Raw genomic sequence first — 72,089 nt, forward strand, 5'->3', positions numbered from 1 at the left:
ATAAGACAATTAAATATTACAAGAATAGAAAAAAACGCATTTCAAAAAATATTCGAAAAGTGGCTCTGCGCTTGACTATTTCGCTTACTCGGTGGCGAGGCACACACTTAACTCCCTCAACCATTATTACTGCAGATACCTTCAGTTCATTAAATCCTCTCTGTTTGCTAATTCTAAATACTTTTTGAAATTTGTTAACTCTAAAAGAAAAATTTCCACATATCCCTCCTATGTTTCTTTTAATGGCTCTGATTCTTCGGATGATTTTGAAATCTCAAATCTGTTTGCTGAGTATTTCCGACGAAACTTTTCGATTGCTAATTTCGATTTATCGGCAAACTACCGGTATCCTATAACTAACTCGGTTTCAATTGCTAACTTGTTTATTTCGGAAGATGACGTTTTTAATGGGTTGAGTTCTCTAAAATATAGGTGTGCGCCAGGACCTGATGGAATTCCATCATGTCTACTTAAATCTTGCGCTGTCGAGTTATGTGGTGTTATCTGATTTTTAACCAGTCTTTGAATTTAGGTGTTTTCCCTTTGTGTTGTACGCGTAGTTTCCTATTCCCATTCACAAAAGTGGAAGTAGACAACTTGTTGAGAACTACAAAGGGTTTGATTTAGTTAACCATCTTTAGACTCCAAACCTCTGGCTTCCCTTTCTATTTATTATCGGTTGCCAGGCTTATGCATGTTTGCGATGGCTTAGGGATTCATTTGAAATTTGGTCCTGTACCGCTTGTAAGTATGGCTCTATGCTGGTTGTGTACATGCTTTTTTTCTTATTTTCCTTCTTATTTGTTTTATTGTACTTATTCTAAGTTTTATTATTAATTACTGTAAGTTTTGCTTTAAGTGCCAATTGAACTCGACTGTTATTTGTTTAGTTGAGTTTCATGTATAAGTAGAATTCCGAGGAGATGGAAGCAACCCCACGAACTTCACAAAACTGAGACGGAAGCATTATTAAGTGATGCGTTAGCGGCATCAAATTTACCCTTGATTAATCGGTTATAATTATTTATATTTTTTTATTACAAAAGTAGACTCTTGAGATAGCTTGTTGACAAGTTCTATTACAGGCAAAGCGCAGTTCCTCGATTGAATATAAACTTTTGTAATGAGCATGTGCTCTGGCTCTGGGATGTTTAGTTCGGCTCGCGAGCGAGATGATACGGTCTTGAGACCAAAGCATTCTTCACAAATAGTGCAAGTTTACATAGCCAAACAAGTAGTATAACTTATAAACAACCAAATGATGAAATTTGGAAAGTGTGCTGTTATAGGTTGATTGAAATGAATAAAGTGGACAGATACCGACATCGCTCTTTTTTAGCTTTCCTCAAAATGTTTATCAATATTCGATTTGATAGACCGGCACAATAGAGCGTTCAAAACACGGCGCGTGTTATTTATTAGAAATTTTCCCATACTGGGAAGCTGTCCAATTTTTATTTTTAGCAAATTTAGGGAAATTGTATTCTTATTTTTGGCGTGAATATTGGCAAAAGTCAAGCACCGAATCTGCATTTATTTACTAAAAGATTTCTTCAATCAAAATAGGGTGGAATACTTTATTTAATTTTTATACAAATTTTTGATACGAGTTATAACCCCACATCCCCCAATTGTACAATAAATTGAAGTGCCTCCACACAAATATCGATACCGTCATCTTCGTAAGTCGAGTATATAAATGATCTCCTTTGATTTTGTAGTGGACGCTTCAAAACGTATGTCACTCTTTTCCGTTTCTTTGGACTGTAGCAGTGTAGGAATAATGGCATCCTGTTATGCAAAATCGCGTGATTTTGCGGTTTGGTCCTTTATTTTGCAAGAATAGCGGCTAGCCGCTAGATAGCAACGCAAGAGTAGGTTTTGGTTTGCTTTTGATTTGTCAGCGGTAGAGTCAGTTTTGAGCAGTGAAACAGAAAGGTTCGGTGAAATGCTCCTTGTCGTTGTGTGGGTATGATCTTACGGAGAGTTATAAACAAAAAAAGAGCAAAATCACAAAAGAAAGAAAAACAAAATAATTGAAAAATATCCGTACAAAAGACAAAATTGAATTATTATTGAAAACTTTAAACAAAAAGAGGCAAATTATTAAATTAAAGCAAAAAGCATTTATGCAACTTCCAAAAGGGATAGAATTTGTGGCAAGGGTTTAACGTGGGTTCCTGCCTGTAAGGCTTAACCCCACGGTGGCCCAAACCACTTTTTAAGCGTACTACGCCCCCTGGCGAGTTAGACAATCCCCACAGAGTAGGGGCCTAAACAGCACCAGAGTCCAGATCAGTTTATTGTGTATGGAACAATAAACCCCACTCTGGTGAGTGGCGAGGGCCTAGCTGCACTCATTGTTCCATTTTAGCTAGGAACTCGCCAACCACAACCACCATGAGTACTCCCCGAAGGGCCGCACCCAGTAGTCAGGACTCACCAATTGATCAACTGACTGCTTCCGCCATAAGGCTTCCACTGTGCTTGTTGATCAATTACCACCTTCCAAAAGGGATAGACCAGAGCCCAACAAATAAAAAGTCGTTTAACTGAACATAAAAAGATAATACTTTTCATTTAAGAAAAGTGATAAAATTATTTAAGCCATTGTTTGGGTTGCAATAACAGTGAAGAAAAAAAGCTAATTTGATGTGTGACTCTACGTTGCGTGAGAAGAAGAAACAAAGAAAAGGATTGTAGTCATCCTCAACTTTGAGGAAAAAAAATTGAAAAGAATTTGTTTTGCGCGGAGAGTTGATTATTGAAACCGGTAACGTAGAAAGCTAAGTATACATATCGGAGTATATATAAACAAAAAGGCATTTTATGTGTAAGAAAAAAAGATTGTAAAGGAATTGTTTTACGAGAATAATTAATTATTGAAACAAATGACGTAAAGAATTAAATATATATATATATATATATATATATGCAAGCATATATGAGAAGAATGCATTTTTATGTGTAAGAAAAAAGATTGTAAAGAAATTGTTTTACGAGAATGTACAAGAAAAGAAAACCAAGAAAAAGAAAAAAAAAACGAAAATTGTGCAACAATTATTTGTAAAAATTTGTAAAAGTCCACTTAAGATAAATGTATGAATAGAATATAGTTTACATTGAAAACAGTACAGTAGAATGTGCAAGGAAAAAAAACAAAAAATTGTGCGACAATTATTTGTTAAATTTTATGAATTTGTTAGTACAAGAGATTACAAAAACTGTGCAAGAAATATGTATAAAAATTTGTAAAGTACATTTTAAGAGAAATTTATTTGTGTATTATTAAGAACCGGCAAATGTAAAGGATATGACATGATCACCCAAGAAATAAATGAAAGAAATTGTGTTTTGTTACAGTCAAAGATTTGAAGAAGTTTCTTTTTAAAGGCGATTGTGAGTGACTGGAAAAAAAAAGGTAATCAAGCTTACTAGAAAAGCATACACGCATATCACTATGGATATGAACAAATTTTTATATAAGTAATCGCGACAAATACCAAAGTATTGATGAACAGAATTTAACTAAAAGAAAAAAAAAAGAACAGCAAACGCTATCCACGTAATAAGAGAAGAAGAGAAAGTAATTAAAGGGCTTTGGCGATGTGGAAAGGTCGAATAAAGGGCAAGCAACCGCGAAAAGGCGTACGTGAATACATGTAATGTTGTGGAGAGTAGAAGCAGAAGATCCATTAGCCTAGTAGAGTGAATTAATACGTGGTGGCTTAACCCTCAGCGAAGACTTAAAAACAGCAAAAGGGAGAAACAGCAGTCAACTTAAGGCAGCGCTACAGCAGTAACGGTCAAAAAACATGTATCATTTTGTTTTATCCCTTGTACTGTTGTTTTCTGAAAATGATTAGCTAGGTAGGTATACCCCACCTCCGAGGCGGGGTATGGAGTGGTGTGCAGGTGAGGGGAGGTAGGTGGACTATGGACGGATAGCAATGGACAAAGTACAGACCTACGGACGATATACCGGACCAGCGACATGTTAATTTGGTTTAACTTGATTTTCTGTTTCTGTTTGGTAGTTTAACTTCTTTTGTTTTTTTACTATTGTAATGCGGCGCGGCGGTCAAGAGAAGAACCGCTCTACTGCGAGCATACTTACAAAATGTAGACATTGGTTAACATTGCTCAATTTAGCTCAATATTTAAAAAAAAAAAATTGTATTTACTTTTACCAACTTTTTCTTTTTCTTTACAATTCGCGAATGTAATTTCGGATACATTTTATTTTTTAATTTTTTTATATTTTTGGATTAATAATTCATTTTCTTCTAAAGTTGTTTATCTACAAACGCAACTTTAAAGAGATTAGCGAAAGTTTGCTTCCCAGCGACAGCAACTTTATTTTCGCCAGATTTGAGTTAACTTTGAGAGCGTATTGCCGACAGTCGCCAGCAATTTCACTAATATGATAAGATATTATTGGTGATTGTCGCCTACTTCATTATCACCTGCTCACATAATTACCCCCCAGAATATAGCTAATGACCCATATATATCGAACAGGCAGTGTTTTTAATAATTTCATTGTCTTCCTGGTGTATAAAATCCCCACGTTAATGCCAATGAAATCCGTAAAGGAAAAAGTTATAGTCAGACTGAGTGACAAAAATCGCAACTTTCTAAACGAATTATTCTCAATGGTCCAAACAATGTACAGTCTCCTAAGGAAACAAAACACTATTTTAATGAACACAACACTTCAGCATCTGAAAAAATGCTCACTGACATCTTCAAAACTCTTGTCACTATTGACACGTCGAATACATGTGTAAATTGGTTGAGAAAATTTCGAAGTTCAAATCATCTTTTGAGGCGCTCCTTCAGTCCGGGTCTTCCTCAACTGCACTTCTTTCAAATCACTAAATATAATTCTGTTACAGTACAATGTAAAGATCTTCATTTGAAATGATGATACTTTGGACTTTTTTTAAATTGCAAAGGTGACTTCTGCATTCTCAGTGAAAGCTTTCTGTTGGATGATAAAGTATTTAAACTAAACATTGCCAACTTCATGTCCTTTGTCAAACGTCGGCCCGATGATTACGGCGGTGTCATCATTCTCATCAAAAAGGGATTAATTTCGTTCATTGCTGTTACAAAAACAACCAATTTCTGGCCCAACATTGTAATAGCTTCATTTTACTTCCCACCCAACTTTTTTTAGATAGGTTTTCTAATGTCATTTTGGCTGGCCATTTCCAAGTCATACGGGTCTTGGTGATTCGATCTCAAACAACAGGGGCAAGGCCCTATTAGTTTTCATCAATTTTATTTCCTGCGCTTCGACATTTTTACACGATGTCGACGGTCCCAGCATTGGTAGTTCGTTGGATTTGACTTTATTAAATTCCATTGTTTTAATTTCCCAGTTGGAAATTGTGAAAGATGTCTGACTAAGCAATCGTTGTCACTTTCCAATTATGTTTAAAATAAAAGAAATGCAAAGCAAACAATCATTAATTTGCTAAAATCACCTAATCGTTGTTTTGCATATCAATAATATAAATCTAGGAAAATATATAAATGATTTAATTCTTACTATTTCAAGGGAAAAAAAAGATGGAAGGAAAGTTCTTTCCCTGAGTATCAATAAAGATTCTTAGTGAATTTTACATGCCGCCCGGTTTCTAAACCCTCTTTTTTTTGTATTCTAGTTATGGGTTCTGAAAAGGTAGACGTTTATGGGGTGTATCAGCAAATCAATTGTGTTAGTCCTGCTCTGTTCAACCTACATACGTACTATATGTGTGGGGGAACGTCGACGCGAATTTCGACCCGCAGAAAGACCTTTTTTTTTTTTTTGCAGACCCCATTGTCCGGTTAATAATATATATATGGGGGAAGGACATCGGGAAATATAGTTCAATCTAAAGTTGTTAGCAACTTGAGAGGCTATAATTAATGTGAAAAACGCTGATATCTATTGTTTTAAAAAGTGCGTATTAGAGGTTATCGCTTACAAGTTTGATAATCCGACTGGAAAGGAATTACCAAGATTAGCGCACACGAGTTGGAAGTATTCGCGAGATTGCCATTGAATTTCGAAATTTCGAATTGATTTCTCTGGCTTAAAATTCCTGATAACCAACTGCGACATCAATCGGTTTGAGCAGAACAATGCCAACATCAGCGCAAATATATATGAATTGGTACGTTCCAAGAGTACATGGAAAGTGGTTGGTCCAGCGACAACAGCACCAAACAGTTTGCACATCAACTTGCTAACTATATTTAACGAAACAACCAAGCAATAACATTATTGTCTTATTACCAACATTCAGAAGTTGGTAAGACACAATATATGCCTCGGGATAGTTTTGTGATTTATGTCAGGCATTCTGTCAGACTGGAACCCAGCCTAACAAAGAATGTGCCAACGTCGAAAGTGCATTTCCATCAGCGGGAATAACAGCCAAGTTAAAAAATATGGAGAAGAAGTTGCCGGCGTCAATTATTATCTATGCTGATATAAAGGTTGTCCTTAAACCTATAAAAGCCCTTACCAGGATCGAGTGGACGAGGGCAATTCAACAGCAAGAAGCAAGCACGGTCTCCTATTATATTAAACATAAGCATAATGAAGAGTGTGATGAACAATTTGTTTATTTATTTATTTATTTTTTTTTTATTAGGAAAAACATGTATAGCTGATTTTCTTACTTATATACGGCATAAAATGGATGAGCTGTATCAACTACACTGGAAAAATTCCGCAAGCGCTCAGCAACCATCACAAGATGAGAAAGCAACACAGATGCAAAATACTAAATACTGCGCGTGCGAAAAAGCAATATTAGAAAGTAAAGATAAGTAATTATCTTAGCTTAGGGGAACTTGTGGTGTTCATTCATAGAGAATGTTGAAGAAAAATTGCTAAAAATGAGCTCGAGAAGAACTTCTATAAATTCATGAATAATACTGTTTATGGTAATACCATGGAAAACGTTGAAAAGCGTCGGGATGTTCGCTTAGTTACTAAATATGAAAACTGAAGAAATTCTGAATGCTATAGAGCTCTCATAGCGAAACCTCACTTTAAGAATGTGCATAATAAAGCGTTATACGTGGGGGTAATTGTGCTAGAACTCTCTATGTAATTGATGTGCGATCTTTACTACAACTGTCTAATTAATCAAGGCCAAAGAATGATGAACAGAATCTAATCGTAATACATTTGTTACTTTTAAAAATAACACTCAAACTCATCAGATTACCTCCCCGACAAAATGTGCAATATCATTCCTAATAACAAAAAAGTATTGGAGTTGATGAAAGATGTGAATGCTTTGAGAATTATGATAAAGTTTACGGGTTTAAAAGTCGAAGCGCACGCATACATAATCAATGATGAAGCCAATAATAAAGAACAAGAAGTTAAAAAAGTTAAAGCGATTCTCAACGGCACAGCTCCGTTGCGGTAACACGTTTACGAAATTTACGACATGCTGTGCCGCTTGACAAAAAATTAAAATAAGATAAAAACAGGAGGTTCTGACGAAATCCTTACGGAGCTCACACGGTGTGACTGGGCCCACGCGTTAAGTCCGTCTATGAGGCCCGTTATCCGCTGTTCGTTGGTGCTTTCTTAGTCTGTCAGTGCACTTTCCCTGTCCCTTTACCCCCAATCGCGCGCACACCCACCCGCCCATACTCCGCTTCAGCCGTTGGATACACCGATTAGCCGAGCAGTATTCTTTTTTTTTCTTTTTAAATATATATGTATTTATTTTCTTTTCTCATAAGTTTAAATTGTTTTTATTACATGAATTTTCGCTATGAACTACTTAAATATTTTTGAATTTCTCGTATATAGTTTAAACTATACTTTGCAATAAATAGAAAAACTTCGTACTTATGTTCGAAATCTTTTAAATAGTGTGTCTATTCTTTATATCAAATGTGTGCTATTTGCTTGTGCATTTTTTTTTTGCCTTAGATTTTAATAAAAATGCGTATGTTGACACTGCAGTAGAGCTTCATTTTCCATATCATTGGTAATAAGTGTGAGTTCCTCTCGCGATCTTTCTTCATATTTTCTCGGTAAAGCTTGTCATGGGCATAGCTCCTTTTTCGGTAAAGCGTTTACAAATTTATTCTGGCATGCTGTGCCACATTAGAAAAACGATTTAAAAAAAAAAATGAAAATAAAAAAAAAGATTTGAACTTAAAGTAGGAAAAGCAAAGAAAGGTTTTAATGAAACCTTCAATGAGTTCACACTGTGTAAATCCGATTGAGAGGTCTGTTGTCCCTACTGTACGCCGTTCGTACGTCCGTTCGTCCCTTCTTCGTCCGTCGGTAACTGTCCCCTACCTACCATCACTCGCACGTACACCGACTTTTACTCCGCTTCAGCGGTGAAGTATGTCGCTTAGCCACCCATTCTAACCAAGCACTTTCGAGTTCAATTTTTATTCTTTTTGTGTTTTCAACGACTTAAACACTGATCATGGCTTTGAGAAAATATATGAATATATACAATTCGGACTCGTTCTATTTATATATGGGTTTTTGATCGATTTGCAAATAGAAACCAAATTTCTCTTTTTTTCTTTTTACGAAAGTTTCGGTGGATAATCAAAGCTAGGTTCTTAAATTTAGCTTACCATTGATATCGATTTAGGACAGGAGTGAAGTCGTTGCCTTCCTTATCCTCGGCTTGTTGTTGTGATCCGGTGTTGCTTCTAAACTGGAATTGAAGATAGGTGTCCAAGAATGTTGGTTCCTGTTCACAGCAAAGCTGGTTGCTTCCTTCGTTGATCAAAGGATGGTCCGAAAAGTTGCTGTTGTTGACCATGGGTTGATTTTGATGGAATAATCGCACCACGAAACGGATCGTAGGCTGATGTATTTCCATCCGGTTGTAGCGCAGCAGGCTTAAGTAGATTATTTTTTCTTTTCTTGATCATGAAAGCATGCATTTGCTCGTAGTTTTATTTTAATTATGTGTATACTTTTTTCTTATTATGTATATTTTTTAAAGAATCGTTTTGTTGTTGATGACCTGGTTTATCCAAAAATCATTTAAAGAGTTTGCATTCAACAAAAGAGTTACATATGTCCTGAACTAATGAAATTACCATAAAACGTACAAATTTTGGTATTTTTACTCGTATTTATTTACTTATTTCTTCTCTTTTTCAATCTCGTTTACAGTTTTGTACATTCGTATTACACAAAACAGTTAGGTTCATTTTTTTTTCGTTATAAACTTTTTCCAAATTTACGCATTTTTCCAGATTTTTATCAATTTACCAAGAAAACAATCCTTTTTTTTCACTTATAGTTTTGTTCTTCGTGATTATTCTTCTTCAAAATGCTACCTCACTCTTCAAAAGTCAACGCATTAGTCTCAAAAAATGTGATATCGAATAACGACATGCCTTTAATACGATAATATTGGTCAAAGCAGACCTACAGAACCTCCACTCTACATTTGTACGAGGACGTTACAAGCTGCTGATATTTCCGCTCATCAGCTTTTGTGATAGATTTTCATGGCCGATAATAGTGCGTTTACTTGTTTGTGGGCGTTATAACAACATCCTTAATAGTATTCCCATTTCGTATCACCATACTGGCATGAGGCTTCTTCATATATATTTTTGGCATAATTAACGCGTATATAATGTCTATGGTGATTTTTAAGAAAATGTGTTGAACACGAATAAGAAAACGTGGCAATTATAACAGAATCGTTTTAGCGACATGTGGATATATGCATTCATATTGTTACGGAAATCCCAAATCCAGCTGATTCCAGCTAATTACTTTTCCTACAAAATAAATTCGCTAAACAGAGAAAAACCAAGTGCACATTCGCGGCGCGCCATACATCTGCCGGCCGACGAAAAGGATAAGCGGAAAAGCAGGTTAACGGACTCAAAATGAAGCCATGAATTTAGGTAATAGTAGTACGATTGTAAAAATCCATATACATGGAATATTTGCGGAAGGCAGCGTGGTAGAAACATAATATTTGAATTGTGCAGTCGAGGGTATTGCACAAGGAATAAATTGTGAATAATCCCACTCTCAAGGAATATGATTGTAAATAAAAGAATTTTTAAGTGTATTTCTCTTGAACATAATATCCACGATCTGATGGTACGAGTCCTATATAATATAAAAGAGAATTTCGTAACAATATGTATATGCTCGCGTCGTCTTTGCAAAATTTGTCTAGCACTCTCGCACGATTAGTAATAATAAAATCGGCAGAATTTATATAAAACTTTTTTAAATCGAATCAGTTTATTATGGTACAATACATTAGTTATACTTCACAATTTCTCTCAATGTTATTTCTTTTTTGTTTCTTTATTACCATTCCTTTTTTGTCTTTTCTTTTTTTTTAATTTTATTAAACAGACATCATTATATCGATAAAATAATTGTAGTTGTAATGTTAAAATCTGAGCAATTTTAGCCGTAATTAATTAAATTTCTAATTTGAAAGCGGATGAAATCCATTAATTATTTCATTTTACTACTATTTATTTAGCAAATTTATTAAATTTGATGAAATTTTTATACACAATATTGCCGAATAAAGATTGTTCGGTCTCGTGTTTAAATTTCGATCACTTAAGTGTATGACGCAGGCAGTAGTTTACCGATTTTAATAATAACAAACATTTTCATTTAATCTTACACATTTTTATCGAAGTAATTGAATTTTGTTAAACCATGAATTATGAGTGTCATCAAACACTAACCATTGCACAAAAAATTTGCTTCCCTTTTTCTTCAATATCTTTTCCACTAAATAGGCATTCTCGTTACTAAATTTTTGCCTTTCGTATTCATAAAATGATCCTAATATCTTATTCTTCTTATATTCTTTAATAATGTAAGTAACAGAATTTATCATTTTTATTTTAGTAATATGAAATATTTAGGCGGCCCAGTTCGATTCATAGCCTTTAAAAAATTATCCTTTAAATTTGCTAATTCTAACATAATCTCAAACTTTAAACTTTGGTTTTGAAAATAGTTTGGAGAAATTATATACACTTTGTAATATCTCCTTCTCGTCGTTTTTCTTCACTTCATTTGGTTTCATTTTTGTTATTGTATTTGACAAGTAAGGTTTTAATTATGCCTATTCACTTGTAATTACCCTTCATACTAAACACTTTTCATACTAAGATTTTAAAGTTCTATTAAATTTTCCATATATGGAGGCTTTCGTATGAGTGTACGTGTGATAATGGTTAATTTGATAGTCTATCATCAACTATTTAAAATCTGTATTAAAAAATTACTTTCCCTGATCAGCCTGAATATTCTTTGGAGAAGTATCTCTTATTTCTAGGACCTGTCTCATAGCCTTGACTATCTCAGATGAACATTTAGATTTTAAGCACGAAAGCATATATGGAAAATACATCAATTTCAACCATAAGGTACTTGTAGCCTTTACTTAGTTTCTGAAATGGAATTAACTCAACTAAATCTACTTGCCAGGCATCGTTAATTCCTTTTTGAATGAATCGCCTTCAAACAAAATTTTATTCTGGCTGGTTTGTAAATCTCATTAACTACCTGAATTTTACTCATTTTTAGACTTTTATTTTTCAGAATTCTCAAATGCAGTTTATGAATCTTAATGTCCTTGCTAATTTTGTTGACCACACTTCTTATATTTAAAATTACTCTCAATGTTGTCTAGAGTCGGATGTTCCAGGATGTTCTCAGGTTCTATAAACTCAAATTGATCCAGTCTTAGTTGTATGCATTCTTTGTATGCCATTAAATGAATCCATTGATCACGGTTAAACTAATAAAATTACGTTCATTATCTTGTAGTCAAAAAACTAGTTTAAAATTTCGTGAAGGTGAAAAACCACATTTCATTTAAGCTTTTAAATTGATGAAATATTTCAAGGCAAAAATTAATTGACGGTCTGGGTTTCTTTTTGGTAAACACTAAGTTTTCTGAACACTTTGGTATATGTGATCCATTTAGTACTACTGCAACTAGTACTGAAAGTGATGTGAGCTTTTTTTTTTATTACAAAATGTAGAGAATATAGGTTATATAAAATCAGCTCAGAATTTACTAATAACTCATCAAACTATGTTCAGCAGAACTGAAATTGCTTTCGCTCTTGTTGATTTCCAGTATTGTCGCAGAAATCAGAAACAAATTTTTATTAATGAGTTAGCATATGTGAGTGCAAAATTCGTTGTAGCTAAGTAGTTTTTATTTAGATCCCCTTTCGGTGAAAAGAAATTAAATGAGAAGATTAAAGATCAAAACCATTTCTGTACTAAATTTATTCATGGTTTGAAATGGATGGAGTAATAGACTATTCCTACTTAGGCGACGTACTATCACCCTTGAATAATTATGAGTACGTTTTAGTGGAGGGAAGAGAAGAGTTTCTTAAAAAATGTTTAAAATCCAAAGTGATCTTCGCAAACTTTCAAACATCTTTGAGAAAATTATCTAGTTATTTTACTAACTGCCCACATCATCGAAGTGATTTTAAATTTAGATGTGCTCTCAACCATTTATATAAATTTTTTGTCTATCTGAAGAAAAACTCATACGCTATTACAATTATTACTTAAGATTAAATAAATAAACGGTTATAAAATGATGTATGCTATGTATTCCAGTTCATTCTCTATTTTATAATTAACAAGGCAACATGTTTTATCTATTTCACCATCCATTTGCGATGCTTATTGATGGACAATCAGGGTCAGCCAAAAAAACACCTTATTACAAGGACTTCTTGATTAGTGTTGCAATTGATCGAATAATTTGGTGTTATGGTAAAGAAAATGCAAAACATAATGTTGCGAAAATAACAACGGAATACCAGAGAATTTCGAAAATATTCTCAATGCACCGACTCTATTCACACTCGATTACCCAATGATGGGCGCGTTCAGCAAAACAGTTTGTGAACTTTCCACGAAGGAGTCACACCCTACAAATTTTTCTGTCATTGTAGTAACACAGACCATATTTCATAAATCGTCGCACACAAGAGATATTTTAATAAATTCAAAGTATATAGTTGTTTTTAAAAATACTAGAGATATCCTGCACTTTCAACATTTGGCAAGGCAAATTCATCCCGAAAATTCTTTTGGATTTATGAGAATATACAAAGATGTGACTGGCAAACCTCACGGTTATTTATTAATCGACATTATGCAAAACGTAAATGATTTATTAAGATAAAGAACGGACGTACTTAATTCGAATTTTTGCTATTGCTTCTGTGACACTGAAGAAAATGGTCTTAACAAAGAGTTTAAAGCGACTGAAGAACCATAGGCATATACCGCGTGTCATCAAAATCAATGATAGCAAATTAAGAAAAGCTATACTCAACTATGTTGATGAGGAATTAATCAAGACTTTGACTGAGATTATCTTTAAGACAATAATTGGAAACACTAAACTAAAATAGATAGACACCGACGGTCAAAGGAGGGACCAACAGATAACGTACCGGACGGACATCATAATATAAAGTAAAATACAAATATATATATACATTAAATGTTTTTTTGTTTGTAATGCGGGGCAGCGGGCAAAGAAATAAAAGAATTACAAACCGCTCCACCGTGAGCGAGCCAGGTCGCATTACAACTATTGCAATCGTGTTTTGAGTTCATTCGTCTAATAGCTTTTAGGCCAAGAACTACATGATGTAGCTTTATTCAGAAACAATTCAATTGCCGTTTACGAAAAGAATACTTTGTCCTTGTTTACAAATATTGTAAATTTTTCCATTATTACAAATGATTACTAGGAAGTTGGTATAATTGAGCTATCTTTAAATAATTCCAAAATAGAAAATGGCATCCCTCAATAACAAGAGCAGGATTATTCAATTTTATTTATTTATACTTTATACCTCGTTGCGTTGGAGATAAAATTTTAATGGAAAAAGCAAGTGTTTTGAGTTCACCAGCGTTGAGTACTATAGCCTTGAAATTGCTAATATAGAGGATATCTCTTTACTCATAGTTAGTGCAAACGGTGCCGAATACCGTTTTCGTGATTCCATTATACCTACTTACATTATTCTACACTTTAGAAAAAAGAAACGCAATTAAAATAAATCCGATATAAATGAAAGCACATTTAACATTTCTTTCGGAAGTGTAACAGACTGACATGGAGCAAGTGTATACTTCATATTACTCTACTCAAATTGGAAGAGCAGTAAGTCACATAGGACCATTATATGTGCTACCGCGACTCGTACAACAAGGAGGCGATATTGATTCATTCTTCACGAAGTTTTTTAGAAATTTAAAATCCGGAAAACCGGAAACAGCCAAATCTATTCTCAATGATTTCGGTCGCAATTCACTTAGAAACATTTTGGCAGAGGAAAGCAAAAAGGCTTTAAGTAATTTAACAGAAAAAGTAGTCAACAAGACATAATCTAAATTTCAAAAAGGCTCTGCAAAAAGTAAATTAAGACGTCGCATCAAGGGCAAAACACGTCAGTCACAAAAGGGATCTAAAGCGATAGGTACGAAAAAATTCAATCTACGTAAGAAAAGAAAGCATATATATGCTTAAACACTATGAGCACTCATATAGAATGTATGAAAAGCGAACTAGATTTATTTGCACCTCATCCTATACAAAGCGGTATTATAAATGCAGAAAAAGTCTCATATAATTCTATTCAATCTTTAGACAGAAATTCTACCTCGATAGAATTTCTCTGCCTTGGTTATGGAGATACATATCGAGATTTTTGCAGCGTTTATTTAAAGTTGTTTGTCCAATTAAAAAATAAAGATAATTCTGATGTTACTGACGATACTAAGGAAACGCAGCTTAATATATTGGAAGCACAATTATTTATCAATTACATTCCTATTAATCCTGGAATACTGGTTGCTCATCATAAAGTTTTACAAACAAAAGCAGCTTTATATTCATTTAACAAAGTAGATGTTCAAACATTCACTCTGTATTCTGAAAACCATATCCTATTATTAGATAATGTCGTCATAGGACAACTTCCAACATTTTCAGCTTTTTGTATGGCTTACAATAGCGCTTACTCACATGCTCGAACAAGTTCGAGCAGTTTTATTTGTAACGATTTAATTTGTCAGTCAATGATGTTCAAATTCAAATACATCAAGCACTTAAGGCAAATCTCTTTGCAAAGATGTATTTTCAAGGTGTGTTCCCAGCTAATAGTTTACCATCGAAAGTGAGTTCTAAGCCTGCTCTTATAATAGCAAACACAGACTACTCTAACTAACTTAGAGAACATTGGGTTGCCTTTTACTTTATTTCAAAGTCAGGAGGGGTGGAAGGAATTTTGCAATTTTTTAAATAGGAACTGCGACACGTATGTATGTAACAAATAGCAACTTCAAGCATACTTTTCAAGCACTTGCGAAAGAGTTTAATTGCTTATCTCAAACAATTTAGTCAAACTGACTAGAGCTTTGATGATAAGAAAATACTCGAACTATGTAAAAAGAATTTTTAATAAAATAAATTAAAACTTTCATTTTAGATATCAAATCCTTTATTTTCATTTTGAATACATTCAAGAATAGGTGCATTAGCTACACATTTATCTCTTCCTCGAAAGATAACATGTTGGATATTATTTTCTTTCAACTTTTTATACGAATGTTTAGACGGTAATACTTGACTAAGACGCTTCCATAGAAATATTCATTGTAAATTCCCCTCAGGTGATTCCAAAGAAAGGGCAATTTTTTCCCCAAATTGCGTTGCTTTTGCTGTACATTTAATTATTTTATAGGCTGTGCCAATTGATAACTCATCGATGTTTTTATAGCCTTGCCCTGATGTTTTCCAAGTGTCATTGAGAGTCTGCAGAAAGCTCTATTAAAGATATTTAAGAAAAATTATGAGATTTTTAAAACAATTATTAGAAAAATGTTTCCTATGTTTCTTATTTCTTACCATTTCTTTGTTTCTTTGTCCCTTTTTTGCCAAAATAGGTCACGTACTTCTTTTGAAGAAACTGACCAAAATTTAGTTCATAATTTATTTTTATAAACTAAACGCAGCTCACATTCACATCATAATCGCTCTAGTTATCTTTAATTGTTATTTATTTGTTTAATGCTTTATTTTATTAAGTCCTCCAAATTAATCTCAAGAATTTCACTATCGAAACTGTCATCTAAAAGTCTGTTCTGGTCCGTAGTAACTGTTGGTAAATTAATATTCAAAAGTTCATTGTCGAATCTATCATTGAAATAATAATCATAACTTATAACCTCAATAGAATGTGCTTCAGATTCATCTCTGGGGTCGTAGTCGACAGTCCCACTTTGAAGCAACTGCCCCATTAGATTATTATCCATGAAGATTGATTGGGAAACGGTTGCCCAATTAAACTCCGACCTTTAAGAAAAATGAGTAGACGATACTAGAGAATATTGCGTTGATAAAAGAATTTCCAGACCGTCTTCTTTGTCGTCAGAAATTGAAATAATTTCGGGAGTTTGAAAAGGTAAAAGGATGACAGAGTCGATTGTCATCTGAGAATCGTAACTTTCTTGTGTGATTGATTCTCGTTTTGCACTGATGACGATAGTATTGTTGATGATGTTGTGTTGTTGTTTGATTCCATTTTTTTATTTTTTATGTTAAATAATTTATATAAATTTTTTTGCACACTGATCGACTTGGTTGTTTGGTTATTTTTATTTATTTTTGGTCTGCATATACAGGATAGATATGTTGGCGAACTTACCTTCAAGCAGTTTCTGTAAATTTCCCTCTGCGTTTTATAGTCACAGTTTTTCTCGTTGTATACTTTTTAAGTGTGGTCATAAAGTACTTGAAAAAATACAATTTTGACTTTTTTGTCGGTTATAATAAACCATAAACCCGTCGTTTGTGTCTTTTAATGGCTCCGAGTCCTCGGATGATTTTGAATCCTCAAATCTATTTGCGGAATACTTCCGACAGAACTTTTCAACTGCCAATTTTGATTTATCGGAAAATTATCCATATTCGATTTCTAATTCGGTTTCAATTCCTAACTTTGTTATATCGGAAAATGACGTTTTTGAAGGATTGAACTCTCTGAAATATAATTGTTCGCCTGGACCCGATGGCATCCCCTCATGTGTACTTATATCTTGTGCTGGCGAGCTTTGTGATGTTATCTCAAAGATTTTTAATAAGTCTTTGAATTTAGGTGTTTTCCCTTTGTGTTGGAAGACTTCTTTCCTTATTCCTATTCACAAAAGTGGTAGTAGGCAACTTGTAGAGAACTACAGAGGCATCGCCAAGTTGAGTGTCTTACCTAAACTGTTCGAGCGAATTGTGGCTCAGCATATAGCCTTTTCCATGAAATTGTATATTTCTCCTTTCCAGCATGGTTTTCGAAAGGGAAGATCTACGGTGACCAATCTGTTGGAGTTTACTTCTCATGTTTTCAAGGCTTTTTCTAGTGGTTCTCGCACTGATGTCATTTACACTGACTTTAGCAAGGCGTTTGATATGGTTAATCAAAGACTTCTTAGATTTAAAATCCAGACCTCTGGCTTTCCTCTCTTCTTAGTTGAATGGTTAAGCTCTTATCTGTATGGTAGATCATTCAGGGTTTTGTTTAACCTCATTACCTCGGATGAATTTCCCGTGACGTCTGGCGTACCTCAAGGTAGCCACTTGGGACCTATTTTATTTAATCTTTACATCAATGATTTGCCCTCCGTGATTAAATTCAGTAAGATTTTAATGTATGCTGATGATGTGAAACTGTTTACTTCTTTTTCCGTAGAATCGCAATCACATCATCTTCAAAGTGATTTGAACAATTTGGTTGCATGGTGCTCCCTCAATCTTCTGAAGCTAAATCTAAATAAATGTAAGAAGCTTTCTTTCTTAAGAAGGAAGTCGTTTAGTACCCAATACTTCATTGATTCGCACAGGTTGGAAGACGTCGATTCGTTCATTGATTTAGGCGTTCTATTCGATTATAGGTTACGTTTCAATTTGCATATTGAGTCCTCGTTAAGCAAAGCTAGGTCCGCTCTTGGTTTTATAAAGAGGTGGTCAAAAGAGCTTGATGATCCTTATATTACTAAAACGCTTTACACGTGTTTGGTTAGACCTATTCTTGAGTATGCCTCTGTTGTGTGGTCTCCTTCATATAGATGCTACGTTGGTTCAATTGAATCTATACAAAAGCAATTCTTGCTGTTTGCACTTAGGAATTTGGGTTGGGACCCGATTTCCCTTCTTCCACCCTATGAAAATAGGTTGCTTCTGTTATCCTTACCGTCACTCGAGAAACGTAGATTTGTTCTTGGGGTTTCCTTCCTAATCAAATTAATAAATGGTGCAATTGATTCGCCCGCATTACTTCGTGAGATTTGCTTTAATGTCCCTAACCGCTTCTCTAGGTACTTTATGTTGATAAAGCTTAGTCAATGCAAATATAACTTTGAACTGTTTAACCCGCTCAGAGTTGTTTGCAAGAACCTAAATGATGTCTATCATCTATTCTCATTAACGGACTCTTTAAAGTCTATTAAAGCAATATTGCTCAACAAGCGCGATTTACCTATGTCGTACTTAAACTGATTTAACCTTAGATTTTGTCATTATGAGTCGAAAATTAATTTGTTGTTAACATTTATCGGTTGCCAAGCTTATGCATGTTTGCGATGGCTTAGGGGTTCACTTGCAATTTGGTCCTGTATTGGTTGTGGGCGTGGCTCTATGCTAATTGTGTACATGCTTTTTTTTTTTTTCTTTCTTTTTTTTTTTCCTCCTTATTTGTTTTATTGTAGTTATACTAAGTTTTATTATTAAATAATTTTAAGATTTACTTAAGAGTCAATTGAACTCGACTGCCATTTTGTTTTAATTGAGTTTCTTGTATAAGTGGAATAAATAAATAAATAAATAAATAAATAAATAATGCGCCATAACATTGATTCTTACTCCGCTTTCAGCGGAGTATTTACGTGAATCGAAATACTGGTAATAAGAATGCAAATGGAAAAAGATTATTAGGTGTTTGAGTGGTTTAAAATTCAATATGGCGAAATAGTCACACCATCCAGAGTGCGCTTTATTCTATTTTGGTTTTCCTTCCTGGAAATTTGTCTATGCATGTGTATGCATGTTCGCATTCAGTTGTTATCAGCACCATAAATAATGTATGCCGTTGAAGGAATTCTTTTTCCTTTGGTTCAGTATCCATAAATGCAATATGTGGAAATAGTCGCACCACCTACAGTGCACCTTATTACTTTCTTTGCCGGGAAATTTAGTTATGCATTTGTGTGTATAAAGTTTCGTATTTTTGATAAATTCAGCCTGCAGTTTTGTACAAAGTATATGTTCGATAGATCCTAATGCTTTTGCATTTATAGTCGGCACAAGTTTGGGGTTCGTACTGCATGTCGGGAAAGATTTCGTTTTTATCAAAATAATGTTTCTCAATTTATACCACAGATGGCTTGGTTGATCTGGGTAGATCGGGTTTCGCGTAGCTCAAGTACTCATTGGAATTATTCGGAAAATTCAAAATTCTGGAAAAGCTTTCATCTACTTTTGTTGAACCTCTGGCCTTCAGACGGGTTGTTCATCTTGCCATATCAAGTAGTATCAAGAACTTTGTGATTTTTTCTGACAATAGCTCGGCTAGACAGAGAAATTGTCTCTATCAAATATCCTCCCAAAGACGGCTTCCGTGTTGTTCCTAATTATATAATGCATGAAAAACATGTAAAGACAAGTCTTGGGATTAAGCTAGATATAGTCAAAACCCGCTTTTCTATCAAATTTATCATTTCATGATCTTTAAAACTTTTTCAAAGATGGTTGGACGTGTGCCATTTGATATATGTGACGTAAGCCATACATAAAAGAGTCTTTTGAGTTTATTTGCAGTAAATTCGATAACTTTCGAGACTTTCTTTTGCAAATTTTTAGTATCTATAACTGCCTTCATTAAATCTGCTGACTTCTCTTTTTAAGTAACTAACTTCTCTTTTAAGCAAGTCGTAATTTTCGTTCGCCCTGATTATATTTTTAACAGTTTTTATAACTTTATAAATTTACACATTCTACACAACCATAGGTTGGGATTAATCTTTTGCTCCAGAATGGACGATACTGTTTTGACTGTTACAACTTGTACATCATCGAATCGAGAGAGTCTATTATCTTTTCATGATCATCAAATCATTTTTGATCATCGTCTTTCGAATTATATCCCATCTCTGCATCATCATTAGATCGCTTTCAATCATCTCGTGGTCGGCCTCTTTTTTTTCAACTGTTTTCGTCCTTTTTGTTTTGACATCCTGAAACTTTAAGAAGATTTTACGATAAAAGCCCATAACGTTACTGGACATTCACATTTTTCATTTACAGTCCTTTAAAAAAAAAATAAATAAAAAATCATCCAAAAATTTATTGTACATGCGAATGGAATTAAATTATAGAATCTTTCATTAAAGCAAATCACCTTGGATATGTATGTGAAACGAAATGGTAATCACTTTGCGATTGGATCACATTAATTTTATCTATCTTCACTAATCTTTTTTATGAAAGATTTAAAAAAGATGGTAAATTTCTGGAAAAAAGTTAACTAAAATTTTTAATGTGGTTTTTTTTGAATCCACTTATTCATCGCTAGCTTCAACAATACGGCAAATAATTGGTACATCCTGAGTTTGCGTTGCATTTGCGGGTGAATTAGGACCAACGTACTCTTCTAAAACATCCGCTTTGAATTTTTGCCATTGAAGTGTGGTCAGAAAATCCTTAAACAATGTGTCCCGAGACGGTATTGTTGAATCTAAATAAAATCGTCTACGTTGCCAAATGTTACCGGGGCATTGCTCTTTCTCAAAAAGCCAAAACCGTGGTATTAGCAAGCACTGTACAGTAGTGCGTGCCATGATTACTCGATGTTCCGATATCTCACCCAACCCGAAAATACCGCCAAATGTTAAAGAGCCGACATCAATAAAATGATTCTCTCGGACGGGAGCAGGCTATTATTTAAACAGGAGGAAAAGTGATTTAAAATATAATTAGTGAAATGCTAGAAAAATTTACCTTTTGATATGGTATCCAATATTGATACGACTCATCAGATTCAAGAGATGTGTCTATATCGGAAATGTGCACAGAACTCTCACGATGAGGGTCAATTTCTTCAACTTCACTTTGTCTGTGTTTTTGCTTTTTGCGTCGATAATGATGATGACGTTGAAGTGCCTTTGTTTTCAATTGTTGTGTTTCACTAGATGATGGAGTAGACGCTGCAGCAGATGTTAGAATAGATGGAGGAAGATTTGATGTTTCTATAGAACGTGAAGCTATCGTTAAAGATTCATCTTCGGCTTCTTCTTCCCCGTCTTCTACTGTTTCTTGATCTTCTTCCTCGCGCTCTTCTCTGTCAAACATACTGGTGACGCGATGTCTTCGAGAAAATTTCTTTCTCAGCTTGTTAGATTTTCGAGTTTTTCTAAGGCGTGCCTCTTCGTATTCAAATTCTTCTTCATTTTCGTAATTCTCTTCAAGTTCCCCTTCAATCGACCAAGATTCATATGAAGAAGACGTGGATAATGCTTCTTTAACTGGTATTCTTAAGGCTTGGCATTTGGCTTCTATCGTTCTTAGATCAACTTTATGAACCTAATAGAATGTTAAAGGAAAGCTATTTTACATGAAATGTATTTCAACAATTTTAGATAGGTAGATTGGTTTAATCGCGGCCGATTATTTCTTAAGAAGACCTTCTTTCCTTTATATTATCGAAAGGACTTACATTTCTCTGGTAAATCCAGGGCTTTTTCCGAATAATGTTCGAAGTGTTTTTTTCTCATCGATTCGAAGTCTTATTTCACAGAATGTGATTGCGATAAATGTCGAAAAAAAATTATGAAGACTATTCTCAGGCACTTTTATTTCACTTTCTAATACTAAACGTTTTTCTTAAATTTTCGATCAGCTTTCGATAGAATGCACATATATTATAAGCACGTAGTAAGAGGTCATGGACAAATTTTTTCAGTTTATATGACAGGTATTAGAGTTCCGAGTTAAATCCCATAAACAATTTACGTACACAGGGGAAAATAAGAATATTTACCTCTACAGCTGATGCTTTTTCATCGGATTCGAGTAATTCATCAATATCGTAAATATTTCCATGAACCGCAACGTCGATTCGACTATCTACTCTCATCACTTCTCGACTGCTGGATACAGCGAAAATTGAGCCAGCTCCCGTTGCGTTGACTATGTCAATCAATTCATAATGTTTTGATTTATCCTTTTTTGTAACCTACATTTTTCGTATATATAAATATAAATTATATCTAATTAAAGCACTGTATGCAACTTACGCGCATTTTTAAACATTGTAAGATCATACATTCGCCGCTGATTACAAAGTGAACGTAACTAGCTTGTCCCTTGTCCTCGTAATATATGGTCTCAAGTGGCTCAAATTGTCTTACTAAGCTCACTTTACAGGTATCAATGATCTGCGATTGGTTTCATAGCGGTAGTTTCAATTACTTTAACCTTATGTCTTGCTTACCTGCTCTCTAGTGAAGCTTTTAAAATAATCTAAGCACATTAATGCAGCTTTACGTTCATTCCAATGTTTTGTCATTTCCTTCCGAAGTATTGCATTGAAGTCCTCTTCGAAAACGACCAATAATTCAACGACATCTGAAAATAAAATTTTTTCTTGACACATGTAGAGAAATTCTACAAACACAGTTTACATGCAAGGCGACTTTCGGGACTTACCTGTCCATATATTATTACATAATTATCTAGCTAAATTGTATCAACTTGTAGCAAAAATGAACAAGCGAAACAATCTAAAAGTAGTTACCAAATGACGATTTGCGATTAAAAACTTAAATTAATCAATACCAGTAACTATGAGGTAAAGGATTTGGAAAAGTTTAGAAAATCTTCCAAACTCTGAAATTTCATAGCCTTACTCACGTAGAATTGAGATTTTTACCTTCTCGGACACGCAAAGCGATATGCTTTGAAGGCTTCAAACCTGTTTAAAAGGGATATTATGGAAGGGATAAATTCGCCATTTTTCTGAATTTTGTTCGTAAAAGCGATCGATGTGGTTTCTATGCTAGTAATAAACCTAATTTATGAGTTAATATAAATCTGTAAACAGTGGGAAATTGACCTTTTTTCACCAGCTTTATATTTGGGATGGAAGGGGAAATCTTCGACTTTTTTTTATTCTTTTCGTTATTTTTATTGGCCGCATGCCACCAGATATTGTTTTACAAACATTACTGGTACGTTTTTACACTTACGAGTCTTTATATAACAATGATTTAAATAAAGACAGGCTATCCCAAAAAAATTGGAGAAATGAAACAAGCGGTTGGCTGGAATCAATCTTTAGAAAGTTTTAATAAACTAAGATCAGACAATTGTGTATATACAGTGGACAATTATTTATATGCTGCTTTATGCAAATGACTCCAAATGCAGCCTTATCTTTTTATATATAATATTTTGAAAGATAAGCTAATAATATATATAGTTGCGAATAATATCATGAGAATAAAGACTACAATATGCGTATCAAGTATACGAGAAAACGCAAGAAGAAAAATCTCCACCGAAAAGTAGATTGTGTAATTCTAGCGAATAGTAATTATGACGGATAACGAAAGAAGCGCGAACACAAAATAATGAACAAATAATCAACAATTACTTAGAGAAGATTGAGCTACCGATAGCCGGAAAATAATTTTACAAAACGTAGAAAAAATTTATGGTAAAATGCATTGTTTTCTAAATGAAAAACTAACCAGTGGTGGTCAGTGTTTGTGTTCTTAAACATCCTTCAATCAATTCTACGTCCCCCACACATTCGCCAGGACCGATTAGCATCTGAATTCTATTCACCCATTTACCGACTATCTGTGAATGAGACAAAAAATAATTTTATTCCTTTTTCTTTTAATTTTCTTATTAATATATTACATGATCATAAAATTTTTTCCTGACTTCCACTTCACCCGTTAATATAAAATACACTACAGATGGAGGATCCCCTTCTCTGATTAAAGTACGTCCTGGCCCAATTACCATAAATTTTATTACTTTACATAAACGAGCTCGTACTTTCTGCAATTCAAATTAATAGATTACAAAAAGTTACGGGTGGAAATTTACTTATTGCTTTACCGGTGATATTTTTGAAAAGCATGTTAGTCCGGCTATTAACTTTACCAGACTTTTACGCTCCTCATTGCTACGTAGAGAATGATGCGTTCTTATCAGCGACTTCTCCTAATTATATGTAAAAATACTTTTTAGAGAGCTCGGATATTACTTTAAAAACTCTTGTAACTTACAGCTATTGTTAATAAACCAATCTTACGGCGAGTTCGCACTAGCATATTGATATTTTTTTTAACATTTAGTGATAATTTTTGATCGCCTACATCTACTAACCAAATACGATTCCAGGCTACACTCCGTATTAAATTCTGAAAACGCAAACGGGCCGCTTTTCGTCTGTTAAGTTCATCTTCCTGCCTGCGATATATACGTTTCGTAGCCATATTGCTGGATGGTCGCAAACTTATTTTCTTCCTTTTTTAGCGATGAACAGAAAAAACATAAAAAGAAAACGATAATACGTACGTGCGTACAAATGATTATTATTGAATTATTAATTTTCAAATTTTTTTTTTACTACTTACTTTCATTTTATTACAATGCAAATGTACTAGATTAGATCTTCTATTTGTGACGGCTATAAATGTGCTCTAGAGAAGCCAACAATTTTGTTTTCCGATGGGTTGTCTGTTGAGGAAAGCTTATAAGAATTCATGTAGATAGCATAGGATTAGCCTATGCATACTTAATTAACAGCTATAGATCATGGTAGATCATGGTTTGATCATAGTAATAGTAGTCGACTTTTGCAACAACACTAACAGTAAAAACAAAAACGTAGATACTGTGCATTAATTACACATCTTTACGAGGACCCTTTCATGCGAGGCTGTAGTCAATAATAAACAACTGCTTACATGTTACACGAGTTATTGATATAATATTTGATAGAAATACTTGCTAAGATGAATCAAAAAGTCAATTTGGAAATCACTTTTGATCGTCCAACTGACCAAATCAAAAATATAGTCTGTGATTCTATTATAATTGCTTGAAATGATACGTATCTACAATTCGCTTCAATATGAAAACATCTTTCGTACATGTCTTCCTAATTAAAGTGTAGAGTACTGACAGTAATGGGTCCTTAGCTGACTTAAGCGTCTTGAAAGATAGAAAAAATTTTCATGACAGTTTTGATTGTAATTTTGAAATCTAAGTTTCATTAGAAGAAGGATGATGGTTCGCTAATTGTGTTTAAGCTAACAAAGAAATTAAGCATATTAGAAAGTAAAGCTACGATTTTTGTACTAGAAAAACAGAGTATATAAAATTATAAGCTTTTTACTGAAACTACGAGTTTATAAAATTCCGTCTGGGCTATCTACCATATTCATCACTAATGAAAATGTATAAAAAATATACATATATCTACATATATCTAATCAATCTTCTTCATCACAATAAATAAGCTTGTATACTCTCCTATTAACTTTCTTATTACTATTTTTTATATTTAAAGCCGAAAGCCTTAGATGCTAGTGCTTTTAAGACTTTAGTCTTAGAATTTATTCTCTGGCTAAATTAATAATAATCAAAATATTTTTTATAAATCTGTTGTTTATTTTTAGTTTGATTTTTTTATTTTTCGTCCTAAACCCACATATTTTCGTTTATATTTTCTTGTAAAAGAGTACGGTAGCGCGATTGTCCATTGCGTTGACCAGTTGGAAATTGTTAACCCGAAAAAGTAAACAACGCCTCATAGTGTCAGGCCTTTAATGACAAACAATTTCTACTAAAAGAAAAGTGGTAAATACTGACTGCAGCACAAAGTCTATTAAATTTTCCATGTACTTACCGGCAAAACACAATCATTAACAAAGTAACTGTATATGCAAATTTGCTATTTCTTAACCTAAACGTCAAAACTTTTCAATATTGCGTAATACAAAGTTGAAATCGTAAGCTTAAGGGGAATTTTCAAACCTAAATACTATCAGCGCGTTTCGCATAATGAGATCTCTCCCTCTCTCTTTCAACGATGGCGTAGAATATCACGAGAGGCTTACTTTGAAAGATATGAAATGAATATTAATGGTATTTTTGTCGCAATCTCTATGGAGCTCAGTGTCCATATTCAGTAATTCTAGATACTTACGTAAATGATGCTAAGTTTTAGCAAGCTTTACCGATAAAAGCAATCATGTCAATCGAAATAAGAAAAGCATTTCTGTCCTTATGTTTTGTGAAAATGCATATAAGTTAAAAACGTCAAGTCTGAATGAGTCCTACGTCGTTATTCTTCAATTTTTTATCTGAATTCTGTATAAAGTGAGACAAAAACATACCTGTCGAGAATTAGGCAAATTTAGAGAAATGTAAAAACTCTCCTTGTTTTATGATCAAACAAGACGTCACGTACCATACATCAAAAGTTTTCTGTAATTTTTGTCGCTCTTGAAATAAAATTCTCAATACCAATACAAATCGGATTCAATTCTATATAAAACCGTTTGAATTCTTCATAGCTTAATAAAAATAATGTCAAGTGTTAGTTTATGGGCAAAAAACATGTGTTATTGTAAAAGAAGAGAAGAAAGAAATTTATAGAAGGCATGGAAAAACTTGTGGGAAAAAACGGGAACTAGAAAAAAGCCGGTCTTATTAAAAAGTGTATAGAAGAAATTATTTTACGTCAACAAGAGAAGTAGAATCTTCTTTATTTAACACTGAAGAAATAATAAGCTTGGAGAAAATGAAGTTAATCTAGAAATGCTACTAACTGAGCACGAATTCTATATCGCTTTTGAGGAATTCTTTGTCCGAATTGTCTATAGAGAGCAACGGAAACATCACTAACCAAGTGCTAAGTATTTTATAAAATAATATACACTGAGGTGCCATTTTCTGAATGGGCTTCTGCAAGTTCCCTCTATTTTCACTTGCTTTTTGTTGCTAGGTTTTGGCGTAACATTTCCCTCCGTTTCTTTGCAGATTTATTTTATTGTTGCTTTACATTTAATCGACAAGAATATGTTTTATGTTAATAAGATTTGCTATGTTTTATATATTTTTCCTATGAAAAATCGTTTTCATTGGAAAAATGTTAACTTCGGAAGCACTTACTGTCATTCAGTTAGTCATTTCAATTATCCGGATACGTGAGAAGTCTTCAAACTCTTGGAAACTTGATAATTCCCTCGAGTTTATAAAACATAGAGCAGGTGAAAGAAATATTGTCAGCTTTTCCCTCAAGCGCCTTATTTTGGCTAGTATTCTTTGTGACCAAATTGCGGAATATTTCCTAAAATATACTGTAATAGGTTTTGCGCTCTTTCAATGGTGAAAAATTTTGTCTATCTTTATTTTATATAATTGTCACATGTGGAGTTCCCCTTTTTATTTTATAAGAAAATAAGTTTTTGAGGTGTTAAATAGAAATTTTAGAATTTTTGATGAATTTTTCGCAATTGGGTTTGTTTAAAATAATTCTCATTCAATAGGTCTGAGGAGGAAATTTCTAAGCTTTGTGCGACCAGAGTATATGAATCAAGTTCCAATTTTTTACCGAAATTTTGGTTTGGTTGGTTTCCTATTATAACTACCTAATAAAGTGAATAATTGATTGATTCGATAGCTTTTATAAAATCAATAGAGAAAAAAATTACCTTCGCATTAACAAAACGATTTACTCCATTGACTAGCATAAGCAGAAATGGTCTTTGATATCAAAACGATTTAAAAGAAAAATAAAATTAGAAGCACTTTTTGTTTTTTGTTGCGGATGAAAGATTATTAAGTGTACAGTGACTCTTGCCCTTGCGAATCATGTCATGTGCAATGATCTGATTTAAATGCTCCATAGGGGTTACTGTAATAGGAATCATACGCACATAAAGCATTATAAATTGTATTTTCGAGATGTTAACGGCGAAACAAGTAATCCTTACTTTTTCTTGGGAAATATTTTTTAGAAAGTCCGCAGCCGATTAATAATGCTATCGTTACTCTGTTATCAACGCTGGTAATCACTTTTATATTTTTACTCGTTTTCTAAAACTATCCAAAGCGAATAATTACTACCAGTGGCATTTTGTTTATGATACTTCTAAAAATGCATCAAGACTTCCAGAAAGTAAATTTGCTTACATGTATTTCTCGTGTTTTCATTGTTATTATGATTTTTTTGTTGTTGTGGAAATGTACACAGCAATTTAATGAAAGTGACTAAAAGCGCAACATTGTTCAATTCTTTTTTTCTTAAAAAGTTGAAAATAAGTAAATAAACCCTCCATGGCCGAACTCACTACTATTTCCAACTATTGACTTGGTAACACTATGCGAAATTTGCAAAGCAACTTTGGCTTTGCAGCTGTTTTTAGGGCCGCCGTAGATAGAGGGATTGTGGATTTTTTTTTAATTTAATCTTAAATGTATGTTTGCAGTATTTATTTAAATTAGTTTTTAATAGTGAATCAATTTAAGATGCAAGTGGGTGATGCTGAATTCAGAGAAGTAGAAAAACATAAAATTAGTGTAAGTTTTTCTGTCAACTGGTTTGTATTGTCTAGTTTTGTGTTACATTTTCAACATTAAAAAAAAAAAATAAAAGTTTATTATCATTTTTAGTTTTCAAAGTTTTATATCATTATTATTATTTTCCTTTTTTAAATTTTTTAGCCTAAAATTGTAACTTCTACTATTCCCGCCCATTCGGTATTTATATTTTTATTAACAGTTGTATTAACTGCTTTGGTAGTCGAATTATTGCCTCCGAATTGCACTTATTGGGATTGGGCCACAAATGAATTCATTTTGCCAGAGTCCGTGCCTACTTATGCAGTATATGGAAAAAGTCCTAATGAAGAACATTTATTACACGTGGCGAAGGTGCTGCAAAGGCTCGGTTATAAACGTATTGCATTACAGAATGAATGGGATCTCCTATGGGCTCACGACTATCCATTTTTTAAAATGACCAATCGATTAAAAGATTTAACCAATCAGCAAATAGTTAATCACGTTCCCGGTTGTGGATTCATTACCAACAAGGTCGACTTGTCCACCACTGAATTAACCTTTCTACCAAAAGCATTTCGTTTGCCTAGCCAAAGGGAAGATTTTTTAAATTACGCTCAAAGGAGTCCGAATGCTTTATTTGTACAAAAACATAACGAGCATCGCCATATTCTAATACGTCCTGTAAAGGATATTAATTTACAGTCAAACGATACTTTTGTGCAAGAATTCATACAAAAGCCATTTTTAGTTGATGGTTATAAATTTGATATTGGCGTTTACGTAATAGTTACCGGAATTGATCCTTTACGTTTATATATCTACACTGGAGATGTATTGTTTCGTTATTGTTCCGTGAAATATTATCCGTTTAACGCCTCGAATATTGATAGTTATGTAGTAGGTGATGATTATTTACCTACATGGCAAGTACCTTCGTTGGTCAAATATTATGAACACCTGGACGGTAATATGCGCGATAGTTTCGATGCGTATGTACGCGATCAGTATTCGGATCCTTCAATAATTTGGTTACAAGTCGAAGGTATAATACGTGAAACGGTTTTGGCTAAAGAACAACAAATTGCTGGTATATTGCGTTCTTACAAAAATTTAAACTTCTTTGAGCTGATGCGATTTGATTTCATTATCGATGAAGATCTTCGTGTATATTTAATGGAAGCCAATATGTCACCGAACCTGTCGTCAGGCCATTTCAAACCAAACGCTTTACTTTATGAACAGATTCTCTATAGTGCCTTCAGTTTAGTGGGGGTCAGCTCGCTAGTGAGAGGAACGCTTAGTGAAAGGTACGTATAACAATACGAAATCTAAATAAATAACACTTAATATATATCGTAGATTATCGTATACTAATTTTCTTAAAAATTCCTTAAGAATCTAATTAAAATATACCAGGTTGTTTATGGGAAATTGCCGATATTGCCGAAAGCATTAGGGTGTTCCATAAGCTTTTCCCCGCCACGCTATGTATGACCTCGAGCCGGCACTGTTTTTAAACATGCAGGCTTAACTATTGTCCATTTATGATAGTCGCCATAGTCGAAAAACGGAAAAAGTTGGCCAACCGACGAAATGTTGTGATCGTGACACGGAGTCTTGCGTTGGCCATAGAACAGAGAATCTTACAGTACTTTGGATCTTCTGTCTCACCTTCAATGTTTCCTAGACCTTACCCCATACGATTATTAGTTGTTTGTCTCGTTAAAAAATTCCCTCCGTGATAAATGTCAAATTCAAAAGCGAACTAAAAACACACCCCGATGAATATTTTGCGAGTAAATCTTAACTATTTTGAAAAGCGAGCGTAACGAGGCTTTCTGAGAGATGGAAGAAGGCAATAGACGGGAACGGTTCGTATATAACACCGTTAACCAACTTTACATATCAAATATCGTCCATTGATTTCGCATTAAGAGGGGCGGAATCTTATGGGACAACGTAATAATTGATCGTTTTCAGACAAATGTTTACACCTAAAGTATGGTTGAGATGTTGAAAAAACGCCATAGTTCATCAAAAATGCATACTTTTAACTGTTTCGATAAAAACGCATTTAAACTTGCCTGCTTTTGGGTGTCTGTTTGCAATTATATAATATTACATAATAATAATTGTCATTAAATTAGTTATAAGAAACTAAGAGATAGGATCTTGTTTAATTTCGTGGCCATGGCACATGTGGCGTAGTCTTCTTCGAATCAACAGCGTGACATCTCCGGTATGAGTTTCATAAGTCCTGTAAACGAAAATTTGAAAAACTACGGCCCCTACAGAAAGGCATTCAATAGCAGAGTTCAACTGTTACTGCTTTGAAAATATGGTATTTTAAACGAGAACAACTGTGCAGCTACCTGGTGCTCCTTTCGCTATGTTATGCAAACGGCAAATATGATAAATACCGCCGCATTGGTTGTAAGAAATTTTTACGATCCGATTACGTTTTTAGCAAAAACTACCAGAAAATATACAATCGCTATATATGTTTACTTGGGGAAGTCGGCATAAAAGCTTTAACCTAAAGCTACAAAAATTTTCTTATTTATTTTTAATTATTGTAGGTCTCACGATGTTCAAGAAATGATAACTTCAGCAAAGAACGTAGCTACAAATTTAAACATTTGCACTAAACACGGTTGCAACAGATTCTGTAATAGCGATTATTGCAATCTTTGTTTACCTTGCTTAACTGGCAGCGAGTACGAGATATTGAAGCGAACGCATCGTGAACACTTACACAGGGCAAGCATGAAACGCGTATTTCCAAAACCTATTGTAAGGAGTATTATTTGTAATTACGTGTTATTTTGTTAGTCTATAAAATCAATTGGAATTTTTCTTTTTGTTTAGTTAAATCCAGAGAACTTTGATATTGAAGCAGAAGTACAAAATATGACCAAACGGAATGCTTGGTTGACGCGTTGGTTTTACTACAAATGCCTGCACGATAACTCGTGGTGCTATTAGTAGTAAAATGGGATACAAACTAAAATTTTCTTTATTTGCATAAAATTGAAATATTTACGAGGGAAAATATATGTTGTGTGGTACTTATTGGTGTGTAAAAAAAAATATATTATTTGCGTAATTCGAAAAGTTTCAACTTTGCTTTCATAATATCTTCGCTATGTTGCAAATTCATCAGATAGGCAGATAAGAAGCTTTTTTCATCGGATGGATGGTGGATGTAACAATTGGAAAATGCTTTGATCAGAGTGCTACCCATTACGCACTTAATTTCTCCCTCTACTTCTTCAATGATTGGTGCCCCTTCACCTTAACCAAAAAAAAAAAGAACATTAATTTTGTTATATTTTGAGAGCAAATGGATTTACCGCATGGAAGCCAATCATAACCTTGGAAATAGCAATCACAAATTAATGTGTTATCACAATCGTGCAGCAATTTCATAAAGGGTAATAACACATCATCGCATTTTTTAATATAAGCTACCTCTTTAACGAATTGCCTATTCATTTCGTTAATGTCTTTTTCACATCTCTGCTTCACTTTAGGATCTTCGGTGCTTACCGAATGTTTCTTCAAGTAATCAATCGTTCTCTCGTGGAAATGTTTCAGCTTGCATTTTTCTAAGCGCAGATTCGTTAGACACTTTTTCGAATTGCGTAGAACCTCGGCACGTTTCTCCTTCATCTCAGCGATACGTTTATTGAAACATTCCACAGTCAAATCGATTGATTCAACTTTTTTTTCGAAAGCTTCTAACGTCTCCCGAGAGGCACAGGCGAATTTTCGCCTTTCCGTGTACTGATAGGCAACTTCATTAACTTCCTTTTTAAATTCTTGCCGTAAATTTTTTAATTCAACGTTAATGCGTTGGTAATCATAATAGTAGCAAACCATACTATCCAATAATTCTTTTATGCAGTTTTTATGGGGATTAGGGAGCTCATCAACACAAGCCGTCAACATTATTAAAGATTCTCTCTTCAGCTAATTAAAATCTTTGCAAAACAAAAAATTTTCGTTCCTATCAAATACCGAATTTTTTTTTTTCAAAAACTTGATAAAAAACGAAGTGAATTTACTAGAAGATAGGATTGCTTTTTGAGTTACTATTCCAGTAGTATTGAAGCATGTACAGTAATTATGTTTTTCTCAGTCACTCAAAATACAGCAAATACTCTCTGCACCTACGCCTATATATGCAATTTCAAGACGATTACAATTCTACCTTAATAAACGAATATAAATATTATAATCTTCATTCTTACGACCCATTTTGTAATTTGCTTCTGGTTCGGAAATCTCGCACGGCCGTAATCTGCAGAAAGGTTCAAGTTCCCCAGCGCCAAACAATAAAATTGGTTCACCTCTTTCACGATCTTAGGCAGCATGATTTGGTTATCGCTGGAAACTGAAACTGCTACAGTGTATTCCTTGATCTAATTGTTTACTTTCCTGGGTTTTATAGCCTACATTTTGCAGGGTCTCTCCCGTATTCTTAACTAGGAGCCCACTCTTCCCCCACCAGAGACGGAGAAATTGTGAGGCCAAAACGAGGGACGACTTTGGCTTCTCATAATATATATTATATATATAACTTATAACTACGGATTGTGAAACCGAAAATCTATAAATGGAATCGAATATTATCATCAAGGATGAATACGAACAATTGAATAATTGGAACGAATAAATTTTAGAAAATGTACTCCCTAGAGAAAGGCCTCAAGACCTATATATAACTATAGGTACAGTAGTGTTATAGAAAGTAGAACTTATGTCCGACTTGAAAATGTACTGCGGACATATCCTTCCAAAGGCTGGTGAGGATCTGTCGTAGAGTTTCGTGTCAGGATGAACAGAAAGAGCCGGGGGATGAGTAATCGTGTTAAAGGAAATGATTGATCAAGGAATCTCCTTTATCTTTGTAGTACACTTTCCTATACATACGCACAGCACAGTCTACGTTATACCCACGTTTAAGAATGCTGAGTAATAAACATAATGTCGCCGTCTTTTGCTATCTCAGCCCTTAGTAAATAATGATTGAAAAACAAAATCCGGACGCTCCCGCCCTTACATGTAAATTGTTCTCTAATCTTAGTCGCACTCAAAGAAAGACTTTATTTTATAGAACTGCGAAGCTGCTATGCGCTTATACGACCGTAAAAATTTGCGTCTATATTTCTAGCATTAATGTCAGTGTCACATAGAAGTATTTTTTTAAATCGTTTGAGAAAATATTCTCTCCATAAAATATTATCTCTAACGGGCGTGCTTTCGCATGTTCAGAACACTGAAACTGTTGCCGTTTTTACACTCTAAAGGAACGACTAGTCTAATGGCCTCTATCTGCGATCAGAGATAGTGTTGCGTTTTATTGTCGTTACAGCTTTGTCCATTTGGTAACTCTCTTTCGGCTGCGTTATGTAAATCGAAAAGGTGTCGCCTTACCTACTAGTTCCGAAGCTACCAAACGAGCTAAACGCGAAAATTTGGAATTGAAGCAAATATTGGTGCCTGAACTGTGTACAGTACATCCATTTCCGGCCTCTTTATGGCGTACGGCAGTTTGTTTGCCATGTATTTTGTACCGTATTAACGGATTATTGCTTGCTGACAATATACGTAAGAAAGTCGTAGCCGACATTGGTTTAGGGCAACCGGAATTACCGGAAGACCAGGATTCGCCTATGCTCGATTTCGGTTGGAGCTTAAGTGACGTTTTGGAAAAATCGAAAATTAACGAATCTGCAAAAACCAAGCAGGAAGATAGTCTCGATCAAATTATAAAAGATTGCGGGAAGAAAGTACATGCCTTTACTTTAAACGGAGAGGAGAGTGAAATAAAAATTGAAAGCAAAACCATAAATGAGATTGTAGAAGACGCGGGACTTAAATTGAAAGAAGAATGCGGAGCATTTATTGAAATTGGCACTTGGTCTAATGATATGGCCAATTATGCGATTAAGGATGATGATACCGACAGCGACTATGATGATCTCTTAGACGGTATTATACCGCCATTTATAAAATTTCGTAAGTTTGTTGCTTTTATAATAGTTGGGTGCATAAAGCAAGTATTCGTTCTCAACCTCCTTGATCTGGAAAGCCAATAAGAGCCACATCACCCACCTTTACTGACATACAACTTGATGAAGAATACGAGGAACAAGAAACCTTAGGCAACGGAGAAGAAAAGAAGATCCGCTGTTGTCATATGATTCTGATAATTCTTTTGCAGAATTTAGCTTGCCAAGCGATGCGTCTCTTATTTTGTCGGTCGGTATTACAAGTTGCTCCGTTGAGAGAAAATGGATGATGAGGCGCTGTCGTCGACAAATGAGTAAATAGCGCTTCCACGTGCATCTTTAAAGATATGGTAAGATATGCATATTTTCATTATTCGCGCTAATCCGCACGTGATGAGTCTTTGATGCTCATTTCAGGTTTAAGCTTGAATTTTTTGATTAGCATTTCCCAAAGTTTTTCTTTACTATACTTGAAATTAACGAATAAGACTGCAAAAAGAGAAGATTTACGGACTTGGAGTTGGCCACGATATCAAACTTAAGCCCTTCTACAAAATGTGTGCTATTATACCGCAACATTTTTTTGCAATCCCGCAGTCGGAAAGAACTACCTATTTTGGACAGAAAGAATCTAATAAGGACAAAATTGGGGATGGAGATGTGTTAAGGAGTTTACACCGTTTGGAAACAGTAACTGAGCTATTTACACATTTGATAGTTTCTTTAGGAATTACGAACTTGCATCAGCAAATATTTTTTTTCTTGTTTAAATAATTCGAAAATATTTCGATGAATAAAACAATATTTTAAGTATTTGGAAGATTCTCATCAGAGAGAGAGAGATGCTAGATGGAAATGAGCCGTCCAAGATACAGACATTCAAATTTCCGACTAAGTTTTGATCAAGCATATTTGGATCAAGTTTCAATTTTTTATTGCAGTTTTGTGACCATTTTTTGGATTAAGAGGCAAATGATGAACTATTAAACGAGCGAACACTATGGCCAATGGACGAAGAGTCGGTCGAGTTTGATCGTCTTCTGAATGTTAACCCTTTATTAGTTTAAACGTAATGACGCAACTAATGCACACCTGTCTTTTCGTAGTGGTCATACAGCTTATTCAAGGGATTTCTTTATATAAGCATATACATGTCTCAGAGCGTAAATATATAGAAAATAAATGTGGAAATCACTATGTGTTTTTATGCACATTTACGAAATAAACGTTTTGGAGAATAAATATAATAATATAATATAAGTACTTGAACAACTTATTGAGTTTCTCGAAGCGCCAAAGCAATAACAAAAAAAAAAAGGAAAATCGCAATAGTTGCAGTTAACACTAAATCTTCATTACAGACACTTTAAGAGTACCTACATCTATTCTACACCCGGATAGATACATAAGTTCTTCGTTTCGAACATTGCAAAGTGCAAAAAATGAACAAAAAAAATGTAGAGAGAAACAAGCCGACAGACAGACAGACAACTGGACATTACATACATCCTCTGCGTAGTATGGATTCTGAAGAAATATAGCATGACAGATCAACATTTTAAATTCTCTTTGTCGGACCAAACAAAACAGGAACAAGAAAAATAAAAGAAAAAATAAAAAAGAAATAAATAAAAATAACTAATATAAAGTTTTCGTTTTATTTTTTAATTTTTTTCAAGCGATATTTTTGCTGCGCAAATTGTGTCTGGTGTGAAGCAATAAATTTGTGAACACAAATTGTAAATCAGCAATTAGGATTTTCACCAGAGCGATATCTCCGTAGCTGACTAGATGGCCGGCTAGCTGACCAGCTGACTGGTTGCTTGACTAGTGCTTAGCGGTGGATGGTGCTTCCAGTAAATAAACAAACATACCACCAATAAAACACAAAACATTATATACGTATTGTAAGGTACTTACAATTCCATACAACACACGTGGATAAGTACATTTGCACATATGCTCAGCGATGTATATGGACGCAATTATATATGCAATTTATCAACCGCGCAAATTCGTTTCGGTTTATTGCTTTGAATTCTTAACATAAACTATTATTTCCTGAATTTCGTCGGTCGGCTGATTTAGCCTGATCTGAGTACTACTGTGATTGAGATTTATTGATGGAGTGCATGAGGTATGCCTACGGCTTTTGGAAAAATCTATTTAACAACAGATTTTTTTAGTTGAAATTGTTAGTATGGACATTTTTAATTGGTAGCAATCAGGATTTTGGCTTTTTGCATATTTCGAATGTCAAATAAACAAAATAACTACGAAGAAAAAGTAGGAATAGTGAAAAAAATAAAATAAAATAAAGAAGCCTAACTGTCGCCACTTCACTTATATACATACATACAAAAGTGAACAATTTCAATTTTCACCGCACAATAATGACGAATACGATTTGCAAATCGTCCCTTAAGTTAAATTTACGCTACGAGATAGGTATTGCTGAATAAATAAATACTTCTCGAGAAAAATAATAAGTAAGAAAGAATTTCGAACCAACCCAAGTTTTTTTGTTTGGTGCGCATATCGCTGGTGTTATTAAGGAAAAATCGAACGCGGTGTCTACCATTTTCATTTTAGAATCAACTCATTTTTAAGCAGATAACATATCTTAATTTGAGTAATCTGCAAAATAGTTTTAAACATTCTGCCTTGTTTGCCTTATGATAAATAACCATGAAAGCTCGAAAGAGTGAAAAAGTACAATATAATCTCTTCTAACTTTATGTGGGCATGGCCGATTTTTTTCGTTTTTGCACAGAAAGGGTGGAGTGCTCCTTAAAGTAAACGTGGGAAATATGAGCCTTCTTAATTTTAGATTTTCTCAGTAACTAGCAAAAACCCACAAATTTTTGTTAAGGAAAACGGAGTTGCGGGCTTGTGCTCTAATCAATTTGGCCCATTTTGTGTTTGTGTGTAGTTTGTTTTATATGTGCTTGCTTTCTAATACTTTTTAATTTTAATACTTATTGTATTTGTTTTTTACTTCCCGACATTTTTAGTGAATACACAAACCTTTAAATAAGCAGGCTATCTTGGTGGGCTATCTTCATTTCGGTTAAATGGTAGGTTTTGCAAGGTCGGAACTTGGCAAGAAATTGAAGCAAGTTTCTAACCGAACGAAGCAATTGGTCAATTAGCTACAACCCCATTATTTTGCGAATACCTCTTATTTTTTTGCTGACTTCTTTCTGACCATTACAGTGATATGCGAATAGGAGACATCCCCCGAGTAATGGGTTATATGCGTAAATGTTTATATAAGAAGGTTTGAGACAGGCTTATCGCTCATTGCATCAACCAATTTAAAATTATTTTCTATATCGCTCTTAAGCACGTCTGTCCATTTACCCATTCACCATCTACACATTCCTTCGTTTACTCATCTGTTCATCTTTTAAGTCACCCATTTGAAATGCTTTCAATATAAAGGTCGCAATTAACACAAATGATAAAATTTCGTCCATTGACCTGTTTTCGCCCAAGATTGAATGCCATTGAAAATGAATTAGATCGCTCTAGATATGTAAAGCTCTGCTCTAAAAAACTCCTTACATGAAAAAACTTTTCTCTTCACAAAAAATTAAATATTTCAACAAAATTGGTGAAGAATAATATTTTTGTTCACTATGTGAACCGATCAAACTTCAACGCACTCCCTTATAAACGGTCTTATAAAAAATAATCATTTTTATGGTAACTAGATGTACTTTTTGGTGAAAATTGGTTCGGAGTAAGGTTAATCTATGTTACAAAAAGTTAGTTAGCCTATAAATGAAAAAATACGAAAAATTAAGCCTTTATTTGACAACAAGGTGTGATCATTGTTTTAATTTGTTATAATTTTGCATAAGTTTTTCTTTTTGGGACTGAGCTTGAATTTTATGTGACATAGTTGGCTTTATACTGACTGCCTTTAAAAGCAAACGTTAAATTTCGAAAACGTATTTTATCTAAAAAAAATAAAAAATATAACCTGTGAGGGTGCCTGTAATATAAATATATATTTTCCCATTTGTGTAGATTTGGAAAATTTACTTTAAACAAAGCCACTCTAATAGATTTCATGTTATTTCCTCTGCTTGTTGTTAGCGAAACTTTAGGCAGCGTAGCTTTTATTTGATGACTGCAAATAGCGCAAGGCTCCAAATTGCCTTTGTTACTGTAGGAAAAGAAAATCAACTGGAAAAACAACTATCAGGCAAAGTTCGATGTATATTGTAAAACTGGATTTGAGACAATACAAAAAAAAGACACTGAAATACTGTTACATTGCATGTGTCACACAACCGCAAATGTATAACATGGACATGCATATATTACCTTTATATGTATGTATTACTTATACACCACGTGCATGTCAAATACATATAAACCTAAAGATCATCTATTCGTTACATTTCAGCTTTTTTCACCTTTATTTTTATGCTTTATGTACTAGGTTTTAAAATATATTATCGACATGATAGGATAAAATCGCTTCTGGTATCGAAGTTCCAGTATACAGTAAAAGCTCCTTATTCGCGCTTCCTTTATTCGCGGTTTCTCTATTCGCTGATGAAAAAAAGGGCGACCAAATTCCCATATTCGTGGCTATAAATATCTTTATTCGCGGATATTTTGTGACTGGTTCCGGAATTGTTTTGTTTCTGAAGTTGAAACTTATTTAAAAAAACGGAATTTATACTTTAAAGCACTTCTAGTTTTGGACAATGCACCAGGTCATTCTCGCGAACTTGAAACTATGCTTTCAAACATAAAAGTGACAATTTTACCTTCCAACACGACGGCTTTGCTTCAACCTATGGACCAAGGAATAATCCAAGCGTTTAAGCTCTATTACATTAGACGAACCTTCAAAATCATATTGGATAATATGGAATGTAATCCTGATATGAATGTTATGGAATGCAGGAAGAAATTTGACATAGCAAAATGCATCGTAAACATAAAAGAATGATTGGAAGAACTGAAGCCACGCACATTGAAGTCATGCTGGAAAAAACTGTGGCCTGCTCTGACTGCGGAAAATGACAATGTATCTGGGCAAGTTCCAACTTTGACTGCAAACATAGCATGGTATAGGACGAGATGAGTTCGAACAGATAAAGCCAAATGACATTCAGGAATTGCTTGAATCGCGAGGTAAAGATTTGACTGAAACCGACTTGGAGGAAATGTTAACGTGACATTTAATTTGAAAAGTCTGGGAAAAGTGAAGGTTTAAGAATGGCAAATGAGCTTGACGATTTCTTTATGAATATCGATCCGTCTATGGAACAAAGTCTTATATTTATGAGGCAAATCGCTAATGCGACTGCTGCGTATCAGTCTGAATTGAAGGAGCTTTTAAAAACTGCCAAGCAAGAGAAACTTACAAAATTCTTTAAACCATTGCCTAAGCCTTAAGATAGTTGATCAAAATGTTCAAAAACTTCAATTAAATTGATTTTTTTTATTTTGTCACCTAGGAACGTATCCCCTATAATCCCATATAATATACCATTCCATATTCACGGTTTCTTTTTTTATTTTGTCACAAATTACCATTCCGTATTCACGGTTTCCATATTCGCGGCATTTTTATGGAACGTATCCCCCGCGAATAAGGAGCTTTCACTGTATGTATATATATATGTTTTTATTTCTTTTTATGTCTATTACCGAAGGATGGGATAAGTAGTCATTTTCCCAAAAAGTTTGCAATACCCGAAAAGAAGGTTTAAAAAATAGATATTCTCGATCAGTATGAAACTCTAACCCAATTTAACGCAATCCGTCAGTCTACCTTTCCATCTAATGGTTAATTGCATATAGGTAGCGTAAGGCTGGCGAAAATATTAGAAGATGTTTCACAACGTTCAGTATAGCGAATGGATTCAATCGGCCAAAGGACACGGAAAAAGTCCGTCCATCTAATATTATACAGTATGAAAATTGCTATTTTTTTTTTTTTGTTTGGCTTAGTTCATTTTTTAAGATGGTGGTGGTTGGCATAAAAGATTCGTTCACAGACGAAAACAATCTCTTTTTTTTATAAATGAACGAACTTGCGAAGGTTTATTATCAATTTCTCTTTCCGATATTTAATTTATAAATTCCTAAAGATAAGTCTTGCAACATTGTGATCCAAATACGATGAATTTCATAATTTATTGATTTATTCTCTGCACTTCATTCAACAATTGCCCTCATGGATCTCACGTAAACCATCCAAAGCTTGCCAACGTAAGTACAGCGGATTTCCTTGCAGCAGGCGTTAATATAAGGCGGGCTCGCGTAATACAGCGAAGAAGTAGCGTTCGTGTTCGTATAGCACACTAAAGGAAGTTCGTATAACAAGTTAAAAAGAGAAAATGTTTATTTTGATACTTTCCTCCATTCCTCTTTCTCCTTCTTATAAAAAAAAGGAATTATTATTCAATAAAAATAACATTTGCATCTCTCCATTTCTGCATCTATTTATTGTGTGTCTGCTCGTGCTATATCCATCTGTCCGCACATCTTTTTTTCCATGCGTACCAAATATATCTGCGTTAGTCCGAATATGCATGTGTTCATACTTGCTTTCATAAATGCCTTCGTTAGCGTTTCGCTGTGTGTGTATTTGCTGACCATATTTCTTGCGTCCGCATGACGTTATGACTGTCTGTCGCTGCAAGCACCTATTTTTGCGCGCATATCGTACGTCTACCCGGGCGCGCGTTTATCCATATGTTCACTTTATCCATGCAGCAGCATCCGCTTTTGCGTGCGTACGGACGTGCACGTCCGTGTGCGTTCTTGTGTGCGTTTATCCGTATATGTGCACTTACTTCCGCGTTTTCGTCTGCATGAGCTTTTCTTTATTCTTATCTAGTCTTATCTTATCTTTTTTAGCTGTCAGCTCGAAAATCCGAAATCATTAACTTATCGTAATCAAGTTAAAGTTTATTAAGAAAATAATAAAATGTTCGTAGTTATCACGTATACGGCTCTTAGTAAAGTTTAAATTAAAGTATTAGGCCGAATCATAAATAACTTCCGCTTTCTTATAATCTTCACTACTTATGGTACAAGGGTATGTTAATTTTGTAGGATATATGCACTTAGAAGGATGTGACACTTAAAAAGACTTGATATAGGTTTATCTTTTATTCTAAGCTTATCTGTCCGGCTGTCCGTCTTATTTCCTTCTGTTCAACCTACAAAACGTAATCTTTGAGGTGTTTTGATGAAATTTGGTGCACCATTAGGATTTGGCCCAAAAGCGAATACTATCGAACATAGTTCGGATAGGAGCAACTTTCCAATCACATACCATATAACGCCTTATTGCAAGCCTTATTACATAACGCCTTATTTCAGAGGAATAGCTGTAGGGCGGTGCGATGTATATAATGGGAGCCGTGACTTACCATATTGTTTTTGCTAGTTTCAATTTGCTGCGCTTCGCTAACTTCTCCAAGTGACGGCGAATAGTTGATTGTAATCAACTTCTTCTTTCTTAGATTTTGTTTCAACAATGGCTATTAGGGTTGGAAAGATCTTCAAAGACGATATATTCTTTAAAATCGTGTTTCCAGAACGAAATTTGGAAAAGCAATTTCTAGTTATTCTACCCTTTATTCAACCTTCACTTAGCACTGTTGCCTTGTTTAAATTCACAAAGCATCACATATTGCGTACGTACTCTCTCCCTTTATTTTAGAGATTATGAATAAAAGTTTATTAAAACATACACCGCACAAAATAGTTATCAGAAGAGTAATTGAACCCTTATCTGTTTAGTGACAGCAAAAACTTTGTTTGTCCCTAGGAAGACATGAACGTAGATTCTATCTATCTACATCGGAAATTATTTATGGCCTGACGCAATACTTAAAAAACAAATGTGTATATGTATTGGAGGTTACAAAAATGTTGTTCATTTTTTCATTTGAAAAAGGAACATTGGTACAATATATATTAATCAAAATAGTTTCCATCATATTCTACAACATTTTACAATATTTTTGGCAACATGCCGACATCGTGTCCAAAGAACTTATACAGGTTTGGCAGCTATTCACACTTCTTGAGCTTTGCGAACTTGCGTGCCAGCCAAGCCATGCTGCATCGACCTGAACAAGTGGCAATCAGGAGACGCCATGTCTGGTGAGTATGCTGGCTGTGGAAGAACTTCCCATTCGACCTGCAACAGAAGATCTTGGACGACCATTGCAAAAAGTGGAGAAAAAGTCTCAATTTTATTCAATTCGTGTCGCTACTTCTGAACTGTTGAAAATAACCGACAATTAATATAACAATATAATGGAGCAGTACCACCATAAGCTTTTGAACGTGTTTAGTGGGTGTCGGCAGCACATTTTTTCGAATAAAAAATACAAGTAGTGAGTTTGGAAGAAGAAAAATTTTCAGCGCTCCATGATTAGCGTCGTCCTGCGCTGACTAAATCAATAGTATTAAATGGAAGACCGTTATTTTATATAGGGAAAGTTTAAAACCATCCAATTTAATCGCTATGTACCCTGGGTTTTCCCATTTATTTAGCATTTATACCTGTAGAAGTCGCTGTCCAAAATTTTTCAACCCCCTAATATATATATGTCAACTCTTTATCAAGCGCGTATTCCTAAAATGAAATTTTCCTTGCAGTTTATTATGGAGTTCGCTGATTTTATAAATACTTAATCAATCAACTTTAGGCTTATATGTTTGTTTAAAGATGATAAATTTGTGAATAAGTGATTTATAACAATTTTGTCCAAAAAAATACTCTCGTGATATTTATAGCAATTAAATAAGTTCTTCTCATTTATATATATTTCCCTACATCTATAGATATCTATAGATGCATTGACGTGTATGTATACGTAAATGGACGTATTTGTATATAATAGCAAGTACATCATGAACATTATCATTTTCTCCTCGCACGAATTCTCATTTTATCTTTTGAAATTAATGTTTAGGGCATGACACGACAGTCCCGGCAGAAGAAGTGTGGTGTTCTTCTACTTCTTTCTTACTTTATTCCTCTGTTTTCGTTCATCCGTCTTTTAATTCTCATTTCATAATTTTAAATTTGAAGATGCATACAGCTACCATGCCAATCAGTAAGCATTTGAGGCGCATCACCAAAAAGCAAAAAAAAAAAACAAAAGTAAAGAAAAATAAAATCGCATCTTGTCACGATAATGCTTTAGATAATAATGATGATGATGATGGCGATGATGATCGTAATGAATCGTCGGTGATGACGATAATTTGGGATGATACTATTGATGCAAGCAATAGTTTGTTGTTATTCAATATGCTGGCAATTTGGAAACTTCCAATGCAATCACTATGTGCTTAAACTCTGTCTGTCTGTTGATCGTTCATTTGCTTACCACTTAGTTTGTTATTGTATGTCTGCAAAGAAGAAATTGCATTAATCGCTTTTGAGAGTATACAACCCTGAGATGCGGCCTTCACCGTTAAATCCATACATTTTTATCAAATACTTCCTTTTTTATGTACATATATATACATTTATCTAATATATATATTTATATGGTTTCGTTTTTCTACTTTGGTTGATTTAATGGTCTTTTTTATATATATACACGTATCAAAGTGCATTTTTCATAAATGCATGTCAAAAGTGAACAATTAAAATATAAACCAATTATAGCGCATATGCATCATCAATGGTTTTAGATAATTTAGCAAATCTGTGAAATTTTGTCCTTTAACCAGTATATCCGCGGCGGAAGATCATTTCGTTATCAATGCAAACCACACATAGTACCTGAACTACCATCGGAAAAGTTATATTCGGTTTGCAGGGGTCTTTCGTACAGCTCAGCTCTAGTAAAACATAAACATTGAAATCCTTTTTATAGCTAATACTGCCCTTAATTTATAGACATCGTTTTAATCTCTATCTTTCATTCACGTATCAAAAGTAAGAACACGCGTTAAACTTCCGAAAATAGCCTGGTCTTCTGGTCAGGAATATAAACGAACTTAAATTTGATGCGAGTGATGATGCGAACAACCTTTAACATAGTGAATACGAAATTATTCCGAATAAACCTCAGTCGTATTATGCTTCACGGTTTAAGTAAATCTGCGTGGCCTCGAAAGTAGTCGCATTCATTCTGGTTATTAAACCCTACACGACTTGTGGTGCAGTGTTTATTAAGTTTGTGTGGACGTATGCAACACCCAGAAAGGCTTAACATGAAATGACTTTTTATTATACCGATCGGGTAATAAAATGATTCTAGGCTTGACTGCCCGTCTGTTTGTCCACGTGACCTATTTAACCTAAACGTAGCAATGCTTGCGATATTTTGATGAAATTTGGTACACTAACGTGTTTTGACCCAAGGATGGACAGTAGTGAAAATGGTTCGGATCGCACCGCTTTTTCGAAAAAAATTGCAATTTTCAAAATTTGCCGACAATAGCCGCTAAGTGATAGTATTTAGCTTCTTTCGTATGAAAAATTTGGTTCAACTTGGGCAATTTGCTGAACCCACTTTCTTGTAACCGTTCTTTCGAAAACAAATGTTTTATGATAGAAAGGTCTCATTTTCAATATTTCATGATGAAAATTGGATCGCAATAGTAAATTGACGAAAAAATCAACCTTACCGAATTTGGCCCACAAAGATCCATTTTTTTGACACTATCGCTGAAAATAATAAAATAATAAAACATTTAGGATGTAAATTGAGTTTGCTAAATTTGGATTACATCATGTGATGTTTTGGGTATCCTCTAATTTGCGGTCTTTCATGAAAAGTATGCCTTTCTATGAAAATAGCGCATAATTTTTGGTTTATTATTAGCAATACGTGTGAAAAGCAGTGCTAGGCAAAGGGTCTACTTATATACTTAAATTATCCCGAATGTTGCATACATCCGCACAAACTTAATATATGCTTGTATCACAAGTGGTGTAGGATATAACACGTTATCATTCCTCTTGAGCCTTTTCTTCCTCGAAAATAAGCAATAACGGTAACATATTCCGCCTTTCGAATTTTGGTGATTAAATAATTTATAGCGAACATACGTCATTTATGATTTCCATAAACAATGTATTTTCTTTCATTACCTTCTAAGTATACTTAAGGTTTGCCTTAAACTTTCTGGCTTATTTATTTATTTATCTTAACAACTCATAAAGGAAGACGTTTCGGTTCCGGGTCACTAGCAATTCTTATTCTTTATTGTTTAACAGAAAGAAAGATAATCAAACGTGGTACTAAATTGTCTTAGAATTTCATATCGATTAGAATTTTTTGTTAACGTTCGTTGAAAAAATCTAGTAGCTTACTCCTAACGTCAAGCTATTCTTTCTGGCTTTTCCATTATGCCTATATTCTAAGATTTAGATAGAGATATTATAAGAAATTTCACTAGAATGGCACAATTTAACCCAAATTTTTTCTGCAATAGTTTTCCTCATAGTATCCTCATTGGAAAATAAAATTGTGGCGCAATTAACCTAAAATCTTCTCGTAAAAAAACTAACTCATCATAATTTGATTTTACTTTTAGATAGTTCCAATGATGAAACGGCGCCCATTCAAATTTCATTTCGCATCGGTAACTTTTTTACGAGGTGCAATCGTTGCTATACAACATTATTTTGATTATTTTCAAGATGATGAAAAGTTTAACTTTCAGGTATTTATTAAATCTTGATTTATATTGGGAAAAAATGCCTCCTACATTTAACATTAGCTTGAAAAATGCTATGAGAGCTTCTCATGAGTCTTACGATTCAAAAGCGAAATACTATTGCAACCCCGCTTTATGGAAATCTCTCGGAGGGACTGCGAAACTGCGCTCGTATTTTTAAAAAGTTTTGTAAGAGCACCTCGGTTTGTAAAAAGAAATATGCGTCTCAAAGCCTAAAAGTAAAGCACATAGTATAACTATCTTTAGAATTAGGTGCCCATTTACATAATCAGTTGATTTTTTATCTTCACTGATTCAATGCAAAATAGTTTTCTTTTTGCTTTTTTTCATTTTCAAGCATTTTAAGGATCGGTTGGATTATAATGTAAATGTACGACTACAAGGTCGTTTGTTATATTTCGTCTACATCACATCATTTATGAGTTATGAATACAAACAAAAGCGTTTGTCGAGTTCGAATGTATTTGTTATAATGTATTTATAGTTATTTGTTATTGTTGTCATTACCGTTTGGCGTATATTGCGTTTTATAGTTTGGTTTACGTGTATGTGTGTGCGTGTGTGTGTACGTGGGCATATGTATGCGTATTCCTTCTAAAAAAACATAATAGTATAAAAATAATGCTTCAAGCCAACAATTTGAACGAACGAACTAACAACGAACGCCAACAACGGAATGAACGAGCGAAAATTGCAGAAAGAATCAAAACTGGTTTAGAGTTCATACCCGTATTGTTTTGTATTGTACATGTAACTGGTTAGAGATATACGAAAGTTATATATATATACTTGCATACCTACAAACGTCTATATATGCATACCATATATATCTACATATGAATATATATTTAAATGCATGTGTAAATGTAGATGTGTATGTATATGCTATACACTATGGGCTTTTTGGTAGAAAAAAAACCGACAAAAGCGAAAGAAAAGCAACTTACAAACATAAACAAGAACACACTCGTGCATGTGTACAGAAAAACTAAGTCTTGAAAATACTCAGTATAAATATTATGGCCAGTTGTTGGTTGTTGTTTGATTTTGAAATGGCCAAAAATTTGTAAAGTAATTACACACTTACTCACAGGCAAAGCTATTGCCATAAAACTCTCTCTCTCTCTCTCTCTCTCTCTCTCTATCTATCTCTGTCTCTCTCTCTCTCTCTCCCTCTCTCTGTCTCTGTATATATATATATATATATATATGTATATATATATATATATGTCTGTATATATATATATGTCTGTATATATATATATGTATATATATGTATATATGTCTGTATATATATATATATATGTATATATATATATATATATATATATAAACCTACATATAAACCTACAGGCAGACTAAGCTGCTGTGTGAGATATTCTTGGTTATATGCATACACACATATAAATAAGTAATCATGATCTTAGAGTGTAAGAAAAAAAAAATACATGCTCGTATGTGTGTGTTTATGCACTCAGGTATGGATTGCCTTTAAAAGCACGATATAAGATTAGTTTCGAATGAATTAATAATAAATTCATTTTATGAACAAAATTATACAAAAACTCGGGGTGTGTTACAATCATTATTTTTCTTCAATATAAAAACTAAGGACGGACAGATGGGCAGACATATAGTTACACCACTTTGTAAAATTATTATAAAAGTATATATACCATTAAACAAAATTGTTTCTGTTGTTGTTATTATTAAATATACATATTGAGGAGCGAGCGTCCGTGAGTCTGTGTGTATGTGTGCAACCGATTGTTAATCAACACCATTATTATTGTAGTAAACTCCCTCGTCTAAGAACAACTAAAGCATGTAACTACATACTGCAGTGTAGGGAATATTTGAAAAGAAATGTAAGCATGTGTGTCTGTATGTACGGTTTGGGTTCTGCGATTGTAGACTAATTTTAACAATTTTAGAAAACCGTTTCATTGGTAATCGTTGGAGATATTAAAATATGCAATAAAAAATTCAATACTGATGAAGGGATTTTTTTTTTGATTGTACATCGGATAGTTTTGCAAATCAGTGCAATAATAATTTTCTACAGAAATTGCCTCTGCTCCTTTTGTTTTTTTGTTTCTCTTGTTTTTATTTTAAATTTATCTCCATGTCTTTCTCTACATCCGTCTAAATAAAGGTTTGTTTGGTCAGTCAAGCGCTTCTAACAAGGTGACGATATTCTGACATAGGTATCTGCTCAACGTAACCGCTGAAACCGCTTTAGCTCTCTATTGAAATCCTAAAACCACGTTTTCAATTTTTTCCTCGTAGTTGCTTAATAACCAACTATTCTTCTAAATATAACGTATAGCGTTCACATTAATTTTTTTTGTTAAGTATGATATTTTTTAATTTTAAACTACTATTAAACTACTATTATATGAAAATCAGAGTTTTCTGTACTCCGTTCTTGTATCGTCTACAATGAGAATACGAGATTTGCAAATGCTCGTAAAGCAAAGGAAAATGCACCGAAGACCTCGCATACATCTCGTTTTGATCAATAAGAATAGCCGGAGTCGATTTAGAATGTCTCCGTTTGTCAGTCTCCCACCTGTCTGTACACTACACGCTAGAAGTGAAGTGTAGGAAAATACATTTAATTCTCAATAGTTGACCATTTTATACTTTCACCAAAAGTATGACCCCACCATTATAAGTCCTTTCGTTTAAATACGTTTACGTGACGTAAGTGGCTTAAATAGTTCCTTAATAAAATCGACTTTCGAATCGGAGCAAAGATTTATTCAGAACGATCAAAAAATTCTGCCAAAAATAAGCGGAATATTTGCGAAACATATGCCTTTAGTTTATACAATTACCAAGAAATTGCGAGAAGATTACATTGGAAACGTATATACAAGACACAATATGTATGGAACTCTGTCTTGCAATCAGTAATCGTAACAATGTCACTGTTATTGAGCATTAAAACAATTGGCTAAAGACGATTTTTTTTTTCTTCGAAAGTGGAGCATTTTTTACTGCATCTTTTACATTGGTTAGTACTAAAATATTTTCTTTCCGAAAACGGAGCTTCCCTTTACCAACAAATTTAGTAGACAGAGATTGAGATGGTGTTGGTTAAACATTATTGTTTTTGGTATAGATTGTTAAGAGTCCTTTTAGAACGTACCTCGATGTACTACTATCCTAGTACGTTGCGTTGAGCATGCGGCTTTCTACAAAACTTTGGATATACGGTATTAAGGTAAAGCGTTGCTTTTAAATAACTGTTCGTAAAAGCATGCCATTCTTTTGGTGTGCCGTAACACTTTTTCTAAGCCGATTTCACTAGTTAATTTGCCAAAGTCTAAATTTAACGCGGAAATAGCATTCAAAATCCTTAGTGCGTTACGATAATTCTTAAAATTTTCTGAGTGTATCGCTAAGTTTTCATGTCTACGAGCGTTCTAATAAGCGAGCGACTTAGTCCTCTTGAACTTGTCAAAAGAGTTAGTGCCAATAAGAATTTTCTCATGCCAAAGAGATAAAAAGATAAAGATGCGTAACAAGAAAATAAGCATAATAAATCGACTGACCGTAAGAGCATCTGAATGAAAAGATGAACAGTTTAACCGTTTAACTAGCTTCTGAGGAACTAGACGTCTTATTGATTTCGTAGAATAGTTTTGGGGCAAAGTGAAATTAATGGATATCTTTTAATAGGAATTGTGCAACTTTGATGAGCGATAATAAGTCTCGGAAAATTCATTCAATTCTCTCATTTTTTCTTTATGCACTTACATTCTATAGGATCGGTTTGCCTTTGTAGAACGAACATGTGATTGTAAAATATATTCAGTTACAGCACAATTATAATTAAGCCCACACGTTGAAATTGCAAAAAAAAAAAATTACCATTTTTTTCATCGCGTCCACGCCACAAATCAACTAGACTACACACATATATGTGAATTAAAATCAAAACAAATAATCGTGTACATATACATTTATATGTACGCACACTGACATACTACACTGCTAACCTTGTAACTTTATAACATTTACATGCATTTGTGCTAAGCGACGTATTGTCGCCAAATACATTTTTTGAGGCGGTATTTTTAGAATTACTTAATTTTTCTTTCTCTCTCTGCACATATTACAGTTAGAGCCATCGCGTCAAAGAAAAATTTAATTTGAATTCGAAATATAATTAATTGCACTAATAAATTGTACAATAATTCTCACGAAAGAATATATACGCTTTGTGCGCTTATTGTTTATGTAGCTTAACATATTACGTAAGTCACAATCGAAGTTTGGTGGTATACTGATTTCATTATTTCGCTATACACCTTTATTTGTTATTTTATACATTTTAAATTAATTAGTCGTGTTTGCCTTTCCATTTCTCCAGTCGGCTGTCTACCGTATCCTGCATGTCACTATTGCAATGGAAAACTTACGATATACGCATTTAGTTGTAATATAATGAAAAAAAAAAATTATTTGCTTTTTATTCGAGTCGAGTTTTTGTTTTCAAATTTTTGGGCTATGAGATCAAGAGAATTTGAAAAAAGAAAATTTTCAGAGCATTATTGATTTTGAGTGAAGAGTAACCAGTATTAAAAAAAGTCTGAATATTCTTTTCTCGAATACATGTTTGAAAATATGGTCAAACATTTTTTTTTTGGTTTATTTAACAAAATGATTAGTGTCGTCTGCACTTTTAAAATTGAATTGAAATCCTGGAATTTGAAATTCGAATTTTTCATGTCCATCACCAAGGTTCTAAAAAATAGGAAAAGGGCTATATATCCATACTCCGTCATATTGGGTGGGCGCGATTGATTTTTTCTATTTTCGGAATAAAAGTGGAAATTTTTGTGGTATACATGTTGTACTTTACGAGTAACGAGCACAAAACACGGAAAGCCGAAGTGCTCGTAGTTTTTGTTAAGTAGGCGTGTGAATGTTGTAGGCGCATTTCTTAAAAAGCTTGGGTCGTTTTCAAATTCTTTTGCAAGTTTGTACGCGATAATTTGATTTTTGCGAACGGGAGAATGTTTGTCACAGATACTACAAAATTGCGCAGACGGACGGATGGACAGTTGAATGGACGGACACGTTTAGGCTTCTTTGAATATTGCTTCTGCGCGTTGTAAATCTTTAAAAAAAAAATTAATTTATGAAACGTTATAAAGTTAACTAGACTTGGCCGATTTTTTCCATTTTTGTAGACGCACTACAGAATTGCCTGTAGAATATACGGTCACACAGTTGTGGATTTATGTGCTATAGATTATGAGTAATGAGCAAAAAATCAATTCTTATTATATTTTGAGAAGCAGAGGTGTTCTCACTCTACGTAGTAGTGTAGTTTTGTTCTTGGACCGATATGACCCACTTTCAATATCAATCTGCGCGCAAGAACTTCGAAGATTTCTGCTAAATTTAAAGTTATTGATTATACAGACGGATTGACAACCAGGCGGACAGACTGACATGCTTAAATGGATCAGAAAGCGATGCTGATGAGGAATATATATAATTTGAGCGGGCTCTGAAGCTTCCTTCTTGCCGTTGCATACGTTCCGACAAAATGAATATATCCATCATGCTTCGGTATTGGGAGTAGACTTACACCGTCTTCCCCAACTTTGCAGATATAGATAAGCAGGCTTATAACGAAAAAAAGTACATTGTGTTTGTACGATCAAGTCACGAAATTTGTTCCTTCGCGACTAAATCCCAACTAGAAGTTTCCCTGAATAGAGAAAACTTTTAAGCTGATCATTATATATATCGGAATTTTTAAAAAGAAGCAGGATCAAGAAGAAGAAACAAAAAAACTACAAAAAAAAGGAACAAGTTGTGTTTTGTTGTTTGAAATGAGCTTCGATCATATTATTTTTTTTTGACAAGTTTCTGGTACTCTTTCGGAAATGCGCATTCATTCGACAACACCAGATGAATTAAATAAATTTGAGTTTTTCATTTTTTATTTTACAACAAATGAATCTTATTATGATGATTATTTCATTTGGCTGTGAAATTTAAAATACTTATTCATATATTGTTTCTTCATTATCTTTGAATGGCTTAAATGCTTGTAATAGTTATTAAAAATTAAATTTAACAAAAAAAAGTAAATAAAATTCAAATTAATTTATAAAACTTTTAAATTAAACAAATTTCCTTTTATTGTAATTATGTAATCATTAAATATTTAAGTTCAACCACTTAATTGCATTTTTAGATATGATTTTTTTTTAATTTCGTAATAATCGATTAAAGATATATAATATAATAATATGTTATCGGTTATCCCTTCAAACCAATCTTGCAAACAACAAAACTTAGGACACGTGGAATCAATATTAATAATAACTTTTCTGATTTCTCTGAATTGTGTTATAACAATTTTAAAATCCCAATCTTCCAATAAATTGTAGCGAACTTTTCGGAACTCCAAAAATTCCAAAGAATCAATCCATTTTTGAACAATGATTTTTAACAAACCGTTGTCTATCGTAATATCAGACAAAATTTTCGGCAATTGATTTTTTTTGATAGATTTTGTAAAGCAAATCCTTAAAATGGCTTCAATTTAAATTGCACACTGAGTATATTCAAATGCGAAAACGTGATAAAAACATATTCCCAGCGTAAGATATCCAATTCGTTAAATCTATACATTTGCATATCAAATTTATGTAAAGAGGGGGCAAATACTTTCAAAAAGTCAAGTTTTAGTTCAATGAAATCGTCATTAAAATAAATGCTTATTTCCTCTAAGTGCTTGCAATCAGGCCATTTACGTTTAGGAATTTAAGTTTCCTGAATTTGGAAAAATCTTTATATAGTTTCCCTTTTTTTACAAAAACTATCCGCATCGAGAACTCACAATTTGCTTAGTGCTTGCAAATGGTGGTTAAGATCTGAAAGGTTCTGTATATCGCAAACGACGAATTTGTGGCCCCAAATGCTCGAAAGCTTTCAAGAAGCAAGTGCTTCTCTTTTTCCAAATGCCGTGTTTCCACGTGTTTATCTTTCAAAACTTTGCAGAGTGGTTTACCTTATTCTATAGATTTACAAATCTCTTTCATGTTGTGATACATAACGACGCGTCTCGGATTCTCGTTTCAATGCAGCTGCTTGACAAAGTTAATATCAGTTTTTGTAGACCAATTTCCTGCCTCGTATATCACTGCGATATGGAAATATTTTTATCTATGCTTCATCCGGTAATTTTGGCAGGTCGCTGGCTACTTCCCTATCTATCCGACTGATACGATGTCGCTTTCTATATCTAAATGCAATCAATCTGTCTTTTCATTTGTAAAGTTTAGCAATACGCTTTAGAAACTTTGAAGTTATAGATTTTGGATTAGCGTAAAATTCTGACCCAATTGTTCCTTGTCTTCACTAGACTAAGTGAAAGTTTGGATGATGATATTTTGACCGCCTTTTTTGTCTTTTATTTATTTATTGTTAACAACTATTGTTCCATCAACGTCCCATTGAGTTTGATAGAAGCAGGACGAAACCGAGTGGAACTAATGTATAGAAGAAGGATAAAACCGGTATCGCTGTATCTCGCCAAATCTATTGTAAAACTCAGCACATTTGTGAAAAATTGCTCTCGCAGGCCTCTCAATTCTTAAATATCAATACAGCTCTTTCACCTAACTTCAGGGAAGCCAATTGGCTCCGTTTAATTGTTGCTAGAGAATATGTCTTCAACTTGGTCAAGTAATAAAATAATCTCTTTCTCTCTCTCCCTCTCTCTCTCTCTCTCTCTCTCTTTCTCTCTCTCTCTCTCTCCCTTTCTCTCCTTCCTTCTTCTCTTAAAAAATTTCATATCACGCTACGCTATAGTTTGCTATATTTATAAATTAAAACTTGCATTATTTACAAACAAAAATCGCTTTGTATTTTGTATTTTTGCCGATCGAAATGTACGTACTAATTGATTATTCTGCTTGATATAACAAGTAGACTAATAAATATTAAGTTAATTTTCAGTGGCTTAAGAAAAATTATTTTTGAGTAATTTTTGTTGTTCCCTTACCATATATTTTAATACACACATATCCAGAAATTAAACTAATCAAAAAAGTGAAAGCGTAAACTTATAATAAAATCCACTTAAAACTTTAACAAATTATTAATGACAGTTGATTAATTTATTTTAACGTTTAAGTCTTGAAAAAAAAAAATTAATTTTCGAAATTTGCTGACATGTTAAAGACAATAAATAATATGTATGTATATATGTGCGTTTTATATGCATTTAGTTTCCCCAGCCATATTTAGGCATTTGTCATTGATGTCCCATATCAGTGTCCGTCATTCGTCGCATGAGTCATTTGTCATCAAAATCGTCTGAATGGAATTTTCTCGTTAATCCGATTAATTTGCAAAGATTTTGAATAATTATCGGCATATCAATAGTACGTAAAGTTTATTCATTTACTGTTTAATCGCTTATTTGATTGCTCAACGGAAGAGTTGACCAAAGGACTAAATGTGTGGCATAAATTTTGTTATCTATGCATATATAGATTTATTTTCATTTTTCAATTTTAATATTAATTGTTCTGGTGCTCTTTTATTTTTTTTGGATTTCTTTTGTTTTTACGATTGTCATTATTTTGTTGCAATGGCGACAGAATTGTTGTTGGTGTTAATGTTAAGATTTCAATATTTTTAAGCAAATCATGTTCAGTTCAATTTGCATCAACAGAGAACGCCCACTCAAGACACAAAGCGCACTATTATACACATGTACACACACACATATATGCATATACACACGCTGCGCCTACGTGGTTCACACAGTTTTTGAGTTTAATGCGGCTTTGCGAAATATATTGGAAAGACAAAAGAAAAAATAGTAAAAAAATTATTTTAAATAAAGAAAAACTAATTTACTACTTAGTAGGAAGCAAAAGGAGCGAGCCTTAAGTCTTTTGGTAAAACCTCAGTCGGTAACTGTTGATCCGACAAAGATTCAAAAACCATAACAAGCTTATACTAAAAAATTGTCATTGGCCTGAACGAACAAACGTGAGAGAGTTTTGTTTTTTTCATTAGTTTAATGATTATTATAAACACTGCTCTGCAGATGGTTTTTGCTATGAAACTTTTAGTCCACAATAGCTTTAAAAAAACAACAAAATAAATAAACAAAATGGAAATTGTTGCCTTTTTCTCCGTTTATGTGAAATCTGCATAAATTGTAAAAAATGTTCACAATCTTTTAAAATTGATTCTTTGAATTTTTACAATTGTTAAAATCAATTCACAGTTGTCTTAGATGATGACGCGGGTGTCTTTATACCTTTATACATACACATAGGTTTATACCTTTATACACATAAATAAAAAGAAGAAGAAGAGTATATATATCAAATATATATTTGCATAGGTACACCTTCAGTCCTTTTGAAAGTAGCCCATATGCATATATATTTACAGTGCAAGGCATACCGACGAAAGCGATAGAACGGTTGGCTTTAATTAGTACCCAAATTAGGGGATTTTTTGACACCGTGTAATGGAATTTCAAGAAGTCTATGGCACTTATCGAAAAGCTCTCATGCGGTGAGAAAAAAAAGTATACAAACAATGACTAGTGGATTTATTTTCTTCAAGCTTTTGTGTTGATAACTTTGGCACTTTAATTACAAACGCTGTCATTTTATTATTACATGTGTCTAGTTAACTATAACAGTGGATCGATCTATAAAAATTTTCTGGCAGTACAATTAATGGATGTTGTTCTTATTATTTATTATTTAGTACCACTTTATCGAGAATATTTATTTTACAAAGCGTGTCCAATATCAAATAAAAAATGTTTAAAAACAAAGATCTTCAGGGAGGCATAAAGAGAACTCGTCATCCCATATCGAAGGAAGAACATGTCACTACAAACAATACGCATAAACGGTAATCATCCTATCAGTATTGAGTAAAAAAAATATACTAAATAACTTTCGTACTTTTGAAATTGATTGTTTTTCAACTACTTGAACGTATACCAATCTTTCCAACATAATTCCTAGTCCATTTTAAAGTAAAAATAAAATTCTAGTGCTTTTTTTAGTAAATTTCTCAATAAATATGTGAATTTATAGTCATGATGAAGCATGCGCTATCTATGCGTCCATGCGTATGGGAGAGAATGAATTTCCTTAATATATGAATCCGGGAAGGGAGGTTCTTTAGATGCCCATCTTTAAGAACTGCCATATCTCTTACCCTAAAAAAAAGAGAAGAGGTTGAAGTGATCATAGATACATAATAGGGCAGCCAAAGTGGTAATATGTCCTCACTTAGGCCTTAATAATAATTAACATATCACTTTGAAAGATATAGCAGAACTTCATCTTACCCTATATGTTTTCGTAGTTGGCCAGACTCTTTAGTATAAGAATAGGAAGATGATCACATTCTTTATAATTATATTTTTAGCAATATCGCAGGAGTTCGATACATTAGAACTAAAGTGAGAAAGTTGATGAGAAAGCTAATAAAAACAGTTCAACAAGTTTCCCTTAATCAGGTTTAAGCGTTTGTTTCTTACTGTTTATATACCTAACAATGTCCAAGTGGAGGATAATTATCTCATCTCTATTGACATTACTGCGAATGCTGTATATTCTAATATTTAATATACCCACATTTTTGCATTTTCAATGTGATTTTGTATTTGGAGGAAATCTATGTATCATGATATTCTGAATATGATTAGTGCTATAATAAATCATTGCATTTTATTCCTGGGTTAAATGATCACACAAAAAAACTGTCTGCTTTTCACCCACTTTGCTACTTTGTTTTTCTTTTTCTTTCGTTGTTGTTAATGTTGTTTTCCATTTTTGCTATTTATTGTTGTTTTAATGGTGTTTGTGTGTACGGCACACACTAATGTTGTTTAAATATAAAAACTCCTTTTGGCAGTTAGTGGTGTTGCGGTTGTTGTTATACTGCTGTGGCGTATGAATTCAGTTTTAGTTCGTTGACTGGCCTGAAATGGTTAAAAATACAAATTCGCACTAGATGTGGATGTCTACACGATGATGTAACATTTTTCGCCATTCGCGACGTTAGTGTTTTGGATTTCATTTGTTTGAATGTACGATATTGTTGTTGTTGTTTTTTGTTTCCTCTACTATTTGGCTACTTTGACCAGAGCAATCGTTAGGCATGCTATACTGTATAAATTTTTGCTTATATTGATTTCTCTATGTATTGTATTCATTGTATGCATGTGTCTGTGAGCGTGTGTGCCTTAAAAGATGTTGTTGTTGTTCCTACTGTTAGTTTACACTACATCTGTAATTCTGCTTTACTTTCTACCCGAATGGACGTGGTGCATACGCCATAACCGTATGCCGTATTTACTTCGACTGCATTTTCGTTTGCCCAGTTTCTGGCTTCGATTTATTACTTGTGTACCCCGGCTGCCGTACAGTTGAAGGCATACCGATGAAAAACACCTGGAACTGGTTTATATATATACATACATACATAAATATACATAGGTACATATATGTGTACATATACATACATACATGTATAAAGCAAGCTAGCGTTGGCTGTCAATTGACGCTGATTTAGTCGGCACCGTTGCCGTTGCCTATGCCGACGCCGATGCTTAAGCTGCTGTTGCTGCTGCTGCCTCAAAACTGATCGTGTGCATTGAAAAGCTCAGTACCTTTCCGTACTCCTAGACTCGATGCGATTTCTGTGTGCCAATGAATTATGGTTTGCCACAAATCTACATTTGTGATCTTTTGGGTTATATGTCGATCGCAGTGCATGCACATTTATAATCGTTTATTTTTGCGTTTTTTTTTTCTTTTTCTTTACCAGCTTATGTTACATAAACAATACGATCCAAATATATGCCACAAAGATATTTAAGTACGCACGTGTATACGAGGAGCCAGTACGTATTTTATGCCGAAAGTTAGTCATAACACGTTAAGAACGTACAATAGAGCGATCCAATTGGAAATTATTTTCTTCACTCATTACGGTTAGCTTCTGAGTTTCCAGCAGATGTGTTTCATTGGCTAAGAAACCCTAAAATAATGAAATGCAAAATAATTAACTGTAATCAGAAGCCTTGCTTATTTGTTTTTTTTGGCTTTAAGTAGATTTTCCCTAAAAATATGCATCTATATACTTTATCTGTACATACATGTATTTATAATATACAACCTTTATCATAATATACAATCAGTATCATTTTTGTACAAGGTGAATTTGCTCCAAATATTAAAACGGTCGTAAAGGGAAGGGAGTGGTGCTTTAAAACCAATAATAGCGAACTATCTTCACAGAGGTGAAAATCATCGAAAGCTCTTTCCAGAAGGCGGTCTAATAGTCAGACAGTCTCTTTTCAGTTTCATTTTGCGGGGTCGCGAATCACCGGAAAGTAGTTGCACACATCGTTGCATTATAAGGCAATTATTGCCATTTCATCTGGCATCAAGATATAAATCGCCTTGTATATCCTTTTGAATTAATTTTTAAAGCATTTTGAATTACTCGAACGTCGCAAGATAATGAAAGCAAACATTGAAAACCACTAATATAGCCTTTATTTGAGGGTTATCCGTATCGATTAAGTCTTCCGCAGTTGATCACCTGTCCGTGGATACGCTGCGTTATTAGCACCTTAGAACCGATAAATATTTAGATGCTATGGCGTAGAGTAAAAGTTCATCCTTTTGCTAAACGTATGGATAAGTTCGCATACAATAGAAAACAGATCCGAAAATTGGATATGTTATTCTGTAGCAATGTTATGATGCAAAAATTTTGGTTACGCTATTATGTTTCGTTTGCTCTTGCTTGTTGCGTTAAGGCTTAATGCGATTTTGCAATATGGATATTGTTTGCTACTATCCACGTTCAAGTGAGGCGTCCACTCAATTTGTGTAAAAAGTGCATGAGCTTGTTAAACAGAAAGAAAACTGCATCCATTAATGCTTATTTTACTCTTATGAAGCGCGCCTTATCGTTTTTTGTAAGCGATATTACAACTAATCCTTTTTTTTATTAATCTGATCTAATCCTTCAAAAATAAACTGATACGAGGATAGATCTTTCAAACATTCTCAGCGTTTTGTTCTTTATACCATTAATTGATAGCAAGTAAGTGGTACGATTTAAGTCTAATGTTAAGTTTAATTATTGAGTAAAAGTTCTTGTAAAACGATGGACAAAATTAAGCAAAAGGACAGTAGGCAGCCAAGAACGAATTTATAAAATATACTCACCTCTTGTATCACGTCTTTATGAAGGCTTTTCACTACTATCCTCTTTTATTTTATCGACGTTTTTATCTTGCATTATCCTTTAAGTTCGAAAAGAGGATAATAGATATTAAAGCATTTTGTTTTTTTTATCATTGATTTACATCACAGATCATCTGCAAAAGTAGTAAGGGTCCGCCGCAGCCAATTTTCTTTGAAATAGAAATTTTTTCAGTCAATTTTTTTTTCAAGTGATACTTAAAAATCGCAAAGATAGTATATATATGAGGGAACGACGGGTACACATTTTCCCACTACGACCACGGCATTCCTCACCCTAAGGCACACAAGCATATGCCCACACATACCCACAACTTCTCCGCCGACACACATTACTGACACATGCACAACGTTACCTCGCATGTAACGTTTTTCCTTTTCTCTACCTTTTAAACAATAATACATATTTTTCCTACCTACAAACACTTCAAAATCTAACTCAATTTTCCGAGAAAAAGGGATTGTTCGTAAGAGACAATAAATAAAAAACAAAAATAACACTACATGGGTATCTTTGCAATTGCACACCCTCATATTACATATATTTTAATGAACAAATAAAAAAAAGGATTCCTTCAAAAAAAGGATATTTATGATGTTGATTATAACCAAACACGAACAGGCACACAAATGCATAGATAAATTTCCAGGTAGAAAAAATAAATAAAGTGCACTTTAGATGGTGCGACTATTTTACCATATTGCACTCCAAAACACAGGAACCTTTAATGATCCCTTCTCATTTAAATTTTGATTATTAGCATTTTCATTCGTATAAATACCTTAGCTGAAGCTGGAAAAAGTATTAGTGGTACATTATAAACGACAAAGGAATCAAAATTTTATTTTATTTATTACTGTATAACCATATTTAAAATTGTTTATCGAGAAAAACTGGATAATAAAATGCAGACGGAATTTTACAGGTAACGCTTGATGATAAGTTCGTCAATATTTCCATCCTATATAAGCAGAGTTTTCTCATAACTTATTCTAAAAATAATCAAGCTATCAAGGCGAGAAAAATACCAACGTTCAATTTAAAAAAGTGTTATATAGCTATAAAAATGGAAATAATCATTTGTTTATGTTGTAATACTGCAGCTGATAATATTAGAGGTTTGTTTATACGATCACTTCTGGCCAGAGTTCATGAGACCCTGCCAGCTAAGTTTGCAGCAAGCTGCTTAGTTGAACGAAGGAACAATTGGCGTACAAGGTGTAATTCCTGTGGCGCGATTATGACTGAACGCGAATTCTTCCATAGGCATCTGCGTGAAGAGTTTGCAAGACTACTACCTCCAGTATGAGCGATGGTTTTTCTACAAGCAACGCCGCTACGCGTACAGTCTTTTTTGAAATTAGTACCAAGGCGAAAATTCCTGCCTGTGAGATATACTGCGCCCCGTGCCAACGTTGTATGATGAAAACAAACTACAAAACCCATTTGAGGACCAATAAGTACAAGGAGAAGGCAGCTGTGCTTTTCAAAAAAAAAAAGCATTTATCACATTTTCACCGATCCGGAAAATATGATTCAACACATAATTGTTAGCAACTTGAGCAACGAGATATCAATCGACAAACTTTTAGATGACATCCGTACATATATACATGAGCAAATCCAAGTCAAATTAGATGAATTCAATATTCAAGTTGGAGTTTTGAGCAAATTTTCTGATATTAAAGGTTTTGCCGTAAAATTAAAGAAAGTTTATCGAACTTAAGTGGTCAATAATTTTAGCGGCTCCTCTCGAATCAATTGATACCTCATACAGTTTATCTAATTTATTACATTAAAAATATTCAAATTGGCCGACCGCTGCAAAGTATGAACCGGTTATTAAAGAAAATGTGACTTTCATTGAAAGATAAAAGGAGCAAGCGGGAGACAAGGGCGCTGTATTACTGAAGCGACTTGGTACTTACTTACAGCTTTCCTTACAATTCCTTTTACACCCCATTTAAAAAAAAAGAGATAAAAGAAAGAAGCTTACAACTACTAGATTTGTCGGAGCTTTTTTGTAATCCCTAGAAATTTGTAAGAAGACAAAAAGAACAAAAACAAAAGAAAAATTCTTTTAAATTGAAAGTTTCACATCATGTCGTTAGGAAAACACAACACTAAAAGCAGCAACAATTGCAATAAACAGGGGAAAAGTTTTGAATATGTAGTTTATACCTAAGCTAAGAGTTTCATGGTTTCTGTTATTGTTGCAACAGCTCAAAGTAAAAACGTCCTGATTTTGAGTGCAATGGTGTTGGGCATAAACGAGTACAAGTACTACAAAAAAAAAAAAAAAAAACAAAACAGAGAAAAGAAATAATAATGAACGCAAAACATATAAGCTAAGATGGCTGGATGACTGGCTGGCTGGTTGGTTGGTTAGTTGGTTGTTTGTTGTTTGTTGGTTGTTGGTTTCTCGGCTGTCTTTACGTATTTTTAGCTTTATGGCATTATTGAAAAAAAAGAAAAGCGCACTTATCGTAAATCAAGCTGCTGCTATATTCAAATTTTGTTAAAAAAGTTCTTAAGGTTAAATAACGGGTTTAGGTGGAATCTTGACAGTAACATTCGCCTTGGATTTTACCGGTTGCCATCATCATCATCATCTCATCGTATCGCATCGCATTACATGGCAATGCTATTGCCTTGCATTTCAATATATTGATGTGCACTTCTTTGCTTTTGTTTTTGTTTTTTTGTCTGTTTATAGCTGCTTTATTCACTTTTTCTATATTTCTATTTTTCTATATGTTTACATGTCTTTTTATATATATATATATACACATATATGTGTGCGTCTTAAAAGCAATTCCGAATTTTCCTTGAGGTCTGTACGAGTTGATGACGATGATGACGGTGATGTTGATGATGTTGTGAAATTTAAAGACTCGCATGATTTTATGATCGTGTTGAGATTTGTCTGTGCGCTGTGGCCATTCAAACATTGATTGTGTAGAACACAAAACTTTAAACAGGCGTCTATTGCGATAGATACGTTCGCATTCATTGCACACAAATTTGCGCACGTTATATAGCGTTTCACTCTATACGCCACTACAACTACTCCCATCACTTCTTCTTGTCTGTTTGGTTTAGTTTAGACAATTATTATTTTTGGCTTTGGGCATTATACGGATATTGTGTTCATCCCATTTATGACTGGGTGTATGTATACGTTTAAGTGTGTGTGTGTGCATATGTGTGCATCTATGTAGTCTGTACATAGTAATAAGCGATTTTCAAAATACCAAAATATATATATATATATTATATAAAAAGGAAGGAAAACATTTTTAATAGCTTGTTACGAAAACCGAAAAAGAAATTCTCACCATATTTGAGGAAATGTGAAGGTTAAGATGGTTGTTAATCAAATCGCTAGAAACGTCCGCAATTTACTATACTTTCTGAAGTTTCCTCTTATATCTTTTATCTTCTTTTTGGGTGGGTTTTGCTTGCTTTCGTAAAATAATTAAGCTGAGGGGACATGATTCACTTTTTTTGTTTTTGTTCAATTCTGAATTATTAACGCGAGCATAATGAAGTGCGTAAGAATGTTCAGATATTGAATAATAAATTTAGGCTTTGTTCTATGTGCTCCGAAGCAAACATGTTTTGATTGCCTATAACTAGCGATCCCCACATGAAAATCGTGCTGTTCTTATGCCAACCAAAAAGAGCGATAGAGAGATTTCGCATACATATATTTTTAGTGTGTGTTAATATGCATCGAAGGTACCAAAAATACAAAATTACAAATAAAACATTTGTACTTGCCTATCTATTTGATAGTTTGCCCCCCTGTTTGTCCTCCTTTAGAAATCGTAATCGTACGACAAAATATTGTGCGGGAGATCAAACTTTTTGCTTTTTGTCAATTTTTTTTTTTTTATGAATGATAGTACGAATGATACGAAGTGTGATCGATATAAGTGACACGGACTGTCTTCTTCTTTTAGATCATAGAAAGCCGACATTAGGACTTGTTCTTAAACCCAAACTACGTCTGCTTGGGATACACTGTATCAAGATTTTTAGATTTCAGTTGCTAAATTTAAAGCCTAACAGAAGAACACAGCACGTGTCTTAGGTATAACATCGTAATAGTCTTGGCCGTGATTCTCTAATTGGCGCTTCTTGATATTATAAATAGCATAAATAATTTAATATATTTTGTTGTGTTTGTATGTATATTTATGTTTCTGCCAAATTTGAAAGCGATGGCTTGATTTTTGTGGCTAGAACAATGTTTACCGCAAATACTACGCAGATATAGATGGCTTGATGGGCATGCTTGAGTTGATTCAGAATTTAATACTGATCAAGAATGTATGTACTTTATGGCTTCGCTAAGGTGTCTTTCTGGATGTTGCGAATGTTTTGACAAAATGAGTATTTCTCTCGGTTTTTCAATGGTAGGTATAAAAATAAATATGTATTAGATCTATAATTTAATTTTGGAGAAATTTGAAAGAAGGCATAACAAATATTCTATCGTATTAGATAACCATGTGGCTTTTTTCCATAAAGGTATCATTAGACGAATTTTTCAAAAGATAGCGCAGTTAGTGCTCTATCTTATAGGATAATATGCGGATATCTAAATGTCAAAGTACAAATTTTATTATTTTTTGCAAAGGACATATCTTTCTGGGCTTTAAAGAGTTGTCGTTAAAGAGAAAAAGGCGACGTTTGACGGAAGAATTACTTGCTCTGTTTAATACGGAAATGAGGCTGAAAATCTTCGATTGCTTTTGGTGATTATAGCACTTTGAGTACTGAGTTCGACTCATTAAGATTGAGCAAACGATCATTTGCAAACTTATGCAGAATGAGAATAAATCAGAAGTGAGATAATTTGGAGAAGCCATAAATTGATAGGCATAAGTATTGCCGTTTACTCCCAAGCAGCCACAATATTAATTACAAATTTTGGAGCAAAATGTTATTACAATGAAAATGTTATTGCCTTTTATGAATTATTATGTGGGATAATTGAGTATAAAATATAATCAGGATTAATGTTGAGTTGAACAGTGTTGAAAAAGAACACTGTTTGAAAAGTTGCATGCAGTTGGCGTAATTAGCTATATACCGTAGCAAACTATCATAATGAAGCTTATCAACATTCAATTTAGTGACAAATGAAGTTGGCTTTGCTGACCATCTCCCATTGGTTGATACTTTTCATACAATCACATAGGCGCGCTGCAGTACACACATAATTTAGTTTATAGTTATTTAGTTGAGCAAGTTGATTACTTTTTAAAAGTGTAACTTTCATTAATAATGTTAGACTATTTGCCGAAAGAAATGGTTCCATTTTTTGAAAGGCAGAGTGTCCTCTCTTCTCTCATCTCTGCCTGTCATTCTTCAGTATTTTTACGCTATTACCAGCCGTGGCGCTGCTATAGCTATTAAAGCTATGGTTACTACATGACTACCTTAAAATTTATTCAGCAATGAATAATCCATTTATTATTCAACTAAAATCATCAAACTTCCTTTTAATGCTTTTGTGTTTCTTGTTAAAATTAAATGTTCTTTAAGCAGTTTTATTACGACTTTTATCCAGTTTCAGGAACATTGGGCAATATAGTTTTCATGCTAAAATAATACAAATACTTATTGCAAGTGCTTGTAATTTATGTTATCAAACGAGCTTGCATGTATGCATGGACATATATGTATACAGACATATGTGCGTTTTTCCTAATTTCCTTAAAGTTACTGCACTGTTTATGCACGACTTGTTGACATAATATCGACAGTATGTAAACGTTTCCGACGTTTCGATTTCATTTCATATATAAAACGCGTGACGTATTTATGTTGATAAACTAAAAATTAGCAAGAATGCGAGGTGCAAGCGCACGACAAACGCTTGAAAAATTCAAGAACAAGGACGGGTTTAGTACTTTTGGAAAGTCTATTCGAAAAGAATCGATTTCTTTTCGAAGAAACATTGTAATGACCACAAGTTGCTTCCCTTAACTTTAATAATCTTATGATTAATGAATATGTCGATTCACTTGCGACATCTAGATGTACACATAAGAGATGCCGTAAACTGAAGTGCATCAGCATAAAATATGGCGAATAAATTGCGAAATATTCATCTTTCACTTTATTTTTTATACGAATTGTCATAGTGGTGACAATTGATACAGAATACAAAAATATGAAGCATTTTTTTTATTTTTTTATCTTTGATCACTTGTCAAATTTTTGGAATCGAGATTTGCTCAAAAACTTTTTTAAAATATTTAATTTAAATCATATAATGATTTATATTTTATATTTATATATGATTTAAATTAAAAGCAAACTTCAAATAGGAAAGACAATAAGGTTAGCAATAGCTGTTCTTATTTCTGTACTAGACTTAGTCGAATTAAACTATATTGCGAAAGTATTTTAAAATTCATTTAAAGAAAGGGACTCCGAATGGCGTAAAGAGACCTTCGTGAGTGTTACGTTTATCGAAGTGATGGATATTCAATATTCAACCTAAGGTGAACATAATTTTCCTACCTTTAATTTATTTTACTGAAATTTGCATATATGTGAGTTCTGCCAGAGACGACGAGTTGTTTTGTAGCTTTCCGCCGTTTGTCTATGCATTGTGTTTAAAAAAAAAACTTACAAGCGTCACGCTGATAAACAAAAATTATAAATTAACATAAAACATTTTCGCCATACTTGATTAGTAACTTAATTATCTGATAAGTATGTAATAGGAAACCAAGGGATCTACATAGAAATATTTATTGCATGAAAATGATAAAAAATATGATGTTCGAAATACTGGTCATCGTTGACCATATATTTTTGTTACCTGCTTCACAATTTGTGATTGCCACGCCAAAAAGGTGTTTTCAAACTGGTCATCGAGCCATTTTCGTTCATTTTTGCAAGAAGTCAAGTCTTGCTCAGAAAGTGCGTGTCGTATTGTTGCAAACAAATGGTAATACGAAGGACTTGCGTCCGGTAAGTAAAATCGTGTGGGCTAACACTTACCAGTTAGATGTTTCCAACGTATCGTAAATCACTTGTATTGTTTGAATCGACATCGTGTAATAAAATGATCCTATGTTCCAAATGATTAAAGCTTGTTGGTAGCGTTTGGGATTAACCGTCTCAACTGACTTTAACAGTTAATGACAGGCCAGGACACTCTTCTATCCTAACAAAACGAAGAATATCGTTTTTCTGGCAAAGCTATTCAGCGTTACAGTCGATGTTAACAGTATGGCTGTATCCAACCACGAATCTTTAAGGTCTGAGATTCTCGAAAAGGTCCTTTTCTCATCCTCACTTAGGATGCATATACGACTCTTTTGGTACCGTTCGGGCAAACACAAGCTACTGTCTGCGAATGCTCTTAATTTATCACAAAACTGGACATTTTCATCCGTCGTTGTAAGAAAAAGAATTCTTACATTGTAATATGTACTGCTACGGCAATTGATTATTGTGGTCCGATGTTTAAACTATAAAAGAAACAACTTCACATATGTATGTTGTTTATACATGATATTAGGGCCATTCAGGTATAAATTCCGGTTTCATATTTACATACGCGGTAAGAGTGGATAGACTGGTGATTTTATGAAAATTTGTCGATATTTCTAACGGGTTTTTGAACCCAATTTGATGGCTATGCGCAGGAATACTTTAATAGCAGTCTTAAATAGTCGGACAAATGACAAACGACTGATGGGTCGGAGTAAATTGATTTCGCAATTGAAAAATCACTCAAGAATATATAAACGTCCTAATATTATCTATTAAGTGCTTTTAAAAGTTTGATATTGATTGAAAATTGAATCTGATTCGCTAAGATGATGAACATGATGATCTCATTTTCTTATCGTGTTTATTTAGTGCGCTTTTCAGTGCCATGAAGTATTTACCTTCCGTTACGCTAACGTTTTGTGTATTTACTTTTGGAAAGCGACAAAAATTGTAATGAACTTTACAAGTCACCTTCGTACGTGCAAATACCATATAATGCTTACGCCGCATGGTTTAGAACTCCTCCCTTGCACTTTCTGTGGAAATAATTGCAAAGGCAAAAATAATCAACGATTCTTGTTTTCTTTCTTTTTTTTAAATATACATTATTTTAAAACTTGATGGAAGATTAAAAACAAATTTCGACGGTACTGTGTTCCGATTCTCTCTTTCTTTACAGTAAGCGAAAGAGGAAAAAAGAATAATTTAAAAAATTAAAACCAAAAAAATGTTGCCAGGATACTATATACGGTGTACCAAAGTTTGTTATTTTGCAAGTTTTTATTTTAGTTTTTCTGCAAATTATATCGACAGTCGTCGTAATGGTGCACAGTCTACAACAATTTATGCATTCATTGCTTATAAGTTTGTATATTTCTACATATATTCACGCGATCCCGTTTCCGTTTTTTTAAACAACATCAATTTGAAATTAAAAATGATATTAGTATTTGAAAATGTTGTTACTGTCATATTGTCCTTTGACAAATTGATAATTAAAAATCTTCACTATTTTAACTGAAATTTTCAAGAGTTCAAAGCGTCACAAGATGTACGATAACGTAATGAAGTATATCATGAATTTTAATAACAACTTTTCGCCGGGCAATATATTGTGTTTGAAACCTTTAAGGTGATTGTTGTAAACATTTATTTTTAGTTTTTATGGTGCGCGTTATTCATCAGTTCTTCTGTATTCGTTAAGAACATCTGGTAAGAGTATTTAATAATCATTTACATTGTTCATATGATTGTTGTAATCAAGATATTCAAAATAATAATATTCAAAAGTGTTTATAAGAGAACATAAACAGTTTGTGAATAAACATATGAACATTGGTGTATGTCTATCGATCCGTCCATCTATAAGTCAGTCTATTCGCCGATGTCATGCATGTCTGCTGACCCGTCCGTTTTTGAAAAACCCACTGCTGCAAACTGCAAGTTTCCATTATTTATATACATTTCAATCAATTCCGCAAGGAAACGGATCGAACGACACTTCCGCAATAGAAAAGAAGAAGTGCAACAATTTCAAAAACCTCAGTGTAACTAAACTAAAAATTTTAGTTTCTGCTCTTATTAATAAACATATCTTATATTTGATCTGAATGTTTAGCAGCCACAAAAGAAATTCTGCTCAGAATGGTTTTCTTATCATTACTCTAATAATTTAAAGGTGGTGTGTGTGTGTGTGTGTGTGCCAGGTTCACTCTAAAGCGAAGAAGACTTCCATATTTGTAATGCTCATAATTGAAGGATAAAAGTATCTCATTTTACAAGAATGCATATATAGTTTTGATCAGTGTAAAGCAAAGCAGGTGCGTGTACCAAGATCGTCCTAAAGTGATTATAACGTTTAAATACTTTTACACACTATACAAGAATGAGAACATATTCGATTTATTGTTCTTTCTCTAATATACAATGAAGATTCCATAAAAATCGTATCTCACTTCTAAGCCAATTTCTGGATCGTCGACGAGTACTTAATAAAAGTTCATGTAGAACCCAATCGTTTGCCCACCTTTCTGCATGCTCATAGTCCATCGTACAAAGGCAACAAAAAAAATGGAGAAAGTCAAAAGTGCCTACTAACAGCCATTGAATAGAGCATCTAAATAAGCAGTACACGATAGGATTCAAGCAAGAAAAATCTTGGTCCTTATGTTGATTTCTCCACTTTCTATACCGTCTCCTTCATTTTAGGGTAAAGTAAATAAAACAAGGGTTTATGAAGCAAAGCGGTCACTTGGTGATAGGGCGGTAAGCTTTATATGTAAAAATTTGATTCTTTACGAGGGGAACTACTCTTTACAGCAGTAGTCCTTTCCCTAGCCATAAGGCATTGTTTACGTTAAAACTTAACACTGAGTGATGCGTAGAATTTTTATTCATCAACTATGTTACTACCTTTACAGAGATCAGCACCAAATTTTGCTGTGAGTTGATTAAAATTCCAAACAACATGGTTGCATGTTGAGAAATCGAAAAAAGTCGTAAGGAATAATTGAAAATTCCTTTTCTTAAACTCTATGAAATCTTCACTTCCTATTCACCGTCAACGCATTACAGGAATAGAAGATATAAACAAAATGAACAAAAAAAAAAACCCAAATAGTAGATCTGACAAAGTAGATATATATATTTATAGTTAATAAAAAACTTTACGGCAATTAGACGTTCCTTGCAGTAGCAGATGTTTAAGACTCAGTTTAAAGCGAACTTCTTTTGTTTTAAGTCATTTCTAAATAAATTGCTGGAATTTTTAGTTTAGTATTACTTTTGAAAATGTTTTTTCTTTCATCACTTGGTTTTTTTGTTATTATGTTTGTAATGTTTTGCCTGTTTAAGTTTGGAAACTTATTTATTGTCACTGATATGACTTCCGTGACTAAATTGAATTGTCTGCTCGCTGTTGTGTTTGAGTGCGGTTTTGTTATTTTAATAACTTTGTCAACAAAACTTTAAATCAGGTGCAAAACTTAAAATTCCTTATAATGCATGCCGCGTCACCTTAAGTAGAATTTCATTTAATTGGTTAACTATAATATTTAAACTGTAAGAGAGGTAATAAATAGCATTATAAGTAAGCTATATGTAAATATGTGTTATTCTATGAGTAGCTTGCATTAACTCATATTTAAATAAAGAAAAAAACAATTTTTTTAAATCGGAAACATAAAACTAAATTGTAAGAGTCTTTGTCACATTTCGCAACACTTCGCTTTTTGCTTTCGTTTTTGGCATAGAATATAGATTTAAAAAATTCTTAAATTATAAAATTTAAATGATTTCGATAAATAGTTCGATTGTCCGATTTGTTTAGGTTTTTGCAACGACTTTAAGCAAATTTCGTTTTTCATTCAATCGATTCTCTGTAGGGTAGTACGGCATCATATTCTGGAGGTATTAAACTGTTACGATTTATCTCAACTTTGTAGCACAAGCAAATTCTACAAATAGCCGTTCGAAATCCTTTTTTTTTTATCTGACAAACAATGAAACCGCGACGTTGGACCTGTTTAAAATAGCATTTCCAGTCAATTTATATGATAGCCACTCTTCGCCCTTTTGTCAATATCTTCAAACTTTTTTTGTTATCCCGGCCGTACTTTGTCATTGACATAAAAATCACCACTTTTAAACCGCTGAGACCAAAACCGATAATTGAAATATGAAGCTTCTAAAAGTGTTTGATAGGCTGCGGCAGCAGATTTCTTCAAATCGCACAACAAAGTCGAAAATGTGATGTTAAGCATTTTATGAGTAGCGTGTGTATACGATAAATAACCGAATAATATTAAATCGAAAACTGCTGTTTTATGTGGAGAAGGGTTAAAATCATCGAATTTGGCTGTTCTGTTAATGGATACCTCTCGTTACTTTGTCAGTTTAACCAATAGATGTCGCTGAACAAAATACAGGCAAGCACCTAGCAACTATATTCTTAAAATAAAAGAAGACAGCTATGATTTCTGTTCATCTCAGTTTTTGATTTCCGAAAATATAAACATTTTGGCAGCAGCACCGTCAATCACCGTCGTATGAAACAACTCGTTTGCGAAATTTTTGTTGCCGCAAACCGTTTAACCTTCAAAATGCTTTTTGTTCTATAACAGGATTCTGATCAACGTTTGACAACTGTAGAGACTGTACATGCCTCAAAGTGAACTTTTTGTCCTATTGCACGGTTGTAAATTACTCTCTTACCTTTGCGCATTGCACGCAATAAGTGAAATGAAAACATTATACCAACTTTTAGATATATTTAAAAAAGCATCCAAATAATGGAAAAGCAAGATATGAAATACTATCCACGCACATTCAACATCGAAAGCATATAAAATCTTATTTGACAGTCTTAAACAGTCTTAACCACATCTAAACACGTTAAAAAAATATCTATTTTCAGTTGTAAATGGATTTTCGCCGACTCCTCCAATGAAGAATATATACAGCGTTCAGTCGAATTAATTTTTCACTTGCCTCAGATATTATATTGTATCTTGGATTGTATTATTTGTCTTTTAAAAATTCGCTATATATGTGTACACAATAATATAGATTTTTTTTCATATGGTAAGTTTTCTTTGTTAGCCTTTGTTTTTCCCATCATGCACTTAAAAAGCAAAATAAGAAAGCCTATGGGTGTTAATAAAAATAATTTTTTTGTAAAACAAAATTTGATCTCAAGAAAGTATATTACAGGTCTGTAACTGAATCAATGTTCTCATAAATTAACAATTCCGTCAAATATTTATACTTCATTACGTCCGGTGAAATAATTAACTGAAATCATTGATCGGCCCAAGTGAAAGAGGATCGTGAATAGAATTACTCTTGGGACACGGGAGGTTGAAATGATTCA

The 72,089-nt window shown here is 33.5% G+C and overlaps 4 protein-coding genes across 8 annotated transcripts in view; 2 read left to right on the plus strand and 2 right to left on the minus strand.

Annotated features, from left to right (window-relative positions):
• Window positions 1-20,653: 20,653 nt before the first annotated feature.
• On the minus strand, window positions 20,654-24,821 carry LOC119642566. The gene is made up of 10 exons (XM_038041742.1): window positions 24,743-24,821; window positions 24,392-24,632; window positions 24,222-24,326; window positions 24,018-24,161; window positions 23,843-23,954; window positions 22,585-22,718; window positions 22,388-22,528; window positions 22,132-22,326; window positions 21,093-21,674; window positions 20,654-21,028 (listed from the first exon to the last, which is right to left on the minus strand). Exons 2-10 carry the CDS (start codon window positions 24,599-24,601, stop codon window positions 20,654-20,656), a joined length of 1,998 nt encoding a protein of 665 aa, XP_037897670.1. The 5' UTR covers window positions 24,602-24,632; window positions 24,743-24,821.
• Window positions 24,822-28,523: 3,702 nt separating this feature from the next.
• LOC119642546 (probable tubulin polyglutamylase ttll-15) lies at window positions 28,524-37,145 on the plus strand. 5 transcript variants are annotated; one of them, XR_005248080.1, is made up of 5 exons: window positions 28,524-28,697; window positions 28,842-29,989; window positions 34,060-34,706; window positions 34,780-35,049; window positions 36,379-37,145. XR_005248080.1 is itself a non-coding variant. In XM_038041699.1 (4 exons), exons 1-4 carry the CDS (start codon window positions 28,647-28,649, stop codon window positions 31,665-31,667), a joined length of 1,530 nt encoding a protein of 509 aa, XP_037897627.1. In that variant the 5' UTR covers window positions 28,526-28,646; the 3' UTR covers window positions 31,668-31,796. The 5 variants fall into 5 exon arrangements, 2 of the variants coding, with proteins under 2 accessions (XP_037897627.1, XP_037897628.1); XR_005248078.1 differs by having other exon boundaries at window positions 34,060-35,049; XR_005248079.1 differs by lacking the exon at window positions 36,379-37,145 and adding an exon at window positions 35,641-36,330 and having other exon boundaries at window positions 34,060-35,049.
• LOC119642547 lies at window positions 31,682-34,151 on the minus strand. Its single transcript, XM_038041701.1, has 2 exons — window positions 32,036-34,151; window positions 31,682-31,976 (listed from the first exon to the last, which is right to left on the minus strand). The coding sequence occupies exons 1-2, from the start codon at window positions 32,631-32,633 to the stop codon at window positions 31,777-31,779; spliced, it is 798 nt and encodes a 265-aa protein (XP_037897629.1). The 5' UTR covers window positions 32,634-34,151; the 3' UTR covers window positions 31,682-31,776.
• Window positions 37,146-72,081: 34,936 nt separating the features above from the next.
• The window catches only part of LOC119642536 (mothers against decapentaplegic homolog 4-like), a 563-nt gene continuing 555 nt past the window's right edge, over window positions 72,082-72,089 (plus strand). The window contains exon 1 of the mRNA XM_038041684.1: window positions 72,082-72,089. This exon is cut by the window's right edge and continues 22 nt beyond it. Within this exon, the coding sequence (XP_037897612.1) occupies window positions 72,082-72,089 (8 nt within the window).

This window comes from Glossina fuscipes, unplaced genomic scaffold (assembly GCF_014805625.2).
Source record: "Glossina fuscipes isolate IAEA_lab_2018 unplaced genomic scaffold, Yale_Gfus_2 226, whole genome shotgun sequence".
Taxonomy (NCBI): domain Eukaryota; kingdom Metazoa; phylum Arthropoda; class Insecta; order Diptera; family Glossinidae; genus Glossina; species Glossina fuscipes.

What these genes read in the sequence shown, in the direction of transcription:
- LOC119642546 (XM_038041699.1), top strand. Translation starts at nt 28,647, where the DNA reads ATGCAAGTGGGTGATGCTGAATTCAGAGAAGTAGAAAAACATAAAATT. An exon ending in AGAGGAACGCTTAGTGAAAG is followed by an intron (nt 29,990 to 31,261) that starts GTACGTATAACA and finishes TAATTATTGTAG; the next exon opens with GTCTCACGATGTTCAAGAAA. An exon ending in GCGTATTTCCAAAACCTATT is followed by an intron (nt 31,476 to 31,550) that starts GTAAGGAGTATT and finishes CTTTTTGTTTAG; the next exon opens with TTAAATCCAGAGAACTTTGA.
- LOC119642547 (XM_038041701.1), bottom strand. Translation starts at nt 32,633, where the DNA reads ATGTTGACGGCTTGTGTTGATGAGCTCCCTAATCCCCATAAAAACTGC. An exon ending in TTATGATTGGCTTCCATGCG is followed by an intron (nt 31,977 to 32,035) that starts GTAAATCCATTT and finishes TTTTTGGTTAAG; the next exon opens with GTGAAGGGGCACCAATCATT.
- LOC119642566 (XM_038041742.1), bottom strand. Translation starts at nt 24,601, where the DNA reads ATGGCTACGAAACGTATATATCGCAGGCAGGAAGATGAACTTAACAGA. An exon ending in GGAAAAAATTTTATGATCAT is followed by an intron (nt 23,955 to 24,017) that starts GTAATATATTAA and finishes TCTCATTCACAG; the next exon opens with ATAGTCGGTAAATGGGTGAA. An exon ending in ACAAACACTGACCACCACTG is followed by an intron (nt 22,719 to 23,842) that starts GTTAGTTTTTCA and finishes TTTTATTTTCAG; the next exon opens with ATGTCGTTGAATTATTGGTC.